Raw genomic sequence first — 72,089 nt, 5'->3', positions numbered from 1 at the left:
CTACAGCGGTAACTTCTTCAGCAAGGCAGACGGCACATTCGTCATCGTCCTCGCTGTCACCAACGGCGTGACGACTCTATTGGGAGCGGGGTCGTTGTCGGGACGACGCGACAGCGCATCGGTAAGAATGTTGGTCCTACCCGGCTTGTAGTGCACGACGAAGTAGTACTCGGCGAACAATGACAGCCAGCGGGTCATACGATGGGACAGATGAGGGCTTTTCGTCGCAGTCCGCTGCGACGCACGATCAGTGTAAACAGCGAAGGTCTCCTCCCCCAAAAGGTACACGTGGAGCTTGATGAGTACATAGCACATGCCAAGAAGTTCCTTGTCGTGAACGGAATAGTTCCGCTCCGCCAGATTAAGCTGACCCGATTGGTAGCTCACCACGCGCTCGCGTCCTTCGTCGTCGAACTGCATCAAGGCGCAACCGATAGCGAAGTCACTCGCATCGCAGACAAAGTGAGATGGCTTCGAGTGATCGGGCAGCATGAGGACTGGCGCGGTGGATAAGCGGGTCTTCACCGCGTCGAAAGCGACCTGATGTTCCGGACCCAACGACCACGTGGCGTCCGCCTTGAGTAGCTGCGACAGCGGACGAACAGTCATCGCGAAGTTCTGAGTAGTTGTGGAGGTAGGTTGTGAGACCCAGCCACTGCCTGAGTTGTTTCTGGTCTTGAGGAGTTGGCCAGGCGCAGTTAGCTGCGATCTTCTCAGGGTTAGCACGGACACCGCTCTTGCTGATATAGCTGCCAAGCACAGGTATCTCGGGAGCGCAGAAGATGCACTTCTTCAGGTTGGCGTACAGCTGGTTGTCCCGTATCACCTGGAACACCTGCCTTAGGTGTTGGAGGTGAACCTCGACGTCGGACATGCCGTCTTCGGCACGACTGTGGACAAAGTCAAAATAACTCGGCAAGCTTCGGAAGGGTCGAAGGAGATTGGAGACCATTCGGTTAAAGGTGACAGGGGCGCTCTTCATACCTTGCAGCATCACAAGTCATTCCCACAGCATTCCGCTGGGCGTGCTGACCGCGGTCAGCGGCATGTCATCCTCACGCATCAAGAGTTGATAAAAGCCGTCAAGTCAATCGCGCTGTACTGGGTACTACCAGACATAGTGTCCAATACCATGTCCTTCCGCGGGTTTAGCGTTTGTTCTGATATTGTGGTGTCATTGAGCTTGTTAAAGGCGTGCACGATGCGCCATCCACCCGTGGTCTTCTTAACGCAGAATGTCGGACTAGAGTGTGGGGACAAACTTTCGCGGACGTGACCAGCTCATCGGCGGCTTTAAAAGAAAGCATTGATGGCTTCTGTCTGATCTCGTGGGAGTGGCCATTGCCGCCTCACGCAATAGTTGGCACCGGGAGTGAGGTCGATCGCATGCCGAACGGTCAGGAGGAAGTACGGCGAATATCTTCTCCGGGAAGACCTTGATGAGCTCGCGGACGGGTGGAGCGACGGGGTTACCGGATGCCTCGAGTGCCGGCACCGACTGAGCTGCATACCGAGCTTCGCGAGCTGATTTCGGTTCAGCGGAATGCGGCCGAGTTCGCGCGGCTGGAGCTGACGTTTCAGCGTCCACTTCGACCGTCGTCAATGAATCGGTGGATTCGGGAATGATCAGACAGACTTGTTCAATCTCTCCACGTTTCACGTCATGGACGAAGTGTTTCCACGAGAGGCCAGGGAGCTTCGTGATTGACGTGGCATGACACGGAGGACGTGCGTCATCACCTTCTCGCACACGTGTGGCGTTAGCATCGCCGTCCCCTATCAGGACTGAGATCGTCTCAGTCTCAGTTGCCGATAAACACAGGGATGGCGTGCGATTTCGTCGCGGCTTGCGTCGACCACGACGGCGAACTGGGCGCGGGGCGACCTCCGCAGCGGCCCATGAGAGTCCACACTCGATCATGTCGGCCGGATGCGGGATCGTCAACTCAGCTGCATCAACTGCTTTAGGGAGCTCACGCTCGACCACACGCGGGAACGCAAGCTCGACTGCTTGTGGGAGACCATGTTCGACCACTCTTGAGGAATCTGGGAGCTCCCGCTCGACCACATGCGGGAACTCATGCTCAACCGCTACTGGGAGGCCGTGCTCAGCCACGACATCTTTAGAGTCACTGCTCATCGGGGAGTGAGAGCTCATGCTCGACCACGTCCAAGGTGCCCTGAGGTTCCCGCTCAGAGCCCGCACAAGTTCCGCGCTCACACGCTGCACATAAAGGGCCATCGCTCTCTTCGGAAACAGCGGTGATGGTCCATGATTGCAACATGTGGTCAATGGTTGGGTGTTCCGCCCAGGCAAGCTAGCACGGCGTTGACGTCGATGTCATGCTGACAAACGGTTCGGGTCAACCAGTCGATGTTAGGCTTGTGGCGAGCGAGCCATGGAATACCGAAGACGCAGTCAAAGGAGCCGCTCAGATCGATCACCAGAAAGTCGTCCGACCCTTGAACCCCATCGAACTCGTACGAGAAGGAGACCGAGCGCCGCGGAAGCCGCCGCAGATTGCCGTCCACGTACTTCACAACCATGTGGCCCGGTCGCTCACGTACGCGCGTGTCCGCTGACAACACCGACTGAATCTCAGCGCGAACAAAGTTGTTCGTCGCGCCTGAATCCAGCAGCGCTCGAACAGGGCGCGTCGCCTCAGCAACGTGAAGACTGAGCACGATCAGTCTCGAGATGCGGCCAGAAGTGGTGGCATATAGCTGTGCACGTAGCACTGGAGGGCTAGGAGGAGATTCTGCCACCAGATGACCATTCCTCCATTCACGGTCAGTAGGGCGCCCCGCACCTACTGGTTGTCGATGTTTTTTTAAATGTCCATCAGCGGCGACGTCGGTCTCAGCCGTGACGGTCGTCACTACGGGCGCTGGATCGCGGCAAACAGCCGCGCGATGACCAGGCTTTACCGTGCGCCATGCTTTGTTGACCGTGACCGGGGAGTGGGTGATGTTGTCCCACGACGGCTTCGTGCTGTCGGATGGCGTCAATCTCCATCGGTTCCGGTCCCGGCTCTGGCGTCGAGGCCCGAGAGACGGTGACGGCTTGCGATGCTGTCACAGTGTAGTCTTCGCGCAGAGCGACAGCGAAGGCTTTCTCCAAGGTGAACGCAGTTTTTCTTGTCAGGTAGAGGCGCTGATATCCAGTGTCCGTGCCCGAGATAAAGACATGAACTTGAGTCGCCATGTCCATAGGATTGGTCGTTACGCACGAGATGAGATGCCATGCGCACGGGATGTAATCGAGCATGGATATGCGTTCCTGCGTTAGTGAGCGGAAAGCCGTCCGCTGGACGCGCTCGTCTTAGGCCGGCTCGAGCGCGAGCCGCAAGTCGGCTTTCATAGACGCCGTGGTTGGGAAACAGCTTGCGTCGGCAACGAGCTTGCCGAGCGCCCATTCCTTCGCCTTACTGGACATATGGGAAAGCAGGAAGCGCGTGCGCGCGAGCTCGGTGGACAGTTTTCGAGTCTCGATGGCGATGTCCACCTCGCAGAACCATCTGTTCAGGTGGAGACGACCGTCTCCTTCACCGCTGTAGGTGAAGACATCGATCTTGACGATGTCGGTCCTGTTCGTGGAAGGCGTAAGAGTCGACACCCGCAGACGAAGGTCCGGAAGTTCACAAGTTATGAGCGCCTGGGCGGCCAGGCGTTGCTGTTCCTCTGTGCCGACCGTCACTAAGGTCTGAATCACGGCGTCACCAGACGCTGCCGCAAGGCGGTGCAGGGTCTCCCACTCGTTTGCGGACAGGTGCGGGAAGCTGGCGTGCTCCAGCGACGTATTGGATGCCTTGGGCGCCGTTTATCGATATGTCGTTCATCTTGACCTTGGTCGTTGGACGAGTTACAAAGTGCTACCAGGTGTAACGGGCTAAGGGCAACCCGTTACTAGCATACACTAGAAGTAGTAAGATTGGTGTAAATTGAACTCTGAGATTGATTCTTAGCGGCGCGGTCTCGACACTTCAAGGTCGCGCCAGCAAGTAGATCTACTCTATGATCTGATTGATCATTGTGGTGACACGACGACCAGTGTGTGATGAGGGCCCGTCACATTCGGTGTCACCTACGTCAATGCGGAGTACACTTCTTACGCCGGCATCAATTCGGGTATGGGTATGCTCTTCTGCACGACTGGTTTTATGGGCTTCATCGCGCTCACCAGTGTCATGCCTATCGCTTCGGAGGACCGTTTGGCCTTTTACCGCGAACGCGCTTCCCAAACGTACAACGCATTGTGGTACTTCGTGGGTTCGACGGTGGTGGAGATCCCATACGTCTGCTTCAGCACTCTACTCTTCATGGCTCCGTACTACCCGATGGTGGGCTTTACTGGTGTCATGCCCTTCCTGGCCTACTGGGCCCACTTATCACTGCACGTGTTGTGGCAAGCTTACTTCGGACAGCTCATGTCGTACCTGATGCCAATGGTGGAGGTCGCACAAGTGTTTGGTATTCTTCTCGCGTCCATTTTCTTCCTGTTCAACGGCTTCAACCCACCTGGAAGTCAGATTCCTGGTGGCTACGAGTGGCTGTATCAAGCTTCTCCCCAGAAATACTCATTGGCTCTGGTGGCGGCTATTGCGTTCGGTGACTGCCTCGATGAGGGCGGCTCGGAGATTGGTTGCCAGGTCATGACGGGAGTGCCCCCGACCATGGCGTCGGATCTGACGGTCAAAGCCTATTTGGAGGATGTGTTCCTCATGTAGCACATCAAGATCGGAAAGAATTTTGGAATTGTACTGGGCATCATCATGTTTACACGCGTCTTGGCACTTGTAGCATTGCGCTTCGGGAACCACCAGAAGAAGTAGATAACGTTGGATGTCTTCTTGTGTCTGGTATACATAATACGCTTGCTGGTACTTTCGAATACCGGTACTTGATTAGTACCTCTACTTTTATAGATGATCTGGTTCATGTACTATAAACACAGCGAAACCGTTGGAGACCAGGATTATTAGTACTGTTTGTACGTGTTTTTAATCCTGGGAACGTCCACGATCGAAGATTAAAACCCATTTCATAATTTTTAACTCGCTTAATTCCGACTTCATTGGCTCGATTGTGAGTTGGATAGAAACGAAACCTAGTGCATTTGCGGTTCTTACAGGCAAAATGACTCGATATGCAGGCGAAGACGTCGTGGATACCCCGGAAGCAAGACAAGCGGTCTCGTAAGCGTCTGAAGGCACCGAGGTCTGTGGGAGGGTTGGTTTGTAGAAGTTCTGGTCAGGAAGAGGAGAAAGAAGAGTCTGGAGGCGTCGAAAGCGGTGTAAAAGCGGCACGTGACGCGCCGCTCCCATTGACCGGTCGCGACGACGAGTTCGCCACTGAAGAGGGAAATGAGATGAGAGTGGGAGCTTGTGATACACCAGGTAGTGACGGGAATAAGACACCTGGTTCTGAATTGGCGTCTGTGGAGTCTGGGATTACAGCGAGAGTACTTCTCGCGATAAGTCAATGGTTTTGAGCCGCCTTCCGTGTGGCATCAGTCCTGGGAGCCCTGGAAGCAGTATTTCAGTCGTATTGCGAGAGTACCCATAAAGATATCCCAGTTAAAAAGACCATGTCTCGTACATGGAAGGATTAAACGTTTGAAGAAGACCAATAAAGCAGATGATGGCTATCTATTGCTTCCTGAAATGCGCAATCCCTACCAGCGAGTGTACATCTGTACACACGGCTGGAAGAAGCGCAAATCGCGAAGCGGAGGGCCCCGGCCCCGTCCGCACATTCGCTTGATGGACGGTCCATTTCGATTTGTTGCTCAATGGAAGTTGGGGCGGGTCATGTTACAGGTGAAGAATGGAGTCTACACACAATCAAGCGTCTACTAGTGCTTATGCGACCTATCCTACTTCACGTGGCGTTTTGGACCATGTGGTTGGCGCTCGCGTGGAAGGTATGCTGTCTGTTGGACTTAAGCGGTCTCGCATTTACGACTACTTACTGGAGCATGACCAAAACATCATACAAGTCGACGTGGATCATCTCATCCGCGATCATTCTGGATGTATTTTAACGCAGGATGACAACGAGGCGATGGCACGGGAAATTGCTTCTTCGATGCAGCCAACCCCAAAAACGTTTCCAGTGTGTCGGAGACAGATGCAGGTGAAACGGGCGTGATTTTGTTAGCTACAGCGCACATGAGGCGAATGAGCGAACGGTTCTGCTTTTGTGGATTGCAGCCACAAGACCAACAGGTTTGTGTTTTTTTTTCGTCCAGGTTTCAATCCAGGATTTTATTGTTGTATCCAGGATTATCCCAGAATTTTCTTTTGTGGGTGTTCTGTGGGCTTTTCTCCATGTTACTTCCAGAATTACTTATTTGGATCCAGAATTTGTCATGATATCTATCAGTGGGATAGATCATCCAAGGATTTATCCAGAATTTTATAAGTATCCAAAATCATCTCCAGGATTATATTTTTGCTTTTATCCAGGATGCGTCCACCAGTAATCGTCCAGGAATCTAACATGTATTTTGTTCCGTATTGGTTGATACAACTACCAGCTCCTAACTTTATGGGAATGAACGAATTTGGGGAAGGTGCAGTTGTGCAGCAAACACCCATCGAGGCATATGGAGCGGGCTATTGCGCATTTCAAGATCCCACCCCACGCGGATTCACTTGCTTCGCGTGATCGTGGTGGATAAAGACTTGAACGAAATCCGCGTTCTGAAAACAATTTTCTCGGAAGCCAGAATTTTGATTTGTCACTTTCACGTGATCAAGTACCTGAAAAAGATGCGTTCGAAGCCGGAGGCTGGCAAAATTGCTGCGGAAGATGCGAGTCAGCTCGCCCCAGCTGTCCATAAGATGGTGTATGCAGCTAGCGAGTTGATTTATGCGGCTGGTCACCGTTCTCTGGAAGAACTTTGCGATCGTGTTGGATTAAATGTTTTTTTTGCTTAATTCCAGAGAAATTGGGACTCGTGAAAAGATCGTTGGGTGTATTACTTGCGCGCGTAGTTACCGCACTCCAAAAACCATACAAACAACCGTTTGAAGAGTGACGAGGATCGGCCATTTCGTTAACTCGAGCTACGACGAAGAGATGAAAAATGTCCTGCGCTTCACTACCCATTATGTAGCTGAACAGATTGAGGGGCTGTACGCAAAAGGTATTGAAAAGGTGTCCAAGTACCATTTTGATACCTCCGACGAGGACTGAAACGAGATTTTCGTGCGTGGTTTATTTTCGGAACACGTTTTGAGACTTGACGACTGGCATTGCGACTGCGAATTTTCGATGTCGATGAGTCTTCCGTGCCGCCATGCTAAAGCTTCTGGACACCTGTGTGAAGTTGCTGCCTGTATCTCACACGGAGGCCACTGCTACCATTAGACGTTTGTGGCAAGGGAGGAGGGGTAGGATCCCAGCAGAAGAAGCTGAAATCACAGACGGAACGATACAGAGAGGCAGCGAGAGCCACACATCTCATCGCCGACGCGTTGGCGGACATTGAGGACGAAGATGAAGATGATGAGATGCTGCATTTGGTTCTGGTTCAGTGGCGCAACGTACGTCAGACGAAAATGACCTCCGTTTTCGACAAAGTGTCAGGCGACGACTTGGAGCGTGCCAAGGGAGTATACGCACGGGGCTCTGTTGATGGCGCCTTTGTTACGAAACAGTTCAACATCAGCGGCAGGTCTGAGGAGGACGGAAGTTCTGGCAGTGTAGAAGGTGATAGTGAGCGTCAGTCGGTGCTAAAGGACGGTGCTCGTGTGGAAATAGGTCTGAATCCAAAAGAACGAAAGGTTGGACGTCCACACAAAGTGAAAAAGAAGATCGAAGTCGAGGAAAAGAGGGGCTGTTAGTGGTACGAAGCAACGGAGGCCGCACGTGCACAGGCTGGTGAAGTAACACTTCTTGCCTAGTCGATTCCCTGGGTAAAGAATAGCCAGGGATCATGGAGACTCAACGACGACTGTCGGGGATTATTGTGAAACACTGAGACGCTGGAGAGAAGAAACCGAAGCTGAAACTCATCGAAGCCCCAGTTTGACTATAGATACCTTCTATCCGCTCCCAGCAAAGCTTCTGGACGCCTGTGTAAAGCTGCTGCCTGTATCTCACACGGAGGCCACTGCTATCATTAGACGTTTGTGGCAGGGGAGGAGGGGTAGGATCCCAGCAGAAGAAGCTGAAATCACAACCGGAACGATACAGAGAGGCAGTGAGAGCCACACATCTCATCGCCGACGCGTTGGCGGACATTGAGAATGAAGATGAAGATAATGAGATGCTGCATTTGGTTCTGGTTCAGTGGCGCAGCGTACGTCAGACGAAAATGACCTCCGTTTCCGACAAAGTGTCAGGAGACGACTCGGAGCGTGCCAAGGGGGTATACGCACGGGGTTCTGTTGATGGCGCCTTTGTTACGAAACAGTTTAACATCAGCAGCAGGGCTGAAGAGGACGGAAGTTCTAACAGTGTAGAAGGTGATAGTGAGCGTCAGTCGGTGCTAAAGGACGGTGCTCGTGTGGAAATAGGTCTGAATCCAAAAGAAAGAAAGGTTGGACGTCCACACAAAGTGAAAAAGAAGACCAAAGTCGAGGAAAAGAAGGACCGTAAGTGGTGCGAAGCAACGGAGGCCGCACATACACAGGCTGGTGAAGTAACACTTCTTGCCTAGTCGATTCCCTGGGTAAAGAATAGCCAGGGATCATGGAGACTCAACGACGACTGTCGGGGATTATTGTGAAAAACTGAGACGCTGGTAAGGGCCGCAGGGGAGCCTGCGATGACGCGGACGGTTTCACGCGTTGGCAGATCTCGCAGGTCCTCACCCACTTGCGCACCCACTTATACATGGCATCACCCACTTGCGCACCCACTTATACATGTGGGGCCAGTAAAAGTCGCGCGACACCGCGCCGAATGTCTTCTCACGGCCCAAGTGAGCGCCAAGTGGGATATCGTGGAGCTCATGGATGATCCGTGAGCGCAAGTCAGGGTCGTTGGGGACCACTACACGCGAAGCATCGAAGCGATCTATGCTGTACGCTAACAGCCCGTCTTCAATCCGATACCTATCGATCTGATGGCGTGTGGAGTGGGACATAGCACTGAGTGTCTTTTCACTGGGCGGAGATGTTCCAGAATACTCGAATAGACCGGATCAAATTCATACGCAGTCCGGATTTTGTCGCGGGGTGGGGTCTCTGGAGACACGCTCGTCAGGTTCGATCCCGACGCCAAGCACATAGCACCGTTGTCTTCGTCGTCTTCATCATGCAGCGGTTGTCGACCCAGCGAATCGCGTGGGTCGTAATCTGGACGACGAGACAGAGCATCGGCAAGGATGTTGTTCTTGCCGGGTTTGTAGTGAACCACGAAGTTATACTCGGAGAAGAACGACAACCAACGAGCCATTCGCTGGGAAAGATGAGGGATCTTCATCGCTGTCCTCAGTGATGCGTGATCGGTATACACTGCGAAGGTTTGCTCGCCGAGTAAGTACACTCTGAATTTGATCAGAGCGTAGCGCATCGCGAGAAGCTCCTTGTCGTGGACAGGATAGTTGCGCTCCGCTGGCTTCATCTGTTGAGACTGATAGATGACGACCCGTTCACGACCTTCGTCGTCAAACTGCATCAGCGCACAGCCGATGGCAAAGTCGCTCGCGTCGCAAACGACGTGATATGGTTTCGAGTCGTCGGGAAGAGCTAGGATCGGCGCCTCAGCAAGGCTCTTCTTCACTGTGTCGAAGGCGGCTTGGTGCGCGGGTGACCAGGCCCATGTGGCATCTTTCTTCAGGAGTGATGAGAGGGGCTGGATCAGTCCGGCGTAATTCTTCGTGTACTTGTGGAGATACTTCGCTAGTCCCAACCACTGACGCAACTCAGTGGGGTTCTTTGGTGTCGGCTATGCGCAGATAGAGGACACCTTCTCCGGGTCGGCGCGAACGCCGTCCTTGTCCACGAAGCAGCCCAGCACCGGAATCTCCGGCGCGCAGAAGATACACTTCTTCAGGTTAGCGTACAACTTGTTCGCGCGCATCACTTGGAAGACCTGTTTTAAGTGCTTCAAGTGGACTTCTATCGCGCTGAGACCACCCTCAGCGCGGCTGTGCACGAAGATGTCGTCGAAGTAGCTCGGTGCGAAGTCTCGAAGCGGACGCAGCACATGGGAGACCATGCGATTGAACGTGGCGGGAGCATTCTTCAAGCCTTGTGGCATCACAAGCCACTCCTAGAACATACCGCTGGGGTTGCTGACCGCTGTCAGCGGAATGTCGCTCGGTCTCATCAAGATCTGATAGAATCCGTCGGTCAAGTCGATGGCGCTGAAGACGACACTGCCCGACATGGTGTCGAGCACCAGGTCCTTCCGGGGAATTGGGGTTTGCGCAGGGATGGTCGCATCATTCAACTTGTTAAAGGCATGAACGATGCGCCATCCGCCTGTGGCCTTCTTCACACAGAACGTTGGACTCGAGTGTGGAGAGACACTTTCACGCACGTGACCCGCTTTACGGCGATTCTCGAAGAAGTCGTCGATGGTCTTGACTTGGTCTCGCGGCAGCGGCCACTGCCGCGTCACACAGTACTTCGAACCGGGCGCGAGATCGATCTCGTGGCGGACGCCTCGATCGGCAGGCTGTTCGGCTGGAATCTTATCGGGGAAGACGTCCGCGTATTCGCGGACGGTCTTGTACACTGGATTACCAGACTCGCGCAAGGACTCCCAGGATTGCGCTGCGAATCGCTTCTCGCGAGCGGACTTCGGTTCGGCGCTCTTGGGACGGGTGGATCCGTCGTCATCACTGACGGCGTTCCCTTCGAGTGGCGTAGACGAAGTGTCTGTGATCAGGCAGGCCTGGTCAACCTCGCCAACCTTGAGACCACGAAGGAAGTTCTTCCAGGAGAGACCTGGAAGCCGGGTGATCGATTGAGCGTCTCGAGGAGGACACGAAAGATCGACGGTGCGCTGACGGCCCATGCCGTCGTCCACGTGCTCAATGATACAGACCGACTCTGTCTGTGAGGTGCCGCTCGGTGCAGTTTCACGTCGTGGCTTCAAACGACGGCGCTTCGACTTCTTTGCCCGGCGCCTCGAGTGAGACTCGAAGAGGAAGAATCGCTCTCGCTGGACGATGTATCACCCCGCTCTAGGCACTGAAGCTCACTCTCGACTGTGCCGGTCACACGCGGGGGCCACTGCTCGACCACGTGATCGTTCGGCGGGAGCTCCAACTGCTCGACCACCGGCTCGGGTGACGGGAGCCTCGACTGCTCGACCGCCGTGTTGCATTGCGGGAACCCATGCTCAACCGCTATATTGTGCTGCGGGAACTCATGCTCGACCGCTGTGGTGCGCCGCGGGAACCCATGCTCGACCGCTTGCTCGTATTGTGGGAGTCCCTGCTCGACCGCCATCGTGTTCTTGTCCTCGCCTCACGGCGAGGAGCGCGAAGAACTCTGCGCGCACTCGGGACTCGTCTTGTTGAGGCTCGAAGGCGAGACGAAGATCACTCTGGAGGGCCCCCAGGGTGAAGAACGCATCGTTGTTGACGACCTGTTTGCCGAGCGCCCACTCCTTGGCTTTCCCGGCCAGTCGGGAAAGTAAGAAGTTCACTTTCGCTCCTTGCGCCTCAATCATCCTCGAGGCGATAGCGATGTCGATTTCGCGAAACCAGCGATTCAACGGAAGGCGATTCGGTCCTTCGCCGGAGTAGGTTGACATCTCCAATTTGACGATGTCATTCATCGAGGAATGCGAGGGAGTTGTTGCTAGCTCGCGTTCCATGAACTCTTGAGCTGCTTGACGTTCTGGATCAGGAGTTGCTGAGCTCAGCAGCGACGCGACAACAGCCTCATTGGACACCGCCGCAGGGCGGTGAAAGGCTCCCCACTCGACACGAGTGAGATGTGGGAAAGCAGCCTGCTCCAGGTTTGACCCTGAAGCTTCAGACGTCTGACCTTGGCTCATTGTGAACTTGGCCATGGGAAGGACTACAAAGTGCTACCAGGTGTAACGTGCCTAGCGTGTCCGTTACTATTTTACTCGTAACAATGAGGAAGCGTGCAAGCTCCACGATAGTGAAACCAAGTGCTTTGTCTGAAGGAAAATCAACTCTGTTTTTATTTAGGTCCAGGGCAGCTTGCCCTGACCACTCAAATACACGTCAACCCCTTTTTGGCTGATAATGGGTCTGGCTTCCCATATATCAACCACTAGGATGACGGCAGTTCAGCACACGCTAGCCGTGTGCTGCTGCACCTACCTTTGTAATATAAATCTACCTACTTATGTAATGGTATGGCCCACTACAGCTTTGGTGCTTCCCGATACAAGCACTGTTACCTAAGCTGCTCAAAACATATTTATGCTACATTCAGAAAAGAAGTATGATGGGCAGAAACAAACATGCAATTTGCATGATGCAAATACAAAATTGCAAATTTCACAAAGGCTGCCTAGCTCGTACGCCAAAAAGTACCCCAAACGTTGAGAGAAAAATACTTAAATAAATGTATGAAGCTGGAAGGCATCAATGCCAACTATTCGTACATTCGCCAAATTTTAATATTCATTGTCACTGGCAAAAGATTCAAACATTTCCAGCATACCAGGGCCAAAATAATGAAAAAATACTAGTTTTCAACACTCTATGACTAGAAGAAAAGGCTACAAAAACATTTGTCTACAGGAAGCAAACTATTGTTTTACTGCATCAATTTCATCTACAATGAACTCCATAGTTTGCAAATCTATCGCTAGCGCTTGCGAAGTAAAAATAAAATTACAAACTTCCAAACGAGAAACAACTCAATGAGCCTCTAGGGGGGGAAATATCCCCGACGACGAGAGTCTGCGCACTTACTGCAAATATGATGCGTACGCTACTGATGACTTATGTTGATGTTACTTTTGCTTTTAAAAAGCTGTAGCCATTCTTCAAAAGTATTTAAAAACTGTAAACTCTCAATAATAATCGTCGAAACAATTTAAAAAGGACTGCAACACCAATATCAACCATTTCAGAAAATGGGAGGTAAATTTATAAAACCTCAGCAACGAAAAACAAAACGAAACCACACATTGTGAAGAAATATCTACATGTGAAGGGCAAAACAATGGCAGCTTAAGAAATGAACAAAGCTAAACGCTTACACAATATATAGAAAGATTAATACGGCGACAGGTTTTGATTCTTAAAATTAAAGGTTTTCCTAAAGTAGCTTCTACAAATTTGTTTAACTAAAACGATAATAACAACAATCATTATGATGAATAGGTTTAACCCCCCCCCCAGCCCGAAGCTGTTTGGTGCTCACCATCTCACACGTACCTAAACACGTTAAGGTTTATCCACATGAAGGGCACTCTGGTAAAAATATCTGTTAACGCCTATAAAAAAAGCCAGTCCAAGACCAAACCCACACTTAGCTAACGTGTCTTGTCATCGTAAAATGTCCTTCGGACATGATACATTCGCTATCGTGTCTGTTGGACACAAAAACGATGCATTCAAAAGTACAGATAATCCAGCTACTTCTCGATATTTAGAAATACTGACCAGCTGGAACCCATGAGAAACAAACGTAAATTTAATGCAAGTTAAAGGTTAGAGCCAGATCGTGCCTAAACTACGTTTTCCATCACACGATATCGCTTCTGGTGCGGGGAGCTATCACTTCCAGATCGGCGGCAGGCGAATCGCCATTATCAGCGTCGCTTCCAGCCTCACCGGTAGGTCTCTTCGGCTTACGTGCGCGAAGCTTGCGTTTGTTGAGCGCTGGGGGATCAGTGTGCCGCTGTTCTAGTGCTTATGCCAGATCTCGAAGCACGAGGCTGGCGCACCGTTGACAGAGTGCTTCACTTTGTTGCAGAGAAATACCCAAGCTGCTAAAGCGTTTTTTAGCTATTTTCAGCTTGCATTCGCTACAAAAGAATGTAGTCTCCCCTCCGCGTGTCTCTCCATCCGCTTTGAGCACCAAGCATATCTTGCATGCGCGCTGACGACGTTCTCGAGTCTGTGTGGTGCTTCCTTCGCGCCACTCGTCCATCTGTGCTGTCACATGTCGGTGGCTTCTCGTGCCCTAGTTGGCGTCACCTGAAGTCCACGATGACGCAGCAGTTGTTGTCAGTCTTCGGCTCGAAGCTGGCACAGCTCAAGGTGAAGCTACTTCAGAAATTGCACGTGCGATAACTTTTGCTCGCCAGCTATAATCCGCCTGCTGTTGAAGACAATGAATGCATTGATGATTGCTAGATCAATGAGACCTAGAAACAGCGACTTGTAGTATTTTTGTAGCGCCTTGCTAGCTGCAGAGAGTATCTGTACAGCTCATGTATTAGACATGATTAGCCTACATAATAAAGATGCCCATACACGATAAGACAACTTACCTTTGAAGGCGCAGCTGGTCATGCACATCTACACATCCCATGTACGTCTGGTAATCTTTGACCAGTCTTGGGACCATCACCTCCCCTTCTAAAGCCGTGATCGGGTCCCGTCAGACACCTCCCCTTCTAAAGCCGTGATCGGGTCCCGTCAGACACTCAGTCTTGCTGTGCACTTCCTTCAGTTGCTAGAATGTGTACTCCTTGCTTGTCGTACCAGCGGATAGCTTTCATCGCAGGAAAATGAGCAGAAGTGGCTACATCGTACGTTCTTCGTTTAATATGAGCGGTCTCTTGTTCGACGCTCTTCGGTCATTCTTTTGTTTGGAGGCAGGATCGCCTCACATAGACCTTGCTTGTTCATCGTGATCGTCCCCACGACGAAGAAAGACATGGTAAGTAGTTGCATTGCAAGCACCACGGATGTGTAGAACCGATCCGTTACGACCAATCGGAAGTCAGAGGGCCCCGTGGTCCAAATACGTGCTGAAGATTCCTTATCACTGCAGCAGGTTAAGATTTCTCGTCGGGTGGACTACTGTCGTCTTGCATTTGCCGTTTGCCACAGTAGACCTCCAACCTGTATCATACAAGGTACATAATGCGTTAGTGTGTAGCAGACACGATAAGACAGCTTAAGAGCCAAAACAAATGCGCCCGAAGGCGCGCCACATCCGTACAGAATACAAAAAGCGGTCTCAGAACAGCACAACATGAAAAGCTTGGTTCCCCACTTATGAGGATTACCTTTCATGTATACCCTCATGCGGTTGAAACATGAGCGACACGAAAGCTTTGCTTCGTCAAACGCCATGATTGCTGGTGGTATGAAGTATCGCTGGAAAGTGTCTTGCAATACAGTGATAACGGGACTAGCTACCACGCGCGGTCTCTCGCTGCTTCATGGGCATCATTGCAACTGAAATGCAGGTTCCCAGACAGATCATCAAATCGATCTCGCTTCATGTACTGGTCAAACCAACCACGCGTAATTGTACCTCCATCTGTAGTCTTCCAGAGGTGGTCAACATTTCCTTGTTTGGTGTTATAGTTCTAGGGATAAGTAGTCCGATAACAGTACAATACTCTCTTCCAGAGATATCAGGCGTAGCCAATAAACGAGCCTTGATCTGCTTCGTCGACTTCACCACAAACTTACAGTCTTGGCGGTGTCGAGCTTGCTGCTTCGCATACTGAGCAGCCACACGCTGATCCAAATTTAGAAGAAAGTAGTCATCACTGGCGCCAGCAATACATTCCCAAAGCTGCGGGGGTGCAAACGGAAAGAACGCCCCTAGCGCTGTCGAAGCAGCGGACAAAGCTTCTCCAGTAGGTCTATGATAACCAGCGTAAATATTGGATAGTCGTTTGAAAGCCATCCATCAGGTCGCGCGTCGTACGGCTCCTCCATTTAGGGAAATGGTGTTTGGGTATCCGGTCCACTCCATCTATTAAAGTTTATGTCCTTCAGCACATCCTTGGGTAGACTACCGTGCGCTAGCGAGCCAACACCGCCAACGGCTTCAAGTAGAGATGGTTCAAAATGGAAGTCTGGAGCAGCAGTAGAATTCTCCACAATGACATCCGCCTCTCCGAGGCCCAAGTCCTCACCATAATCGTACGTGGACATGTTTTCGTATTCACCATCTGAGTCTAGTGTTGCAAATCTTGTATGGTTATCTCCTGGAGTCAATAACGTGTATCGCCAACGTGTATAGACACAATAAGGTTACCTAATGTCGTGTTCGATACTGCTGCAACATGGCTATTGGTTGCACTTCTTCCAGTCGTGTGTCATCCGATTGATCTTCGTCTCGTGGATTCACGCTGGCATCCTCTATCGCGCCATCCGCAGAACAAGCGTACTCAGACTCAGACCCAGACACGGCTCGAGCATCAAATTCAGCGTTCAAGCAGCGAGTGCGATAATTGTCTGTAACACAAAGACAATAGTACACTAATATTCATAGTAGATCCAGTTACACACAATGAACGTATTGACTTACCGACAACGTCTTCGTCACCAGCTGGATCGCTCAAATCGCTCTCTGCTACATGTGGAGAGGTAGCTATGGGTTTCTCGGAGGTAGCACATTGGTCTACTGGGCTGTGGATGATTGCTGTTTCTGCGATAGACACTATAGCATCGGCCAGCCGGAAACACACCTGGCCAGATGAGGTCCCCGCTGCGCTGTGGAGCTTCGCCACCAAGATATTCAGTTGCCGGTAACGGTCCGACCGCCGCTGTGCCTGACGAGGCCAATGTACTGCTGGTTCGCCAGTGCTTCGGTGCCCCAGACTCAGTCGTAATCTGAATACACACACGTATATTGACATCCTGAGTTCTAGCGAACCACACGGCTTACACCAACAGCCAACTACACTTACCAACGTGCCTCCTGACTGCACAGCCAACGGAGACCTTGCTGACGATGCGTGTGCACCTGCCCACCACTCTCAGCCCATTCCACCGGAGACGCGGGCTCGAGCGCCATCCAGCACTCCTCCCCTCTCATCCCACGTGGACCCACGGTGGGGGCCCCAGCATTACCGCTGGCCGACTTTCCCCCACAAGCGCTTCTGCGGCCACGTGTCGTGTACTAACATCTGTAACTCCCTGTTCTGCAGTCCATCAACGTCCACCACAGGTGAATATTCCAGCTCTACACTCGTTGCCATCACGTACCACGCTAGCACGGGCTCGCAACACATGCCTACAGCGCGCTAGACTTTGGGAGTCGATCCGCGACGCTTCCCTCGCCATTGCCTTTCGAAAAGTCAACGTGCAATTTCCTGTCCGACACTCTGCTATCCCCGTAGACACGGCACTTAGCCGCGACGAGATCAGCAAAGCCATGCAACACGCAATGTCCGAGTACATCAGGCGCACAAGAATGCCCCTTAAACCGTTCACAGAGCAAGTTCGCTGCCAGTCACCCACAGACTATCGGTCCAACAAAGCAATTCAGCCTAAGTTTCGGTGGACATACAGCCAAGAATACGAGCATGTCGACGACCTCGTGCGCATTGCTTCCGAGGTCTCCCGTGTGCACTTGACCTCCCTAATACCTCAGCAGCATTCGTTCCTCCCGCATCCACCCTCGGCGTCTCACCGCATCCAGGTTCTACGATTAAACATTAGGAAAGAACAGGACGCTTTTCGCTGTATCGTTGTGAACGCAGACATCAAAACGATTTGGCCAGAGCTGATCATCAGCCGTTCGACGTGGTCGACAAAGGCGACGGCGGCCCACGCGTCTCGGGAAGAGTAATCCACGAACTCTCTTTCCCCGAAGGCGATTCGGTCAGCTTACACACAAATGCAGACGATATCCCAACGGCATCGTTTGAGCACTCCTCAAGGGTTGCGCAGGAAATCATCCAGAGTCGCCTAAAATCCCCATCCGAGACCGTCCAGTTGATGGCCGGCGACGTCGCGTCAGCCTATCGCAATGCGTGCACACTCAGCGAGTGCATGTTCATGTTCGCGGACCACATACCAGACGACAACGCGATCGTAGTCGACCTATCGACCGCGTTTGTGTGGACCGGCAGCTCCGGAACGTACGGTATCTTGGGCGATGCGGTAGCGTTCATACACGGATCATGCACCAGCGACGCCCACTCCAGCGGGTTTTATAATTACCACTGGGTGGACGACCACGTATACGTATCACCTGATAGCAAAACGAACTGCGTCGACATCGAATGCTCCCTGCGCCGCGTCATGACGGTCGTGATGGGTCCTAGCGCTGTTAACGACGACAAGTTCACGCCGTGGAGTTCCAGGATCAAGGCGCTGGGCCTTGTCTTTGACAAAGTCTCCGGCTGGGTGGCGATGCCAGATGCGAAGATTCAAAAGGCAAGGATTCTCGTAGCGAAAGCCTTTCACGCCGCCAAACCGCTCTCCTACCGAGTACCGTTCTCTGTTGGGATCTCCACGTCACGTCGCCATATGCGTGAGACCCGCGCTTGTGTTCCTCCAGCGGCCACGCGCCGGTTAGCGCGCCATCCGCCGCACCAAGCGCATCGCCTTGTTCCCGACAATGCGTGATGACCTCCTCTGGCGGTGGCACATACAACAATCTCCGTCTCTCAAAAGGTGTCCCACTCGAGTACTTCGATGGAGTAAATCTAAAGGGACAAAGTGACTAAAGTTCACAATATAACGAGTGTATTTAGTACTGTAATCGTAGTGAAAGCGCATGACACTGTTCAACTCTGCTCAGCACAATACATATTAATTAAACATGAATTGTAGTCAGATTAATGAGCTCAACTCGTACGATTTCGACTGTTGCGGAGACTTGACCTAGGCGATTTGGGCTGTTCGCGATGAAACAGCTCTTCAATGCCCACCCTTTTGTCTCCGGACAGAAGAAGTACACAAGTACGTCGCAGTTACAGCACATACCATCGAACAAGAAGAACACAGCACTGGTACTACTCAGTGATCGAAAAAAATGTATAGGCAGCGATTTCTTCGGGAAAATACCACGGCGGTTTACACGCAATAGCTTATATTCATTCGATAATTTATTAAACTAGAGATCAAAGCTGCAGTTAAGTAATGCAATCGTTCTTTGCGATACCTTACGTTTGACACAAAAATACAAAATTGCATTTCGGAAGCAACCCGAAGGGTATCATTAAGCAGGGGTTGTGTGGGCGCGAACCCCTCTAGCAAAAATCATGTATCGCCTTACGAAGTATAGACATATCTTCAGTGTACCGTAGGGTTGTTCCTTCTGTTAAAGCCAAGATATACACTGCAGGTGTTTGATAAAGGCTTATCGAAGCCAGTCCTGTTAAGATTGAGAAGAATTGTGCAGCAAACGATCTGGTTTAGTCTTGTCCCTGGTTTAAAGTGTTTTCTAATAGTTAGCTACTTGGGTTTAGTATTGTATGCTGTAGCTAAGTGGTCAAGGTGTCTGCGCCTTTGAGCATAATCCCGATTGATCGTTTGCGGGCATCAACTGGGGTCGATAAATGTATTTCATTCAAGTACGATTTCTTTGGAGTCGAGTGCTTGACTACTGTATGTCCCGACGGGAAAATGCTGGCTATTGTAAATCGCATGACGTGATACAGCTCAAATTGCTTCTGCTCTGTAGTGAACGATGCTACATCAGTACTTTTGGTGAGACTTTCGTTCCCGTTCCCGTTAAACAGCTTCTTGCAAGGCTCGATGTGGGAGCAAATCGTTAGTCAAGCTCGGATTATGCGAGCGACGTGGGGTCGCAAACAGAATACCTTTACTCTTGTTTGTTTTGTCTTGTCTCCGACCTGAGGAGGCTATAATAGTCTTCTCGTGGTCACGCTCTCTCATTTACACTGCCCTCTATATTTTTTAGTTTTGACACCAAAAGCCCTCTATAATTTTGAGTTTTTACACCAGCGGCCAGAGCTACATCTATCGGTAATTTTCAAAAACCGCTGAAAGCAATATGCTTAAATGAGCTTGGCTGCTTTTGGTGATCACATGCACGTTCTGTGCATAAAATTTCTCCTGGTCGCAAGCACATTCGCGCAGCGTATTAATACACGTGCATGCCTCCCTTTGCAAGTCAGATTGTACTGCGCGCACGTGACTTCGAAGTTCGTAATCGCCATTCACAACGCTCTTCACAAGGAGCTTAATCTTTCGCAGCAGCCTACAATTATCGTTATTGAATGGGTATGAGCGCAAGGTACACTCGGTCTGTATAGCGCGCCAGTTTAGCCATTTCCCCATCCATTCACACTTTTGCCTTTGAACTCACATCAAGCCTCATCCAAAAACCTGCGGTTTGTTTCCGATTTTCGGTGTACCGATAAGTCGCGATTTCTGCGTTCCCGCAGCAATTTCTCTCCTAACCGTACGTAATTTGAGCCAAAGTATACCCTTGAAATGTCACGCGGCGATTACTTGGTGCTGTATAAGTGGTAGCTGCTGTCTTGGTCCGTGGAATATGCCCAGCAACTAGCTCCGAGCTCTCGGCGTCTGACGCAACTGAATGGCAAGAGAGGCACACACACAAGAGCAGTAGCAAGCGCCGCCTGCGGATACATGCCACTACTGATAATGCCTCATTTCCAAACGCATAATTCTAGGCTACCTGCAGCTAATAACCCTTTCGTGATCGCAAATCTTGGCGACTATGCCAAACGTTTGTAATACGCGGCATTTTGCCGCGTTTTGAGGTGGGGTTGCGCACTCCGTTAAAAACAGACTGTTTCAAAACACGATAGATTGCTTATAGAACGGGGCATTTTGCCGCGTATTGCAGACGAGTCGAGCCACAACAGCCGCGTCGATGATTCGTCAGAATAAAGGCGCTCCACCGATTGGAGGAGCTCGGCCAATCAGAGCGGTCAAATATTGCAAGTTCATAACGTTGAATTCCCAACTCACGCGTTTCCACACCATTGATATCCTATATGTGATTTGTACGAGCTCTGCGAACCGAGTATTTATCTTGTTCTCAGTATTTATCGTTCTGGTCGAGGCGTCGAGCAGACTGCTCTCGGAGCCAGTGATAGCCAGCCGCAGCTGGGACTCATTCCATCACAGAAATCTATATTCAGCAAAACCACATGCAAATAAGATGCCGGAGTAGGTTGCAATCAAAACGTTTTTTTCACTTCAATAAATAATACAGTTGTAGAAGATACAAGAGCCGTTCATTTTCTGATTTGACGCCTTGATTCCATGACGCAAAAACGCATGCTCGCAGAAGGTCAACCTGCACGAAAGCAGCGGCCCCGGCGGGGCCAAGCCCTCAGCGACGACGCTACCAAATTGTCATCGACGCTCGACTTTAACGGTGAGTGGAGAGAGCTAAATGCAGCTGGGTGGGCGTCCAAGCTTTTAAGTGGCCTCGACGATCGATATCGGTATGTTCTCCCCGGTTGTACTGATAGCGGAAGAGCTGGCGTTGATTACCTGCTTGGGGAATAGGAAGTATTGTGGCACTTCGTACAGCATTGTGAGTAATGCCTGCTCTCCAGCGCTTACAACAATGCTGTTGACTCAAATGCATACAACCACCGTTGTTGTAGGTAACCCTGGTGTCGTACAGGATGTCGGCGGACTCGAACACGCAGATGATCATGCGTCTCACACTGCTCAAGTGACTGCAGTCAATGCCGACCACTACGAAGGGTGCAGAGATGGAGCTGGAGTAGTGGCTGTAGCTGACAACGCGCAGCACTTAGTCGCACGCTCCCTCACCCATGGTACGAGTATGTATAGTAGCTTTGCAGCGTACGCTGTGTTGAAGAGTGTACTCGAAATAATTTATCTGTAGCTCCAAGAGACCACGACCGTCGTGCCAATGGTGCCTATTGTGACCGTGATAAGTCTACAACAAGCAGCCAGAAGGAACACTAAACTAGAAAGAGTCCTAACACATGTATACATGAAACGAGATAGGTTTCACCTTGACTGCTTGACGGACCTCTCGTTATGGCAGTGTTTGGTCCCTTACCGCTCGCGTCGGTACTAGCAGCATCGTGTGATGTTTCAGAAAGGCAAATTTGTCGCTGCAACAGGACCTACAACCGGCACAACAGCTTGGGCGTCTGCCAAAGACACGATAGAGTTAGAATCGTAACACGTAGATACAAGTTAGGAAGGAGTCTCACCTTGACCACTTGCTGTAGAATTTGTCGTAGCTGCACTAGCATTGACGGAATCGCCACCTGTAGTAGACACGATAGCGTTAGTACCATATCCTATGCATACCCAATACTACCACGTTTACAGTTCGACGTACCAGTTTCAGACTGTTCATTTTGAATTGTAAGCGAATTGACTGCTGGTACTTTCTACATCTCGTCTAAGCAACCACACACATCGCGCACACAGATAAGATTCCAAACAGTGACCTTGAAACGTGATATATACTTACCTATGGCAACTCGGTCCAAGTATGTCGCTAACTCGGCTTCTCCGACAAAAAAAATCCACACACACCACGCACGTCCTTGTTGGTCTTTCCTGGCATTGGATACGTAAAGGCATATGACAGACCCGCAAGATCCTTTGACGTCCAGTCCCCCCCCTCAAAAGCTCGCGCCATCGCGCTCTGAAACCAGACATCTGTGTGGTACCGGAGAGAATTCTTGAATGGCCGAAAGATAAGAGTGGTGCAGAATTTCACCTGCAAGCCTTTATGGCGATGGGTGGCACCCATCAAGAACCTGTATTCTCTAATTTTCTAGAAATACAAAGTTCATTGCAGCGCGGGAAAGATATGAAATATCCCTACCCCTTATTGACTTAAGATTGTTTGATTTTATAAAACACTTGGTATAAAATGCTTAACGTGTCTTAGACACGTTAAGCATTTTTCACAATCGTGTGTGATACAGGCTCTCGGGTTTGGGGGATTAATCCTCTAAGGTTTTCCTGAGTAGTCAAAGTAACAATGAAAACATGAAATCAGCACAGTCCCTGCCAGAAAAAATGGCAGCAGTACGACTAATCTGACAATGGAAGTCAAAGAAAAATATCATCAATATTAAAACAAGATCTATTTCTTGTAAATGTTCATGTACGCACTGACTATAAACAGCCACCTGTGATGCGTAAAATACTATCCAGCAGATTGAACATCTTACATATTTCTTGATGTGGAAGGCTGTTGAAGTAAGCATCTCCGATGTGATGATGACTATCTAGTGGAATATAATTGTGCTATTTCAGATAGAGAAATCATATATAACTGGACAGGTTGGTGGAGACTAACTCCTCTCCAGAACATCAGACTCTCTAATTTATCACTTCATCTTTTTGTCATCTTCACCATACAAACGTCTTCTCTTCCAACTGGGCCTCGCGTCAGGGCTTCACTGAGATCGTGCGTGGCAAGTTCAAGGTTTTGTTCCACGGCGACAAGGACGCCAAGCTCACTGTGGCTCAGGAGGCTGGTGCCGGTATTGTGGGCGGTGGCTTGGCTTGCTGAAACCACCCCTTCGAGGTGGTAAGACTTCCTCTCCACTATCGCCGCCTAGACCACTCTACTTTGGCCTCACTCCATACTGTACCGCTCTAAAAACCCTGCACAAATTAACCCTTTCAACAGCTTATTAGCAGCCAACCAGGAGAACGCGTGAAGGCCACCCAACAGTGCTGTGCCGGCACACAAAACATGGGGAGTACATCAAACCATGGTCAGCACCCCAAAGTACTGCGGCAGCACACAACAAATCGTTGAGTTTTATCATTTGCTTAGGCTCTGTCGATCTACACAAACGGGGATCCCGTCAACTATTTCAATCAATCAAACTTAGTTTATGGGACGACCTCATGCGCCACTCACAAAACCAATTTTAACCAGCGAGCAGTCGTTGTATGCTACCAAAACCACTTTCAGTTTAGCCAACCAGCACTCGCTCACAGTACGCGAGCATTCGCGTTCCGGGTTATACCTTCCGACACGCTCACACACACGGTTACGGAGCTGGTGCGTGCAAGCTTACTGACTACGGTAGACCACGATACTCCTGGTAATGAGCGTGCTGGCCGCAAGATACCATCCAAGTCAAGGCCTCCTTCGCTCTGCATGGTTCCGTAGCCCCAAACAAGCGAAGTGAGGAAGGTATACCTGCTTCAGCTCAGATGGGTGCTAATTACGCACGAATGAAGGTGCAGGACCAGCCTGCAGGTGGATGGCTCGTCGATATTGAAAAACAGTCGTGCGGCTGTAACTACTGGTTCGTATTTGGCGCTTGTGTACATGTGCTATACGCGCTGCATATCACCGAATACGTGGACAGTTGCGGTCACGGCATTCTCGTCAACAGGAAGAAAAGAAGACGCGCCACATAAGATGCACCCGACGGAGGAGGTCGGTCGAGAAATGCGGGTCCGGATCTGAGCTATGTCTAACCCAGAACTTTCGATTTTGTCGGCAACTCTATATAGTTGGGACGTTCACCTTAATAGATGTGGTTCGTTAACGTGCACGTGTGGGTTGATGTGCTGCAACTCCGCATCTCTCTTTTTGCATTACACTTTTTTAAATAACGAGTATGTTCTTCGACAACTTGTTGCCAGTATGTATTGCATGAGGAGAACTTACACTTCTAAGTTTTCCGCGTACGCAATCGTCAGATTATTTGGTTGGATCCATGATGCGACCGCGGTACCTTGAACACTCGTCGTCACCTTGGTGCTGGAGCAAGAAAATTGCAAATGAGACTTGTATGATGTATAAGCATCCAGCGCCTATAAAAATAAGAACAAACACTTCGCAAAACAGAACACGTATAAAGGAAAACTTGGTTTGCTTCCTACGTGTGCGTAATTCTCGTGATTCCTTTATTTTCTCCTAATTTTCACCATAACCTTCCCAGCATACGTCGCATGAGCATTTAAACCAGCTCTCGTTACCGTAGTTAACCGTAGTCTCAGCCCCTGCCTTCACATCCTTAATTATCCGCGAGAATACCTTCACGTTGCGTCTGTTGCGTCTCGACGGAGCCAGCGTTTGGATCACAAGCATGTCTAATAAACCTAGTGCTGGAGCCACTATTGACGGCCTCCATGTACACGAATTTTGTTTTTCACCGACTGCGTATTGTAGAAATGTGTGTATCCGCTATTCTGTTTAAGGGCTTGGTCGAGTTTGTCAGGCACCTTTGTTGGCCACTCGCTGAGCTCTCCAGTGTACTCGCCTACAATGTCGCCGACTTCGAGAAAGGTGCTGGTGTACACACACAGACCAAATCGGCCGGTGTCGAGCTGTTTCAGCGTATCACGCACAATTGGAGCGTTACTACAGCTCCCGTTCAGCTTGCGGCAGCTACGGGTACAGTAAACGGCAGCTTCGACGTTGTCGCAGCTGTCCCAGAAGCAGTTCCCGACACAGCGGCACTTATAGAAAGAGCCGGGGCCGGGGAAGCGGATCCCATTCGTAATGCACTCGTCTATAGACTCGATGCCCTCCGGCCAGGGCTGCTCGGTGAGCAACGTAAGCCCCTCCTCCACAGGTGTCTTGTACACGGGTCGTCGAGCATGCATGTTTGCTAGGCAAATCTTGACGCCAGGTAGCTTTAGAAGATCCTTATATTGAGGGGTACCGGTTTCAGACGGTAAGTACCCATAAACCGGTAAGACAAACCGGTCCAGCACGATCCCACGATGATTACGGTACGCTGATTACGTAACCGACGATAAGACGAGTAGAATGATTGGACGAGTGCAGAGTCTTAGTGATTGGATGCATCAAATGATTGGATGACCTAGGTAGTGAGGAGAGTGTAAGCTCCGATAAATCAATCACATTGGAATCTTCCTTCTTCCCCTCAAGTGTCTTCGCACCAGTCTTCCCCCCAGGTGGTGACTCTTCCCTTCGCTTTGTACAAGCCTAACGTTGTCCAAGCCCCGTGACCTTTATCAGGTTATAAGCCCAAGTAACATGTCCTCTGCGCAAGACGTTTCAACTAAGGTCTCCATCAACAAGTTCGACGGTGACAACTACGCGACGTGGAGCCGCTACATGCGTGGTGTGTTCCTGACCAAGTCAGTATGACATGTCGTGAGCCGAGAGACGATTCCAAGCGTCACACACCTTCGTGCGAAGGACGAGTATGTCAAGTCGAGCAACATCGCGTTCGGATTGATGCTGCTCCACATGGACGCGGACTACCACCACGTGGCCGACAGCAGCAAGGATGCGTGGGCCGCGTGGGTGCGCTTGAAAACGTTGTACGGTGGATCGCAGAAGGCGGGTCGTAATTACCGGAAGCGACGGCTTTTCAGCATGGAGATGTCTGAAGGCGCGAATCTGTTGCATCATTTCAATGAAGCTCTCAACATCAGCGTCAAGCTTAGTAGCATCGCCAAGATGGAGGATGAGGACGTGGCGATCAGCTTGTTGCGCAGCCTCTCCGAGAGCTACGAGAACGCCGTGCTACACCCGGAGATGAGTACTACTGAGCTGAGGACGCAAAACGATGTGAAGGTGCTCACGAACGAGCATATCAAGCAACAAGGCGAGAAGAACTCTGCGGTAAAGACTGAAGACGCGGCGAATGCGGTCAGTACCGAGAGATAGTCTCGCCGGTGTAGTTACTGCGGGAAATTGGGGCACGTGGTTGAGAAGTGCTGGACCAAGCAAAAGGATGAGAATCGAAGAGGCCGACGCGGCGGCAACAGTCGTGGACGCGGGGCCAATAATGTCCAGTGGCGAAACGATGACTACGGCTACAGCTATGATCGCGTGGCGTTTGCGGTTTCGTTGAAATGTGGAGCTTTGACGGGCAAGAATATGTCCGGACTTTGGGCAGTCGACAGCGGTGCGACGCACCATATCGGTAATGACAAGATTAAGTTCGTCATGCTGAACGAGCGATATGAAGGCGAGCTGAAGGACGCTGATGGCACTAATGTTGCTATCAAAGATGTGGGAGCCATCATCGAACGCGTGGTTCTGCCCAACGGCAATGACCGCGAGATCGAGATCTACAACCTGCTTTATGTGCCGAAAATGAAGATGAACTTGCTATCGGTGCCGCAGATCAACGAGAGTGGCAAATTTCAAGTGGTGTTCGACGGTGAAACCATGTACGTTGCGCACAAGTATTTGAAGAACGTTTTGGCTACTCTAGACCTCGCGGACGGGCTTTACTGGCTGCCCACACCACTATGCTCGGTAAACGCAGTAAATTCGATGTCGAACGCTGACTTGCACGCGCGCATGGGTCATGCGTATATCGACGTGCTACGCAAGATGGTCAACAACGGCATGATCAAGGACGTCAAGGCACCTTTCAAGTCAAGTGGGGAAAATGTCTGCCGCGGGAGTCAGCAAGGGTAAATGGTCCAGAAGCCAATCTCCAGTAACTGCGACAAACGCATCTACGACACGTTCGAGTTGCTTCAATTCGACATCTGCGGTCCCATGGAAGAAGAATCGTTGGGTGGGTGCAAGTACTTGCTGCTCATTGTTGACGAAGCCAGTGGATGCATGAAGGATTTCTGCCTACGAGGCAAGGTCGGACGCTGAAGAATGCCTCTAGAGCTACATCACGAAGGTACAGACGCAATTTAGAGGGTCAAGTTCGTACGCCAAGACGGAGCTCGTGAGCTCACGACAAACTCTCTCAAGGTGTTCTATGAAGCTCAAGGTATCGAACAGCAGACCACGGCTCCGTACGTGCACCAGACGAACGGCACTGCAGAACAAGCTATCATGACTTTCGTCACGATTCGTCGCAGTTTGTTACACCATGCCAAGTTGAAGAAGTGCTTCTGGGGCGATGCGGCGATTGCTGCTATCTACACTAAGAACCGTCTGCCGTCACCCAGGATCGAAAACAAGACTCCATACGAGATCATGTTCAAGTCCAAGCCAAGTGTGAAGCACATGCGTGTGTTCGGTTGTCGGACGTACGTCCTAACGCTGAGAGAGAAAAGACTCAAGTGGGATCCCAAGGCTCGCGCAGGGTTGAACATGGGCTATGAAGAGGTGACGAAGGCGTATCGAGTTTATGACATCGAGGCGGGGCAGGTGGTGATCAGTCACGATGTCAATTTCGACGAATCAAATTTTGGGTTTTCGACGGCTAGTCCATGCGATGACGACGAAGATTCCGATCTCGACCTCGACTCTCTCAGCATCAACGATACTGAAACAGCGGGCCAACCGGAATTCAAGCAGGCGGGGAAACGCAAGTCCCGAACAAGTAACGCTCACAGGATGACTACGAGATCGCGCACTGTACAACAGGCTGCCGGTTTGGAAGAAGCTAGTGCTCCAGAAACATCGTTTGGGCTTCAAACAAAGCGCCGATCAGGTGTGTGAAATGGCTGTGATGTGGCCGAAGAAAAAGAAAAAGATGTCGAGGATCAAGACGACGACGACGCAACTCCGCCTGTATTTTGGCGAATAAGTGCCAACGCAGTAGAAGTTGGTGATTTAGCTGAGCTGGCAACGTTCCAAGATGCAATGAACGGGCCTGATCAAGTGCATTGGCGCACGGCCAGCCGTGCCGAACTTAAGTCGATCCGACTTCGCGATGTGTTTCGAGCTTTCAAGATACCGAACGGTAAACGGGCCATCGGTACGAAATGGGTGTTCAAGATCAAACGCAAAGCGGGTGGTTCGATCGAGAAGTACAAGGCGCGCCTTGTAGCGAAAGTCTTCAAACAGAAGTATGGCATTGACTGCACGGAAACGTTTTCGCCCGTGGTGAAGTATGTGACTCTGCGCTTGATCATTGCTTTGATCGTGTACCTCGACTGGCCCCTGGACCAGCTGAACGTGGTGACAGCATTCCTGTATGGCATAATGAACGCGGTGGTGTTCTGCATGGCGCCAGAAGGTGTCAAACTTGATGGCGACTTCGACTGCTTGGAGCTGGTGAAGGCGATCTACGGTCTCAAACAAGCATCGCGAGTGTGGAACGAGCCTTTCGACGACTATGTGTGCTCCATCGGCTTTCAAGTTTCAACATACGACCCGTGTCTCTACATCCAGATATGTGGATGGTCTCAGTGTGCTTAGGCTGGTCTACGTAGACGACGTTTTGGTGACTGGTAGCCCGGCCGAGCTAATTGAAACCACCAAGCTCGATCTCAAGAAGCGCTTCGAGATGACCGACAGTGGCAAGTGTGCGTTCGTACTGGTAATCGATTTGGTGTACAGCGCTGACGGTAGTGTGACGATGTGCCAGCGCCGATATGTCGACGACACCCTTAAGCGTTTTGGTATGGATGAGTGCAAGGCGGTGGTGAGTCCAGCTGATTTGCGCTCTCAACTAGTCCCAAGCAGCGCATCGACCAAGATGAACGCTCTGTTCCGCGAGGCTGTAGACGCACTCATACACTTGATGACCACGACACGACCGGACATTGCCTTTGCCGTGGGATACGTTTCTCGCTTCATGGAGAACCCTCAAGGCGAGCACTGGGCTGCAATGAAGCGTATCGTTCGCTATCTACAAGGAACTAAGTCGCATGGAAACTGCTTCAAGCCGGGTGACAAAGTGGACTTCCGCGGGTACCCTGACGCAGACTGGGTTGGTGACCACTCCGATCGCAAGTCGAATTCGGGCTACACTTTCTTTTGATGAGCGCACCCGTGAGTTGGGGGGGGCAAAAAGCAGTCAAGTGTGTCGTTGTCAACAAGCGAAGCAGAATACCTCGCGCTAAGTTTGGCTATTCAAGAAACCAAGTGGGCTCACCGCCTACTTTGCGAGATTGTGACGGGAGCAGGGGAATCGGGACCAGAGCTCAAGGACGTCGGAGACAACCAGTCATGCATGAAGATGACCAAGAACCCTGTGAACCATGGTCGGGCCAAGCACATCGACATCAAGTACCATCACATTCGCGATGAGGTCAAGCGCGGTGAAGTCATGCTGGAGTACTGCGAGACCTCTGTGATGCTGGCGGACATCATGACGAGGACGCTTCGGGGGTCACGTCACAAGGACCATACGACGGCGCTCGGAGTCAACGCGTGTTCGCAATGAGGGGTACCGGTTTCAGACGGTTAGTACCCATAAACCGGTAGCCCAAACCGGTCCAGCACGATCCCGCGATGATTACGGTACGTTGATTACGTAATCGATAATTAGACGAGTAGAATGATTGGATGACCTAGGTAGTGAGGAGAGTGTAAGCTCCGATAAATCAATCACATCGGAATCTTCCTTCTCCCCCTCAAGTGTCTTCGCACCGGTCTTCTCCCCGGGTGGTGACTCTTCCCTTCGCTTTGTACAAATCTAACGTTGCCCAAGACCCGTGACCTTTATCACCTTTATCTTCGTAGCTGTAACGGAGAGTGCGTGGTGGATATGCGTTCCACTCCGCGTTACAGCGCACTTCTCCCGGTGACGGACCTTGCGAGAGCGGGGCACGTGCCACGAACCTGCACGCTTTTTCGCCTGTCAGATCTTAGCTCTAGCGAGCCGAATCGGGATCTTAGGCATGTACTCCTCTGCTTCTAGCACCTCCTGGTCGGTGGGCTTGACGTCCTTAGCAGATGGTACGTTTTCCTCGCAGGCAACATGTTCCTTGACATCTGGTTAGTGGTCCTCGATGACGTAGCGCGCTTGATCTCCACTCTGGGCGGCGCTGGACGTGATCTTGTCCTCCATGGTTGGTTCCGGGTCTTCTGGATCCACGGGAAATGACGGCTCGTCGGTTTCCTCACATGTAGTACGGTCCTTGGACGCACCCGCATCGCTCTCGGCCATCGCAGGAGCGCTATCACCAGCGTGAAAGATGTTTGAGAGCTTTTCGTCGCCATTACCTTCCACCACCGCGTGGTCTGACTCCTTCTCCGACTACTGAGAGCTCTTTGCCACAAAATCATCACACTTAGTACGTCTCTCTCGCATGCGGAGTCTACTGCACCGCCAAAAATATCTACATGTACACGACTGTCCGGTGACTGGCGATTATAGTGCGTTGATGCTGGGACGGTCATTGGGGGAAGTATCACGGGGACAAGGCAGGCAAGTGACCGAAGACGAGCGAGGATGTGGTCTTCTTCACGCTGTCGATTAAGCTCAACTTGGCACCGGACCTCAAGGGCAAGGACATGTTCCTGTCGTACCTAGCTCTGCACGAGAAGAAGGTGGCCTATGGCAGCTCGTACGTGAAGCTGATTTCTGCGAACGTGGGCAACGCGTATGCCAAGCTGCCACCCGCGGGCGTGGACCACGCGTACACCAAGCGGCTGCCCGCGGACGTAGAACCCGAATACACCTGTCCTTGGCCTCGAACTGGTTGAGGTTCTTGACTTGCTTCTCCGGTAGGGAGGGCCGGGTCTTGCTTGACCAGCACTCATTCATTGACGTCTTTGCCATCGGCCTTGAACCCGTGCGTGCTGACCTTCCTGAGCACGAGAGAGTGCAGGCGCTGGGTGCTGCCTCAGATGACCAGCTCGAACGCGACCACCTACGGCAACTAGGGTGGACGCCAACCACGTCCCAGGCCCGCAGGGCAAGAAGCCCGCAGACTACGACGACACCCGAAGACCGTCTCGGACCCGGTCGTTGAGAAGCCCGAGGACTGGGACGATGAGGGCGACGGCGAGGGGGAGCCCACCATGATCGAGAATCTCGCGTACAAGAGCGAGTGGAAGTCCAAGCTGCACTATGTTCGACGACAGCCTGGTCACGGACAGCAAGAACAACTTCAAGGCCCACGCCACGACGATATCATTGGGGAGCGAAATGCGACAGCAGTTGGCATAATACAGAGTATCTAGAACAGAGACAACGGCAACAACAGTTTAATGAAGATATATTCACGTTTACGCAAAATTTTGCCGTGTGATTCTACTCTGTTGGCTCGGTCGACGCTGCTGAGGTCGTTATCTGCTTTCACTTTCTTGCCCTGGTAACCGGTGTTAATACAGAGTATTAAGAGCAGAGACAACGGCGGCAATAGTTTGTTCACGATATATTCACGTTTACTCGGAAAATTGTCGTGCGACTCTAGTCTGTTGGATCGGTGGGCGCTGCTGAGGTTGCTGGCTGCTTTCACTTTGTTGCCGTGGTGAACAATGCTCATCTAATAGGCTGCGCTGACTCGCTAGATCGTCTCCGACTGGTTGGGTAGCATATATGCATTGTATTTTGAGCTTGGCCAGCGTGAGGACCTACGCAGATTCCCGCATTCGTTGAAAAGGACATTTGAAGATAGAAGTGGTGAAACTTGTCCTAGCAGGTCTAAGTTCTCTGTGGGCAGGTGATGGAGTTTCAGCGTCACCGTGCACAACTCGGCAAAGGCACGCGGTGTGAGCTAGACAGTAATCGGTTACCCCAGTCGCGTATCTTCCTTCATAGCGACAGACAACGCACTCGCGCTTCCTCCTGCTCTTATTCTTGTCCATTTGCTTTGACAATATCGCCTCACACCGCGCCGACTGAGTCAGTGTCGAGGCCATCGACACGCATGTGCTTGGAGGAGGAGTACTGGGGGTGGCTGCGGCTTATGTGGTAACGCTGCTGCCGAACGGCATTCGTTTGTCACTGGGCGCTTCTCGCCATCGACCCGAAATGAGCTCTGATACTCAATCCGTAACAAACGTCCTGTGGGGGTCCCGATTTCTTGACGTATCGATTGCCATCCGCCGAGGCAAGTACGCGTTGGAACGTGCGATATCCACGAGTGCTAAGGCCAATTTTTGGTGCCAACGATTGTAGGAATGACCATCAGCGATTGCGAATCTAGCACGTATCTGGTCCAAACGGCCAACACCTTGCATGTGTTTATTTTATTTTAAAATACAGGTGGAGGCAGGAAATGCACAGCTTGAAACTCCAATACGTCGTGTCGTCATAGTGGTGGTAGATGGATCAGCATTGGTGGCCATGGTGACAATGTTGCCGTCGCACCATGACGCCGCCAGCATGTTATGTTCGACAGCCACTGACTGCTGATAATCACCCCGAGAGAACCCCGCTATCTGCAGAACGGTGTGCTTAGGATAATGTTTGCTTCTGCCTCGCATTGTTCCTCGCCCGTACAATCCGTTCAGCTCTAAATCCAGCAGCAGTTGGACGCTTGTGTAGTAGTTATCCATGTTGATAATCCTTCGAGAAAAAAAGATGGTCGCACCACTTCAAGTACATGTTTGCGTACTTGTTGGACATCCTCTATCTCCACTCGGAGTTGTGTCATCTCCTCTTGGCTCACCACGTTCTGCAAAGGATCGGCAATATCTCTATTGCTGCAATGCAGACGGTAATTTAAAGCAATCCATGTGGTCGAGCAGCAAACTAAATACATTTGAAGTGATACTTTCCACCAGGCTTCTGTGGATTGAACACAATGAGATGACGGTCGTGGCGTGACCGGCAAGCAATACTGGCTTCATCCAATGCAAGGTCACGGCCTACTTCGGCGCAGCGGCCTCCGGTACACTTAAGCATATTCAGCAATGGTCAAATTGGGCAGCTGGATCTCCATCCACGGACGACCCCGGTTCAGCGCGAATGCTAAAACACCGACGAATCAACTTGAACCGACGTAAACTCATCACGTTGTCCAAACTTGTTGATGCTTCGCCAAAAATCGCGTCTTCAGTCTGGGCTCCCCAATAGTTAGAGTACTCACCTTTGTCCGTGACCGTCGTGTAGATGTCCAAAAAGACCATGAGCATAGTGATGGGTGTGGTGATCAGAATCTCCTTGACAGCGGTATACCACTTTGATTTCAGGACTACTTGCTTCCGAAGTAGACGGGAATGTAGGCAAAGGAGCTCGAACTAGCGGAATGGGCAAACAGATGATCATAAGCTGGCAATAATCACGTCTCAGTAGTACTATCATATGGGTGCTCGTACAGATCAGTCGGGGCTTCCATATCCGTGTCGGGCTCGAAACGCATATTCTTCACTGCTTCCACCTCTGCAAGACTCACTGGCAAAACCTGCTCGGGATCGTACGTCTCGCACTCTCCTTCGGCCGACGCCACTTCAAGTTCATCAAGTGGTGCGTCCAAATTCAACTCCTCTTCTGCCCCCTTGTCGGTCAAATCTTGCCATGCCGGCTGATTAGGCACACGCACTAGAGCTTGATGGCTCCCGATACCCCGTTGCACTGCCGCCACAGTGACGGTTTCCAACGCTTTTTGAAACTGACTATCAAGCCACATCAATTGGAGTATAGCTCCATTTTTTGGTTTCTTGATACGACGATATACACGACCAACGATGTAGGCCGCTCCTACCCAACTGTATACCTTATCTGTCATCCACTGTTTTTTCGACGGCGAAAACGCCACCAATTTCTTGAAATAAAGCTGTTCAATCGCTGGTGTACCTAGGGTACGACTGCGGGAAGTGCTAATTCTTGAGGTGCTGGTGCCTGCTTTTGGAGTCGCGATACTTTGATTGGTGCGGCCGAGCTCCTGCCGACTTTATTCATCAACTACACGGCCTAGGCGGGCAAGACCCGCTGGGGCTCGTCGCCGTCTGCCACCTTCACTGCCCGATCCACTGTCTTGGCTACTCACATTGTCCACGGCATCAGCACTGCCAGGCTGTCGTCTTTGTGAGGTGGCAATCTGCCCACGTCTACCATTATCTTCTGTGACTGCAACGCCACCATCGCCTTCACCACAGCTTGCTTCCACATCCCCACCACACGTTACCACGCCACAATCCTCGTGATCTGCAGCTCGGTGGTGGCCAACACCAGCTCCAGGAGATGAGGTGGTCCTCGTGCACGCCGGGGGCTGCGCGGCAGCGACGAACAAGTAGCCATACAAGATGGTGGCGTTGGTGTGAATGCCGATGGCGGTGGTGCTGAAGGTGTACAGGCCGAAGCTTCTCGTGACCTCGACCAAGCCGCTACTACCGTGCAGTACTCTGTTGCTGAACTATGCACATGTCCGTCGTGCCACCGGGACACATACCCCCACCGATGAAGCGCAGGCAAGGCTCTTTATCATCGGAGTAGCGTGGGATAAAGGCGCACACGATGGCTGGAATACCGCTTGGGCGAGAAGACGGACGTGCATCGTCCCCTCGATGCACGCGGCGGTCGCGTGAATGGGGCCGGACGTCCGAGTAAGGTACAGTCTGGTTGGACAGGGAAGGTGTAGTGGGCGCCCTGCTAGCGTCGGCGATATCTTGGAGGGCCATGGCCCATCCAATGGACCTGAGCTCAATTCGCGTGGCTGCGGACGAAAACTCCCGCCACCAAAAGGGGGAGTCGCTAGATTGGTGGACGTATACTGAGCCGATGTGTTGGTTATCTTCGCGCAGTGTCCGCTGGACACGCTGCAGCGTGTGGCTGGCGTCCGCATCCATGTTGGTGACGCCAAAGTCGCGGATGCGGTGTAGGGAGCGCGTGATGAGCTCATGCCACTCAGCGTGCGCGAATGTAAGTAGACCTTGTACCGCTCCAAGCAGGTCGAAGTACGTATTGCATGCTGCTGGGGGCGGTGGAGGTGCTGCGTTCAGTCCGAAGTCAACATTACCATTGGCGTCGGAGGATCCAGCTTCGAGCTGAGTGGCTGCGTCGGCGCGACGATAGTGTATAGCGGACGCTCCGTGCCGTCCAAAGCGAAGTCCAGCGGTCGCTCCGATTATCGCTGGGTGGTCGTCGAAGTGCACGCACTCAAGCGTGCGCATGCGGATGACAAATGATGTCGGCGTCTCATGCACGCCAGCTGGTGTTTGCCAGTATGTATATGCGCGGTAAGAGCCAGACTGGGGGTGGCCAATGGTCCGAAGTCTCTCCTGGTGCGCAGCGCCGTGGGTGGAAACTGGGCCGCGCGCAGATAGCTCACGTTTTCGGGCGGCAGCAGGCCGCGGTGGTTGGCTACCGCTCAAGAGAGGGGGGCATGCACGGAACGCAAGTCCGTGGCGGCGGCCGTGGGGATTGAAGGATCGGGGGGGCTGGAAGGGACCTGGCTGGTGCCGGCGCGGAAGAAGCTGAGAAAATTGGCGAGGTCGAACGGCTCGCGCGACGGCAGCTGTGAACCGGTGTCGATGGTCGTAGGGTGAGTGGCAGGGGGAGCCGCGGTCACGCCTGGGGTGCTGCTGAAGGTGGGCTGTGGGCAACTCGACGGCGCCGCGTCGCGTGCAATTGGAGGGTTCCAGGCGATGTGAGGCACACCCGCGGACATGGGCTCGTTTGTTGGGTCGGGGTGTGGCGTGGCGCTGGTGGCTGGTAGGGCACTGGACGAGTCGGCGATGGGCTCCGAGCTCGTGAATGCTGGGCGTAGCACTGGCAACGTGGAGCGTCGGTTGGGTACGGGCCGAGCCGGCAGGGCGGGGGGGTACCGTCGAAGGAGAGTGTGGTTCAGACGCAGGCGGGAGTGGCGTCGTCTGAGTAGGCTGGGAGGACGTTGCAGATGCAGCCGCCACCGCCAATTGCAAACGGATCTGAAGGGGAGTAAGAGTCAATACTAACGAATTGTCGAGGGCCATGGCGGTTCCTCGAGCTGCCTGTGCAGAGGTCTCCTCCTTGTCGAGTATGAGACGTTTCTTCTGGCGCCGAACCTCCGCCTGGGCCAAAGTGCTCTTCTTTCTCTTATTCATGCGCGTGCTTGCACGGACGCGCGCGTCCGGTGTACCAGCTGCCGCCATGAGCGAGACCGTTGCTGAACATGTCGATGGTGGTCCCGACGCTGGGGTCGAGGCTGAGTGCGACGAGGATGGCGGAGAGATCTGGACCGGGGGCTCTGCTGGGATCGGAAGCGACGCGGGATGCGAGGTCGGCGCGCGGGCAGGCGGTGACGGCGCGGCCTGGGACGACGGAGGTGACGTGGAGACGAAGTCGTCCTGGGCTTGACGTGTAGAAGGCAGTGGCGACAGCATCGTCACGGTCGGAGGAGGTCAGATTCTTGGGCGCTTGAGCTTAAGGAGCGATGACGCGAGCTACAGTCGTGCTGCTCCTCCGGCTGCGGAAACTGCCGATGCGTTTGGTCGCTCCCTATTCCGGAAACCTATGTTTCAACATCTTGAAACTCCCATATCCCGTCTGCTACCTGGACATTCTGGTCGGATTACATATAATCTATAATACCAGCTCTAGACGGATCGGGCAATCAACATCTTCAATGATCGTAAAATGCGCGTGGTCGCAGCTAAATGAGACTATGTGAAACAAAATAATACTTACGAACCTTTTAGAGTAATCCAGATAATCGAGCTTAAAGTTGGCCGATTGATTTTTGTACTTAACCGGAGCTGTGACAGTTACTGTAAACTTCCATAGAGAACACTGTAAAACTACCCTTATTCACTTGCTTTTAACAAGGGCTTTTAAATGAATTTTAAATTTTTAAAACTGAAAAAATACTGAGCGCAGAACACTACTTAATGTATCGCCATTTCGAGGGCCCATAAATGGAGATAATATTTTTGAGCGACCACAACTTCTTCACTTCTAAGCATTCTGAAGCTTATCAGATCTCAAGAGATAGAGGAGACGCCCCGCTTTGGTTTAGAGTGCTTAAATCGCTATTTGTACTTATGTTCGAATTTTGTATTGGGTGGTCTCCAATGCACACGATGGTGAATTTTGGCAGAGATAAAGCGATCGGTGTAACAACGGGTTAGGAGGGGGATTTAAATGCTAACTTGAGGTAAATAGAAAATAATTCCATTAATAGTTTCTTTTAATATGTGTCGTTTTTATTGTGTTTGATCTTTTTGCTAGACATTCATCTTTGAAAGGCATCTCAAATAGTAATTAAGGAGGTTGGCTCTAGGTTGTACTTAGTGATACAAAATCGACGATTATAACTATATAGCGGCTCTTTACTCAGGAAAAAGCTCTTTGGTGAGCTACGTCGAAAGAAGTCCAGCAAAGACATTTGCTTTTTCCGGCTCCGTTTAATCACATTTTAGTGGTTCATTTTTTACTCTATGTTTATTCTATTCTGGCGTGTTAAGCAGCTCGTCGATGGATATTAGGTCCTTGCGAGCGCGACACTAAGAAGAAAACAATATTAATCATCACTGTGAAAGTCCAGAAGACGCGTGTGCATCCAGCAGCTCACAAAGACGGGTGTGGGTACGCATAAAATACCAGAAATTAACGCTCCACATAAGGGCTTGGCGCAAGCTCACGCTGTACAGCTTTGCAGCCGTGGTATAATTCACTTAAGTGGATTATACCACGGCTGTCATTTGAGACTGCGCGAGACATAATGATACTAATCAACCATTTGGAGTTATCGAGATATTCGCTTCTAAAGATCGCCCACGTGTTTTCGCACTTTATCGAGTAGCTGAAAAAACAAGCGTCAAAGTTTTTCAGAAATTTGAAGCAGGTGTATCATTCCCGAACAGCGCACTCCAGCCTCGAGAATGCAGTGCCCCGAGACCGCAAGCAACACGACGGCACCCGCTCCTGCCGTCGCTGTTCCAGTGCCGCCCCCTGCTCCCCCTGTCCTGGTCAATGCGGGAGAGCACGGCCCCCACCGTGAAACGAAGCAACCAGCCGACACCAGGGCGCACACAAACACGGCCACCGCCGACCTAACAAGTATCGCTCAACCTACTGCTCCTCGTGTCGCTTTGCCCTCCGCTACAGTACCCCAGCAGGAAGGGTCGCCTGCCAGCGACGAAGCAGATGAAGGGAGTGAAGACGAACAGGAGAGCGATGAGGAAGCTGACGACAGTGACGACGAAGATTGGAGTGACGACAATGAAGATGAAGAGGAAGACGAGGAGGCAAGCACTGGTGAGAGTGGTGTAAGCGACGCAGCTGAAGAGGAGGAGGAGCACTTTATCGACAATGTGTTGGTTCCTGCTGGCAAAAAACGATTGGTGATATACGCTGACAACTGCTCTGGCCAGAATAAAAATAGCTACGTGATCAAGTTTCTGCTAGCACAAGCCCACATGGAGGTTTTTGAGAGCGTGGATTATAAGTTCTTCGTGAAAGGACACACTAAGAATTCATGTGATCGTGGCTTTGGTCATATTCGCAAGCACCTCGCCCGCACAGACTGCTGGACTTTGGGTCAGATTGTCCGAGAAGTAAAAGAAGCCGCTTCATCCAATGAAACTGTGCACATTTCACGGGACGATGGGTTCTTCAAGAGCTACAAGCCACTACTCACAGAGCTCTACAAGAAATTGCTTGGCGTGCAGCAGTTTCAAATATTTTCAATGGATTCCACGAAACCGGGGGTTGTGATCTGCAAAAAGGGCCCCACCAGCATTGCAGTGGAGAAGGATCTGCGTAGGAAGCTAGATGGCCATCTCACCGAACGCCACAAGGTGACGCGCATGTTCAGCAGCTACCTGGAGACGATGCAAATGCGGTTTTAGACACTTTCTACTGCGTTTTAGCCGAAACGAATAGCACCACGCGATTCTACGGGCGATTCTGCCTCAGACACTGCAATAAAAAAAATGAAAAAGTTGGTCATCCACCGAGGTAAGTTTTCCAGAGGCTCACCACTTCGTCAATATCTCGTGTCCGAAGGTGTGCAAGGGCTCAAAACGAAGCCAAGATACATAGGTTTGTGTTGGTGCGCCTAAATCGCGATTCGTACCTAGGTTGATTAGTATACTTATGTTTCACGCGGTCTCATTTTATAGATGGTACCCTTGGATAGTGATTCCTTCGGATAGTGATAAAATGGATTCAAAGACGATTGTGTTCATGGGCCACACTTTCTGTCGTGACAAAATTCTTGTCCAATTTTTTTTCATGCCACCGTCCAAAAAGGAGATAGAGCAAACGCAGTTTAATGCAATCTATAATTAATAAGTATCCAGTGTTCGTTCAAGTACCAGAGGCTGAATGCTATCTACTTCTTCTGGTGGTTGACGAAGCGCAGAGTCAGTAGACCAAGCACACGGTACACCACGATGAAGCCCAAGACGAAGCCAAAGTTCTTGTAGATTTCGCTGTGCTTCATCAGGAACACATCCTCGAGGTAGTCCTTCACCGTCATATCTTCGGGAAGCGAAGGTGGCAATCCAGTCATGACCTGGCAGCCAACTTCCGAGCCATCGCCGTCACCTGGACAGTCACCAAAGACCAGCGACGCCACCAAAGTTAACGAGTACTTGTGCGGTGTAGTGTGGTACAGCCCTGAGGGATCGACGCTCCAGGAGGGTTGAAGCCGTTGAACAAAAAGAAGATTGTCTGCAACAGCACACCAAAGATCGTAGCCACTTCGACAGTCGGCAAGAGATACGACATGAGTTGGCCGAAGTATGCTTGCCACAGCACGTGCATGGACAGGTGGAGCCAATAGGCGAAGAACGTAGTCGCATCCGTGAAGCCCACCATGGGGAAGTACAGAGCCATGAAGAATAGCGTGCCGAAAAAGACGTACGGGATCTCTACTAGGGTCGATCCAACGAAATACCAGAGCGCGTTGTACGTCTGCGACGCACGTTCACGGTAGAAGGCCAGACGATCTTCCGATGCAGTGGGCATGACACTGCTGAAGGAGATAAACCCAATGAAACCCGTCGTACAGAACAACATGCCCATGCCGGAGTTGATACCAGCGTACGACGTGTACTCGGCGTCGATGTATGTGATACCGAAGACCAGTCCGAGGATAAGGAACAAGCTGAATCGCGTCAAGTTGTACGACGCCGTACGCCAGTACATGCGGAAGAACCGCTGGAGAAGGAATCTGGCCTGCGTCATCTCTGTCGCAGCACGTTTGTCACTGAACGTCAGCTCAGGGAAATCGGGAGACGGATGAGACACACCCTCGCGATCCAAGTTTGACTGGAGGTATTCGAACTCCTTACTCGACTGGAAGACCTTGACGAAGTCGGTCCTGTCGCCGTTGCTGTTGCCCACACCAGCACCGATGACTTCCAGCATCCAAGTTGCAGGGTTGTAGTTGTCCTCAAGATTCGCCACGCCGTCGATTGACTCGAAGTACGCGATCATCTTACTAGCGTTCTTGCCAAGTTCACCTGCGAACACCGTCTGGCCACCACGCTTTAGTAGCAGAAGACTGTCGAACACGCTAAAGACCTCCGTCGACGGCTGGTGGATCGTGCACACCACGGTACGTCCCGTGTTCGCCACCTTCCGGACGCCGTCCATGATGAGCTTGGCAGAGCGAGCGTCCAGTCCACTCGTCGGCTCGTCCAGGAACAACACACTCGGTTGAGCTGCCAGTTCCACGCCAATAGTCAATCGCTTCATCTGCTCCACGGAGCTGCCACGGATGATCTGGTCGGCGATCGGGTGCAAGTCCAGCAATTCCAAACACTCGTTCACCGAGTCATACTTGAAGCTGTCGGGCACATCGGCTCCCTGACGCAGGAAGGCACTGAACGTCAGCGCTTCACGAATGGTAGCCGACTCAGAGTGTATGTCCATCTGCTCGCAGTAGCCGGTGGATCGACGGATAGCCAGGTCAGTAGCCGGGTAGCCATTCAGTAGAATTTGACCGGTGATCTTGCCTCCAGTCTTCCGTCCTGCGATGACGTCCATGAGCGTCGTCTTACCGGCACCTGATGACCCCATAAGTGCCGTGATGGTACCGGGTAGAGCATATCCACTGATACCCTTGAGCAGGTCGATGGTTTCCTTGGGGTTGGCCGGGTCCGGCACGGTGTACCACAGATCCTTGAACGCGATCGTGACCGGGATAAAGTGCTTCTCGCTGTAAGGCGTCACCGTCACTGCAGTCTCACCATTAGCCTGCGAGCTACGTGGAGTCTTGAGGAGTCCGTAGTCATCAGACACGTCTCCCTTGTTCTCATTATCCAGCGTCACGTTCTCCGGACTCTCGAAGCGGCGATACTCGAGTGAAATGTACGACAGGAACATGCAGAAGACGTACGCTCCTGCCATGAAGACCATGCCGTACCACAGCCAGAACTTGTCGGTCGGCACTTCGAACGTCGTCAACGAGTACTCGCCCATAGTCATGTTGAAGTCGGCGCAGTATTCAACATCGTTGTACACACAAACGTCAAAGCTATCGTCCGTGTACTGGTTCACAGCCAGCGCTCGGACCCCCCAGGCCATGGGGTTGATCCAGTAGATCCAGATGAGGTAGTCTGGGATCTGGTCCTTGGTGATGACGAAGCCGGCGAACAGGACGAAGAAAAGGATGGAGACCATGGACAATGGGTTGGCCACATTCAGGTCTGGAGACGCGCACGACAGGAAGAAGAACCACGCAGCCATCGCCAAGTTCGTCAGGAACAACATCAACTCGAAGAGGAGGAAAGCCTCGACTGTGGACACGTAGCCACACATCCAGTATAGAATGGAGCCAAACACCAGACTCTCAGCGAACCCCAAAGGGATCTGGCTCACTGAGTTCGACAAGACAAACGAAGAGGTGCGGAAGAAATTGGCTCGACGTTGCTTGTAGAAGACCTCGCGGGCTGCCATGAACATTGGGATCTGAGCCTGTTGTCCGAGTGACACGAACATGACAGCGTTGAAGATGATGCCCATCACAAGCTGCGCGTTGGTCTCGTCGAACTGGTAGAAGACACTCGAGTAGAGCAGCCCCATCAAGATGACCATGACGGAGCGACCGACCAGGAAGGCTGTGTCCCGCATCGTGAGTGTGATCTGACGCCGCACGACGCCCATGGTGCTGTCCCAGAAGTTCTGGTGGAATTCCGGGATCGGGTCGATGTGCTTGGTCTTGTCTTCGATGAGACTTGGGTGGACTGGACCGTGGAGATCTTCCATCATTCGTGCGTAGAGTCGGGAGCGAGTGAAGACGTCGGCGTACTGACTGGCCGAGCGAGGAATGTTGCTGGACGGCCTCGAGTTGACCTCGTACTGCGCCTGCTTGTCTGTACCCAAGTCCAGTAGGAAGTCGGCCACGTCGCGACGAGGAGGACACTTGAAGCCCAGACTCTCAAAGTAGCCCAAAGCCTCAGCACGAGGACCGTGGTACATGACGTGGCCCTCGTTCAGGATCACCACGTCGTCGAACAGGTCGAACACCTCAGGCGACGGCTGCAGCAGCGAGATCACGACCGTCTTGCGGAACTTCTTGGCGATACTGCGCTGCGTGGTGATGATGTCGAAGGTGGCGGCGCTGTCCAGTCCTGTGCTGATCTCGTCCATCATCATGACGTACTTGTTGCCGAACTCCATCTCGCCCGTGGTCACTCGCTTCCGTTCTCCTCCAGACACACCGCGGGTCATGGCGTCACCGACAATGGTGTTCTGACAGTTGTCGAGTCCGAGCTGCTGGATGACGATGTCCGGGTAGTGCTTGAACATGGCGCTGGCGGCATCGAGTGCGGCCTTGTTCTCCTCGGGTGTCCCACCGGCGAAATGCTGAGCGTCGCGCTCTGAGAAGCCTCCGCCACAACAGGCGTGTGCGAACTCGAGTGTCTCCTTGACGGTCAAGGAAGGATAGTGCTTGTCTCGCTGAGTGACGTACGAGACGAACTGTGGTAGACGTCGGAGCAACTCGTTGGCGGGAGCGCCGTTATAAGTGACTTCGCCCTCAATTGTCACGTTCTTCTGGGCGGGAAACCTTCCGCTTAGCAGCTTCATGAGCGAGGACTTGCCAGAGCCAGGTTGGCCCAGCACGAGCGTGATGGTTCCAGGTTTAAAGACCCCACTGACGTTCCTGAGGATCTGCTTCCTGACCGTGTGCTTCTTGGCGCCCAAACCTCGGACGCTCTTCATGAGTTCGTTGGTGAGCGTGGGCAGCTCGACTCTAATGTCGGTCTCATCCTTGACGACGATGTCAGCTGAGATAGAAACGTCCTTGAAGCGCACTTCCATCTGTGGCAGTGCGCGGCCTAGTGCCTTCTCCATGCGAGAAGCGACGTGGTCGTGGAGCGCCTGTGGCCCCTGCGCCATGAGCGTCTTGCCATTGTCATATTCGATGGTAGCTCGCGTTGGTGGGTTGGAGTCCGCTGGGTTTTTCCCTCCCATGATAACGTTTGGAAGTTGCTTCCTGAGTTTTTATCTTGGGTGAAGGGAGACGTTGGGCTGAAGACGCAATATCAAAAGTGCTGTTGGGCGGAGGCGTGTGGAAGGCACCATGGCGTGAGGGATGAAGTTAGACTTCCTTTTGCTATGATTTCCAGTCGAACGTACCCAACCAGTAATTATCCGTATGTAGCGACTGACTGAAGTTGAGGCGAAATGTCGCTGCAACCCCTCAAGATCGCGATTGCTTTTCCGTTTGATGATGATTGTGCGGAATAATCGAGTGAAGGTTGATGGACCTTCTGGTAAGTGCGACCATCACTCCTGGTAAACTGAATCTTGTTTCATGACAATGTACCGGTTTCGACTTGAAGACAGCTATTACTTCATACTACTTTAAAATGGGTGGCTTAGCCTTAATCTTATTGCTTCACTCGCTGCCTGTGTCGTTCAGAAGTAGGCGTTCCAGCGATTGTGCCACAGCTGCATGAACCACCATTTCTGCCACGCGCTCTTTACCATACCGGGATTATGAGTCCGAGAAAACATACCCTCTTCAGCGGGAATTAATACATGAATCAGTCAATATCTTCATTACTACTTCGACGTACTGTAAACCGAAATCATGCTAAGGGGGGTAAAATCTGCTTTCCTTTGAAATATCTGCTGGTAACATAACTGTAAGAACAGATTTGCTTGGCTTGGATATGACGTTAATATGTACATGTAGTGGGATTTCCAAGATACAGTACACTTTGGCGTACTCGGGTTTATGACATAAACTAGCCGTTCGCCGCCGCTACGCGGCGGAGTGGCATGGTTTGTTGGAGATAAGGTGGCCGCAAATGGAAGTGCTTCTTGGTGTCGCGTGCGCTGTAAGCGTCGCTCACCCCAGTACGCCGTGGCTTCGTGTACTTAACCCCTTACCATTCCGTAGTCTCATGTGGACCCGTATAATACCGTTGTTTGGTACGCTTCCGTTACCCCGTACTACAGGTTGGATGTCATGTTCTACAGTGGCCGGCGCTCTTCCGTGATCTTCCTGGCTTCGTGGATCCCTGCTCACCCGTGGCCCACGCTGCTTAGTGATTGTCCTGGATTTGTGGACTCATTCTCTCACAGTGCTTAGTGGTTGTGTGCTAGCTCCTTTGGTCTCAAGCGCTCCCGTAGTACGACCCTCTTTCGCGGCTGCTAGATATTCCGTGTTCTCAAGGGTTTACGTGGATTCCACAGGCTTTGTGTCCATAATCATTCATGGTCGATAGCGTTCCATTTCTGGAACCCTCGCCAATGGGTGATCTTCCGAGCTTTTCTGTCACCTGTGTGCCGCGCACCCCTGTGGTGGCTCCATCTACCGCGTTATCGCGCTATCGTGCAATCACAATGTGGTTATGCTGTCTATGCTATCGTGGCTGCATAGTATATATGTTTTGCCAATCTTATCGCGTTCTACGATGGTTCCGTGTTCCGAGGTGTACAATCTTGGTCTCCAGAAGCGTTTCCCCGCGATTTTGTGGCTGGTCGGCCGTTCGGGTAAACGTGTTTTAATGAATTATCGTCCTCAGTGGCCCGGCGATCTCAGGTTCTACAGTGCTATCGTGCTCAGTGGCTCGGTGATTTCCCGTGGCTGCTTGTTCTCCCATGTTTTAGTGGCTGTCCCATCGTCCATGCTATCGTGCTATCTCTTAGTGTCGCGGTTGGTCTGTCGTCCAAGCTTTCGTTATCTACAGTAGTATCGCGCTCCCCAGTGAGCTTCGGTTCTACCCTGGTATCGTGTTTCAATACTCGACAACCTCCCGTTAATGGTCTTCCGCGGCTTCATGTTTGGTCGGTCGACTGTGCTCCGTGTTCTACCGTGGTGCTACGGGAGAATTACTGTCCATGCACTCTTACCGTTACGTGCGTGACATCTCCTTCGCAGTAGCGTGCTCTTCCTTAGCCGTGCATTTCAGCATGCTGGGGTGTCTATGTATTTAAGTTCCTTTCCGTGCCCGTACGCTCCCGTCATATTCTTGTCCTTCTGTCCTTTTCATGGATATGTGCCCTATCGTCTTTCGCGCTACGCATACAACTTTGTGGTTTGCATCGGCTAAGTCTTCTATCATCGTCCATGACCTTCCGTGCTTCGTGTTGCTCTTCTATCCCATCGTCTACATAGTGTGGGTCGGTGTTCTTTCGTGTTTTGTGACGGGGTCACACAGCACCTTGCGCAAGAGGAAGTTATCTTCCGAGAGTATACAAACTCTCAGTGAACGGCAGTTCACAGGTCCCCTCTTTTATTAAAGAGAGCGAAGTGACCCAAATAAGGTAGATTGTAAACTGATTGTAGATTAAGTTTGGGTTTAATACAAACTGTTAGTTACCTATAGAAATGCAATGTCATTTAACCAATGGTTGGCTTTGAACGACCTTGGTACCTTGTACCAAATATCTCGGAGTATGACGTGTCATACTCCTGAAGTGTGAAGTGTCACACTTCATGTAACCAGGGTACACTTAGGGCTACGTACCCCGTTACATCTTCCCCCACTTAGGTTCGGTTTACCGACAATTTGAATGAAGAGATGTTCATCACAAACTCTCATTCTCAAAGTCGAAAACCATCGACTTGGCCGCGCGAGCGCGGCGGAGGCTCACTTCACAGTTAGAGCCTCGAGCAGCAACCTGTGCGCTCTTCGTCTAGGTCTCCACTTCGACCGTTAACATGCCTCGTGGCACTACTAAGAGCGGTGCTAAGACACGCTCCAAGGCTGCAGCCGGTAAGGCGCAGGCCAAGAGCACTAAGCCTCACGGCAAAGGCTCTGCACTCAAGGAGGCTACTCAGGTGGCCTCCGAGGCGATCGGTTCTTCGGGTGACGCGGCTGCGGACAAGCGCGCAAGCAGGCGCCGCAGTCCGTCGCCCTCGTCTTCAGACAACCGTCCGAACCCTCGGTTCGTAGAACGCGAGTTCAACTCGGGCAGTGAAGACGATGCCGAGTCCGAGAGCACTCAGGATGCTCCTGCGGGCTCTGTGGGAGGGCACAGCCCAGTGCCCAGTGAGCACAAAGAAGGCAGCGTGCAGTCGCCCGCTAGTGATCACGGTGATCACAGTCCCAGGACCTCTGTGCGCTCTGAGAGTCCGGCCGTTAAGGCTAAGGGCGCTCCCAAAGACGGTGGCGATGAGGAAGAGAAGCCTCGCAAACGTCTCTCGCTTGCCGAGGGTCTTGCGCGCGCTAAGGCCTCTAAAGCCGAAGGCGCCAAGCCCTCAAAGAAGCGTACCGCCTCTAAGTCTCCACTCCGCGAGGAGAAGGAGACTCGACGCTCCTATCAGAGTCTCTTCGACTCCTCGGATGAAGAGGAGGAGAAGGAGGAAGAAGAGGAAGAGGAGGGTGCCATTGTTGAGCCCCGGGAGGTCTCGAATGACCTCGACCAGCAGCAGGAGGATTTCCAAGCTGCCCAGCGTGTGCGTGGGGGTTCGGTGGCGGCACCCGTCAGCCAGGGAGCTGCCATCAACTCAAGAGGGTATTGGCCTCCCGAGGAGAGCTCTGGGGCTGACCTCTTCTTAGAGCTTTTCGTCGCTCCTCGTGGCCTTGTGGGCGGCCACACTTCTAGGGGCATCTATGAACGAGCCCTTGTTCAGAAAGAACAGTTGTTCGTCGACAACTTGGAGGCTGCTCGGTGTGTGCTTCTCGCGCAACACCGCATTCCCCTTAAGGACTTCACGACTTGTCGTAAGAAGCCCGAGACCCGGGGTGGTCTCTATCCTGTTTGGGGATACCCCTGGGTTATGCCCGAGAACTGTCCCACGTGGAGTTCTTGTGAGGATATGTTCTGGGCGTGGGTGGAGACTCTCAAGTACTCGCCCACGGAGTTATGGGAACTCCGTGAAGATCAGCAGCTGTCCCCCATCCTGGACCAGCGTGATCTTCGTGTGAGGTTTGCCCACTTGATCAGCAAGCGTATGCTGCCAAGGGACATCCTGAAGCGCGCGGCTTCTAGCGCTCACGATGAGCGCGGGTACGGTATGTATTCATCGACCGTACCCCGTTCGGGGAAGAAGCCCCGGACTACTTATGAAGCTGCCGCCGCTTCTGTTCCCAGATTGCGACAGCCTTCGGGCAGTCAATCAGGAGCCGTTCAATCGGCTCCCACGAGTTCTCGGAGTGGGCATAACCCCTCCACTTCACGAGGAGCTGTCGCTTGCCGCGACACCGTTGCTCCTGGAGGATCCGCGCCACGTGGAAGTGGGCTTCTCCATTCCGGTCAAGCAGGGGCGGAGGTGCCCTCGTACGAGTACGAGTACTCTGCGCCTCCCGAGAGCCACTCTCGTCCGAGTGCTCCGACTGCGGGTCCGACACAGGATCCTGAGGTTGACCGCCTCCGTCAACGTGTCCTCGTGCTTGAGATTGCACTTGGCCTTGGGACTGGCGGTAATGCTGCCGCCCAGGCCGGGAATCAGGGCGAGCTCGCTCGTCTTGCGGGCCGCCTGGACCTGGTGGAGCGAGAGGTCGCGAGCCTGCATCTGCGGGTGGATCGCCGGGCCTCTTCGTCCGATCTGGACGAGGCCTTTCGAATGATCCGACGGATCGAGGCTTTGTTGCCACGTCCGGAGCCTCCTGCGGCACACTCTCAGACGTACGCGTATGGTGCGTACCCGGCGTACTCAGCGTACTCGGCGTATGGCGCCGGGGTCCGTTCGTATGGAGCCCCTCCGGCGTACGGTCTTGACCGCAGCCTTGCCGTCCCGACCGAGACTTGGGTGCCTGCTCCGACGCCCTCGTCGACGACTGTGACCGGCCCTCGCTTCGAGGAGCTGGGTCAAGGGGGATCTGCGAGTCAGCAACCCCCTGCGGGTCAAAGTACCGCTTAAGACGTCCGACATAGAACGTCGGGTGCGTCGTCATTGACTTTGGAAGGTCGATGGTGTACGACGCACCATGTCTGGCCAGGACTGCAAAAGGTCCGATGAAGCGGTGCTTCAGTTTGTTGCTGCCGACAGAGCTAACAGTGTCTAGAGGTAGGTTCCTCGTGTCTAGCAACACTAAGTCACCAACCTCAAATATACTTAAGTTTCCTCTTCCTTGTTTGTCTGAGTACTTCTTTTGTTTATCTTGGGCCGCTGCCATGGCATCGCGGACCCTGCTGACAATGTTCAGCTTGGTATCCATAAAGGATTCCACCTGTTTCCGCAGCGAAACTGGCCTCACATCCGAGACCTGGGAGGAAAGGGCTTTCCGATCCTCTCCCCCACTTAGAATAGAGGAGTCAGTGTCTCCTCGAAGAGTGAGAGGCACTCTGGGGTGGCGGAAGCCGTTCAAGTAGAACGGCGTGAACCCCGTGGACGCGTGCGCCGCGTTGTTGAGCGCAAACTCAGCAACTGGAAGCTGCGACGACCACGTACGTGGCGCTGCCGCGCACACACTGCGCAGAGTGTCCTCGAGCACTCGATTGACGCGCTCTGTTTGGCCGTCTGTCTGCGGATGATCCGCAATGGACATCTGCAGACGAGTTCCCAGTAAAGGGAACAGCGTTTTCCAAAACGCAGCAGTGAACCGCGGGTCTCGGTCCGAGACAATCGTCTCCGGGAGACCGTGATAGGGGAACACGCCATCGACGAACAACCTTGCGGTTTGTTCGCCCGTTACAGTGACGGGAACTGGAGCAAGATGTACCATCTTGCTCAGCCGACACACGAACATCAAAATTCCGGTGTTGCCGTGTCCGTCGGCGGGAAGCCCAAAGATGAAGTCAAGACTCATTGACTTCCAGCAATCAGCCGGTACGGGCAGGCTCTGTAGTGAGGCCGAAGAGTGCCCTGCGGGTTTGACCCGCTGACATGTTTCACATGTCTTGACGTACCGGGCGACCCACTTGTACATGTGGGTCCACCAGAAGGACTGAGAGACCGACAGAAAGGTCTTCTCGCGGCCCAAGTGGCCGCTGGAGGGCGCGTCATGCGCCTCCGCGAGGATGTCGAGCTTCAGATCCTCGTCGTTGGGTACGACCACCCGTGGAGGATCAGTGGGCTCCACCCGATAATAGAGGAGGCCCTCCTTCAACTCATATCGGTGGAGCCGTGAGCGCTGTCGCGACGAGAGCCAGTCGGACTTCGCGCTCGTTCCGGCCTTAAGGAACTTGACGATAGGCGCGACAGCCTCATCGTCCCGATACGCCATGCGTATCCGATCATATAGATCCGTTGTCACCCGCGTGATGTGGGCCAACTCATAGTCGGGACGCCGAGAGAGGGCGTCCGCAAGCACGTTGAGCTTGCCCGGCTTGTATTCGACGCGGAAGTTATATTCCGCGAAGAAGGACAGCCACCTCGCCATCCTTTGGGAGAGGTGAGGCGAGTTAGTCGCCGTCCTCAAGGACGCGTGGTCTGTGTAGATCACAAAGGGCGTAGAGCCCAGAAGGTGAACACGGAGCTTCACAAGGGCATATTTCATTGCCAGGAGCTCCTTGTCATGGACAGGGTAGTTCCGCTCGGCGGCTTTGAGCTGCCGGGACTGGAACGAGATGACTCGTTTCTGTCCAGCCGTGTCGTCCTGCAGCAATGCACACCCAATGGCGTAATCGGAGGCATCGCAGACGACGCTAAACGGCTTCGTCTCGTCCGGCAGGGCCAGGACAGGGGCCTCTTGGAGACTGGCCTTGATGCTGTCAAAAGCATCCTGGTGCTCTTGCTCCCAGCGCCAGTCGACGTCCTTCTGAAGGAGGCTCGACAAGGGCTTAGCGAAGCCCGCGTACCCAGCGCTGTACTTGTGAAGGTAGTTGGCCAAACCCAACCACTTTCGAAGATCCTTCTGGGATCGGGGCGTCGGCCATGCTGCTATGGCCTTGACCTTGTCTGGGTCAGCCCGAACGCCCACGTTGCTGACGAAGCAACCGAGAGCTTTAATCTCTGGTGACGCGAAAACGCACTTGTCGATGTTGGCGTAGAGCTTGTTCGCTCGCATCACGTCCAACACTCGACGGAGGTGTCCTAGATGCACCTCCATGGCCGTCTTGCCTCCCTCGGCACGGCTATGGACGAAAATGTCGTCGAAGTACGTCTGTACGAAGGTACGCAAAGGGCGGAACAATTGCGTCACCAGGCGATTGAACGTCGCCGGGGCGTTAGACAAGCCCTGCGGCATGACGAGCCACTCCCAAAGCATGCCGCTTGGAGTGCTTACCGCGGTGAGCGGGATGTCACTCTCTCGCATCAGGATTTGGTAGTATCCGTCTACCAAATCCAGCGCACTGTACAGTACGCTCCCGGCCATGTTGTTCAACAACACATCCTTTCGTGGGATCGGTGTTTGGGCCGGCACCGTTGCGTTGTTCAGCTTGTTATAAGCGTGAACCAGACGCCACTTTCCGTTCGGCTTACGAACGCAGAAAGTCGGCGTCGAGTGCGGGGATTTCGATTCCCGCACCATGCCTGCCTTCGCTTTCGCGGCGAAGAAGGCATCAATGACCTCGCACTGTTCGCGCGGGAGAGGCCATTGCCTCGTGACACAATACTTTGTGCCGGGCACGAGATCAATCTCGTGCCGTACGCCTCGATCCGGTGGGAGTTGGGTCGGTGGGTGTTTATTCACCACGTCCGCATACTCCGTCACCAAAGGATACACCGGATCCTTGGGGTTCTTGAGAATCTCAGAACCCAAGCGCGCCTGACGCTGCTTGTTCATGTCTTCCAGGACGTTCTCGTCCAAGACAGAGGAGGAGTTCAGCTCCTCCTGAGTGGTCTCAGGTCTCATGAGTACCATCTCAGCAATCTCTCCAGCCTTGAGGTCGGCCAGGAAAGACTCAGCCGTCATTTCCTCGAGGTTCAGTATCTCCGCAACCTCTGGCAACGGTTTCAAGTGGACACCAGATGCCTTGACGGGTAAACCTGTCTCGCCATCGAAGATGTGATAACACTCTTCCACCGGCCTTGTCGGAGGAGCCCGGGTCCTGGACTCCGAGTCGCTTGAAGCGACGTCGATCGGAACGAAGTTCGGATCCGACTTGAGGCGGCGGCGGTGTCTTTACCGACGGCGTCTGTGACGGGGAGCTTTGCTGCCCACGTCTAGGGATGTCGTCGCTACGACATCCGAGGCACTCGTGGCCTCGTGTGATACTGTTGTACCCACACAGGAAGCGTGTTCAACGCCTTCCTCTTCAGTTAAGGTCTGGGCGACCGCGTGTGGCACTGTGTTACCCACACAGGAAGCGTATCCGACGTCTTCCTCTTCAGTTAAGGTCTGGGCGACCGAGTGGAACTCTGTTACCCACTCTGAACACGCTGTTCTCAGTGTTCATGACAGCTGCAGCTGTCTGCGGAACTAAGCTACCCGCCTGTGGACCTAAGTTACCCGCTTGGCCGACGCCCCTTCTGGGCGCGGCCACCATCAAAACATCCTTGGAGTCGTCATATACGTCGACGACTCCCAAGCATCTGCCGGATGCTTTGGTACCCTGGCAGCCCTCGCGGGCGCCCCGGGTCCTGACAGAGGTGGGAAAATGACTCACCAATGCTCTGTCGGACTGCGCAGGGCGGCTAACACCGATTGCCTTGCCTCGCCAGTTGATCCAGGGCTCGTGCTTCTCAAGCCAGGGCATGCCCAGGATCATATCATATGGATCCATAACGAGAACAGTGAACTGTTTGAGGCTGTCAAAGTCTTCAAACTTGACAGGTGTTGTCCGTCCGTCTGTCTGTCACGGGCTAGGGTTAATTAATGTAACGCAAATGCGCGCATTCTACTGGCTGCCGAGCGCAGCGAAGGCGGCCCCCATTGGCTAAAATCAACATTGTGTTTCTTACACATTATATGTGGTCTACACATCGTACTTAAAACCACCGTTTAAATTTCATTGTGCTTTCATTTTCAGCTGCGGTACGCGAAGGGCGCTGCCTGTGTACGCGTTAGTTAGCATATTTAAGAGGCGCTGATAAGCACACACATACAATATCGTCGTAGGAGCTGTTGAGAAAAATCGTAGGCCCTAGTGACTTATATTTTGGCCTCAATCGAAACTTTAGTACTTATTGAATTTAGAATGTGTTTTGGGCTTCGTAGTACTTTTCTAATACTTAATTTTACAATACTGTTTTGAGTAGTACTATTATCAAGACATTTCATATTTTTTCTTGCAGCTATTTGTAGTAGTAGAACACATAATAAATATATCAGCGTTTGATAATAAATAACAATTGTATTACTATTACTAATAATGTGAAAACTTTAAAATATGACTATTGTGGCTTACACCCCTGCACCCCGTCTCTGGGAAAAATATCATTTTTCTCTGTATTTGCGCGCGTAGTGTGCGACCATAAGATATTGTGCAAACTTTCCAACAATACATGTTGCGTACATCAAACAAAATCGGAAACAACGTTTGTGATTAGGTTAGCGCGGAGGCTCGTGCCTAAGGAAGAACACGAAACACGAAGGAACACCGACCCACACTATGTACACGATGTACATGATGGGATAGAAGAGCAACACGAAGCACGGAAGGCCATGGTAGAAGACTTAGCCGATGCAAACCACGAAGTTACATGCGTAGCGTGAAAGACGGAGGAGCACACAGCCATGAAAAGGACAGAAGGACAAGAATGTGACGGGCGCGTACGGGCCACGGAAGGGGGCTAATATATAGACACCCCATCATGGTGAAAAGCACGGCTACGGAAGAGCACGCATGCTCGAAGCCACGGTAGAGCACGTAGTGGTAAGAGTGCACGGACAGCAGTTCTCCCATAGCACCACGGTAGAGCACGGAGCGTAGTCAACTGACCAAACATGAGGCCGAGGGATACCATAAATAGATAATCATCGAGCATGGGAACACGATATCAGGGTAGAACCGGAGATCACCGAGTTCGACAGCACGGTACTACGGTAGCTAACGGACGACAGACCAACCGCACCACCACAAGTTAGCCCGATAGCATGGGCCGTGCCACTAAGCCATGGGAGAACGCAGCCGCAGAGCTATAGACGGAAAATTACCGAGCCGCGGAGAGCAATACCAGTGTAGAAGATGGGCTTCCCGAGCCACGGAGGACGATACTACATTCGACCTGACTGCACAGACGGCAGACCAGCCACGAGACTACGAAGAGCACACTACCATGACCGCTGGCCCAAACACTAAACCATGCAAAGCCAAGCAGCTACGGGAGTTATAGACGGGAGATCACCCAGCCACAGCACACCATACCAGTGTAGAACCTGAGCTTACCGAGCCACGGAGGACAGTAGTACATGAGAGCACGATTGCACATATGGCGGACAAGCCTCGAAATACACGGGGGAGCTTGGAGGAACCACGATTGCACACCGTAGAGCACGATGCCATTGTAGAAAACAATACGTGCAACCCAAATGTACTACGCGGGCACAAAAGCGTATACAGCAAAACAACATCGCGATTGCACGATAGCATGATACCGCGGTCGATGGAGCCTCACCAAGAGAGCACGATACACGGGCGATGGAACAATACGACTTCGTGAATGCAGCAAACCACGGAATAGCACTCCTCGGCCAGAGTACCAGCGATGGGAGGCCAACGGCCACGAAAGCAACCGTACTAAAGAGCATGGTCCCAAAAGAGAGAGCGCTTAGCCACTAAGCATCGTGGGCCACGGGTGAGCAGGGAACCACGAAGCCAGGAAGAGCACGGAAGAGCGCGGGCTATTGAAGAACATGACATTCAACCTGTAGTACGGGGTAACGAAAGCGTACCAAACCACGATATTATACAAGTCAACATGAGACTACGGAATGGTAAGTGGTTAAGTACACGAAGCTAAGACCTACTGGGGTGAACGACGCTGACAAAGCACGCGAAACCAAGAGCACTAATTTTGCGGCCACCTCTTCTCCAACAAACCATTCCACTCCGCCGCGTAGCGGCGGCGAACGGCTAGTCTTACCTCTCTAGTGGAGTGTCCGTAAGTCCGTCCGAGGCTAGGGTTAATTAATGTAACGCTAATGCGGGCGTTCTACTGGCTGCCGAGCGCAGCGAAGGCGGCCCCCATTGGCTAAAATCGACATTGTGTTTTGTACACACTGTATGTGGACTACACATCGTACTTACAAGCACCGCTTAAATTTCATTTTGCTCTCATTTTCAGCTGCGGCTCGCAAGGCCACGCAAAGGGCGCTGCCTGTGCACGCGTTAATTAGCATTAATAGGAGGCGCCGACGTGCACACACATACAATATCGTCGTAGGAGCTGTTGAAATTTTTTGTAGGCCCTGGTGACTTATACTTAGGCCTCAATCGAAACTTTAGTAGCTATTGAATATAGAATGATATTTTAGGCTTCATAGTACTTTTCCAGAAAATTAAACTTACAATGCTGTTTTGAGTAGTACTATTATCAAGACAAATTCTATTTTTCCTTGCAGCTATTTGTTGTAGTAGTAGTACACATAATTAAAATATAGCGTTTTATAATAAATAACAATTGTATTACTATTAATAATAATGTGAAAAAATAAAAAAATGACTATTGTGGCTTACACCCCTGCACTCCACACTGCCTCCGGGGAAAGGTATCATCTTCCTCTGTATTTTTGCACGTAGTGTGCGACCTTAACATATTGTGTGAGCTTTCCGGCAATATATGCTATGTACATCGAACAAAATCGGAACAGCGTTTGTGATTCAGCTGGCGCGGAGGCACGTGACTCAGCAAGAACACGAAACATGTAACGGGGTACGTAGCCCTAAGTGTACCCTGGTTACATGAAGTGTGACACTTTACACTTCAGGAGTATGACACGTCATACTCCGAGATATTTGGTACAAGGTACCAAGGTCGTTCAAAGCCAACCATTGGTTAAATGACATTGCATTTCTATAGGTAACTAACAGTTTGTATTAAACCCAAACTTAATCTACCTATAAATATACTCAGTTTACAATCTACCTTATTTGGGTCACTTCGCTCTCTTTAATAATAGAGGGGACCTGTGAACTGCCGTTCACTGAGAGTTTGTATACTCTCGGAAGATAACTTCCTCTTGCGCGAGGTGCTGTGTGACCCCGTCACACTTGGTAGCACTTGTAGTCAATCCACGCCATCGTGGGTAGACTACCTGAACCTCCGAAGTTTGTTGCCATGGATAGGAACGACTTCTCCCATTTGAACGACTCTCAGCTCGAGTCGGTTCGGAAGATGGCAGGCATCTTCGGGATGGAGGCCCTGCAGAGCCTGGTGGTGTCAACACCGGCTGAGCAGCTCGAGCGCGTCAATGCATTCGACGCGTACGAGCAGGGCCTTATCGCGCATGTGCTGGAGAACCTGCAGGCTCCGGCGGCGGAAGCAAATCCGCCTCACCCGAAGCCAATACGGCTGAAGGTAACGCGAAGGGAAGGAAGGCGAGAACCTTCACTTCTGGGTCCGAGAAGTAGAGCTCGCGATGGACGCGGCTCTTATCTCGACCGAGCAGCTGCGTGTTGCTTTTGCACTCTCCAACCTTAGCGGTCGTGCTAAGAGTTGGGTGTACACTCGGGAAGCAACATCCCCTGGATGTTTCACATCCTGGGCTCAGCTGTGCGAACAGCTCCGAGCCGCATTCCTCCCGGCGAACTACGAGTACCGCCAGCGTTCGCGCTTCCTCGCGTGTAAACAAGGAAGGCGCGAACTGCACGAGTATGTGCAAGAGATACGGGAGCTCACGGCGTCCCTAGGGGGAAACCCACTCAATGAACACATCAAGATGACTGTGTTCATGGACGGCCTTCGAGTGGGCCCCGCACGCACTCAGCTGCTCCGGGTGCAGGCAAGCACCCTTGAAGAGGCGATTCAAGTGGCTCTTCAAGAAGGGTACAGCCATCGCCAGGCGCGTACGCCGGCCTCAGCGTGGCCTGGGAGCTCCTTCTCGGCTCCCGGTCGAACAAGCTCCAACGGACCAGCTCCCATGGAACTAGGGTCCGCCGAGCAGCGTGACATCCGCTGCTTCGGCTGTGGGAAGATGGGCCACTGCAAGCGCGACTGTCCCGCGGAAAGACTCCGCAGACGGTCCTTCCCCATGCCCGTCCTCAAGGGTCGCTGGCAGAAGCCAGGATCCCGGGGACAGGGGAACGCAGGGAACCAGTAGGGGCGGGGCGTTCTACTGGGGAAGAACTAAGCCTTCGTGATGGGTGCGCGGGTGGCGCGTACCACGGGGACTTAGCCCCTGAGAGTCTTCGCACTCTCGAATCGGCGAAGAGCGGCGGGTTGCTCGTAGTACACGGATGTGTACGGGGATACGATCATTCCTTTAGAATCTTGATTGACTCTGGGGCGTCGAAGAATTTCGCACGCCGCCAGACGGTTGCTCGTAACAGCAACAAGTTGTCCGAAGCTTTGAGAGAAAGCAAGGGCAACGGGACGGTGTCAGTGCGACTGGCCGACGGGAAGGTCGTCACTGTCCCCAACGTCCAAGTGGATCTGGAAGCTCCTTGTGAAGTACGTTGCGAAGTGTTTGTTTGTAATAGGAACTTCGTTTACGAATTTGCAGCTTACTTCGAAATACCATATTGGTCACGTGCGTGCTGTACAATCTTGCTTGCAAAAGAAGACGGTATTATTTTAAAAGAATACGATGCGGCAACCGGGAGAAACTATTGCACTGAACGTGCATGCGATCACCGAAAGTAGCTAAGCTCATTTAAGCTATTGCTTTCAATGGGGTAAGTATTGGATCGTACCGATACATGTAGTTCTGGGTGCTGGTATGAAAATTCAAAAATGTAACCTAAAAATGAGAGAACGCTACTGGATCAGCAAAATTTGTTGATTTAATCGTACATGTAACAAGACAGGGACTATGTGCACATTATTTTCAAAATAATGTGCACACTGTGCAAGTTCATGCACAGTATCTACACAGTCTCGAGATATAAACACTGCGACGATGGGAAAGTCTTATTTGTAATAGCCATATGCAGATCAGTTTTGTGAGCAGAACAACGCCGACTTGAAGCGAAAAAGTGGGTGAAAAGAGAGTGAATGTCTTCCTTTCGAGAGCACGCGTTTTTTCGCTAAGTTCAAGAAGAAACACAATTCGAGCCAAATCTTGGAGTCATATCAAAGAGTTATATATTATATGAATGCTACCAGAGCTCTACCCTGACTATCCTGAGGCATCACTAGTTGCACCTCCAGCAGCAGCAGAATCATGAATCGCGAGGAGATTGTGGCAGAGGTATCTGTAACGAAAGAACTGCATTGCTGGTCTGGTGTTTCCTTCGACACCGTGTGGCCGTTCGTCACCAAGACGTGCCTCCAAAAACCGAAGAATGTAAACGCCGCAGTTGTAGTTGTCGAGTTGGGGAATCCGTTACTTGTTTGGTGATACAGACTGCCCAGTCACCAGACAGACGAACACAAGCATTAATCTGCAGTATACAAATAATAGCAAGTATTGTTAAAGTGAGCTCTTCATGCAGCATGTCTAGATAATTAAACCTGAGCTTTGCAATCAATGCACCTTGAATGTTGGTTAGGACGCCCGCCGCGACGACTTCTCCCCGTCCTCGGTGACCCCGAATGCGTACACACGTACGTTTTATTGTAGAACTTCAGTTCGGCAGGAATTTTATCACAATACGAGTTGGTTTCTTTGATTTTGGCGCTGCGTGTACTTGCAGGAGTTGCAGTTCGCACAGAATATACCTGCATGCACAAAATGATATGTACAACACAATAAGAAATTGTGCACAGTTTGAAGTTGGAAAGAAGTCTAAGACGGGTGCCCAACCTGGTAGGTGCGCTTGCTGTCGGCCTTGATATAAGCTTCCAGTAACGCCCAAGTGTCAAACGATCGCCTATCGAGCGGGGGGACCGAAACCAACTCATCACGTGCTGTTACTCCTCCGCCATCTTCGTCGGAATCTCTCCCGCTGCTTGAGTTGTTGTCCTCGTACGCGTCCTCATCGACTGGATCGACATCCGCTTGACTCCGAGTTGCATCGCGACGTTGGCTGGGCTGCTCCGAATCTGAAGAATCGTCTGAAGACAGTGCGCGGTCCCTGCTTGAGACGTATCGCCTCCTCCTCTTCGCCTTTAAGCGAGCACTCCGTGCTTCTCCTCGCTTTCGCCGTGGCGTCTTCTCGTAGGAGGCCTCGCTCTCACTTTCGCTTCCGGTAATAGCGGCGCGGGACCTCTCGTGCGTCCTGCGAGCTTCGCGCTGGGGCATCGCGAAGATTGATGCAGTACAGGCGTTGGCACGGGGGTTCTTTTCGCGACTGAGGGGGGAATTTATCGGCCACTCATCCCGCAGAATGATTGTCGCTGCCTCCAGTTGGTGCGTTTAGGGGATGCGTGATAGCTCCCTTTTTATTACTGTGATTTCCTGCCCTTTATTTACTGTGCACGTAGCCACTCTCCATGTAACAACGCAGGATATAAAAAGGCACAAACACAAGAATGAAGGTCAACTGTTTGCGTGCCAATTTTGTTTGCGGCCCACGCGGCTCGCATAATCCGATCTCGACTAACGATTTGCTCACATCGAACGATTCAAAGAAGCTGTTTATCGAAAGCACAACTTTCATACAGAGTACTGAAGTATCATGGCTCACTACAGATCAGCAACATCAGCCTCATCACGTCCAGTATTATAATTCACAGTATCCATTCATTTTCATCCAGTCGAAGCATTCATTTTGTCGAAAGAAAATCGTACTTAAAAGAAGTACCGTCATCTACCCTAACCGAATCTAGTTGACGCCCGTGAACAATCAAAGTGATTGGTCGCCAAAGTGATGGATTTGTGTGGAATACCTGAGATTCCAACGGTCGCACGCAATCTTCTGTTCGGGGAACGTCCACAAAGATTCAGCTGCCCCTCCGCATTTGCTTCAGTGTTTCCTCAGCATGAGAAAACCTTGCCAAGAAAACAAGTTACAGGTCATGTCAGTCAGGGTTGTGCTACTGATATACATCCAAACAACGTCGCATTTATCTCACATAGGATGGTTTTTGCCAGCCAAGCCATCATCAACGGTGACACCGCTATCGCCATGAACTAGTTGGTCGCAACTTCCTTCTAGCGTGAGCTTTAATCACTTTTCGATTGACGCTCTCGCAGCGACATCGACGCAACTTTCCGAGCTACACCTGAAACAATAATTAAGACAGTGCAGTTTCCTATTCAAGAACAATGGCATCGACTCAAACGGACACATCGGTCCAGCCGATTCGCGCCACCATCGAATATGACAATGGCAAGACGCTCATGGCGCAGGGACCACAGGCGCTCCACGACCACGTCGCTTCTCGCATGGAGAAGGCGCTAGGCCGCGCACTACCACAGATGGAAGTGCGCTTCAAGGACGTTTCTATCTCAGCTGACATCGTCGTCAAGGATGAGACCGACATTAAAGTCGAGCTGCCCACGCTCACCAACGAACTCATGAGCGAGGTTTGGGCGCCAAGAAGCACACGGTCAGGAAGCAGATCCTCAGGAACGTCAGTGGGGTCTTTAAACCTGGAACTATCACGCTCGTGCTGGGCCAACCTGGCTCTGGCAAGTCCTCGCTCATGAAGCTGCTAAGCGGAAGGTTTCCCGACCAGAAGAACGTGACAATTGAGGGCGAAGTCACTTATAACGGCGCTCCCGCCAACGAGTTGCTCCGACGTCTACCACAGTTCGTCTCGTACGTCACTCAGCGAGACAAGCACTATCCTTCCTTGACCGTCAAGGAGACACTCGAGTTCGCACACGCCTGTTGTGGCGGAGGCTTCTCGGAGCGCGACGCTCAGCATTTCGTCGGTGGGACACCCGAGGAGAACAAGGCCGCACTCGATGCCGCCAGCGCCATGTTCAAGCACTACCCAGACATCGTCATCCAGCAGCTCGGACTCGACAACTGTCAGAACACCATTGTCGGTGACGCCATGACCCGCGGTGTGTCTGGAGGAGAACGGAAGCGTGTGACGACGGGCGAGATGGAGTTCGGCAACAAGTACGTCATGATGATGGACGAGATCAGCACAGGACTGGACAGCGCCGCCACCTTCGACATCATCACCACGCAGCGCAGTATCGCCAAGAAGTTCCGCAAGACGGTCGTGATCTCGCTGCTGCAGCCGTCGCCTGAGGTGATCGACCTGTTCGACGACGTGGTGATCCTGAACGAGGGCCACGTCATGTACCACGGTCCTCGTGCTGAGGCTTTGGGCTACTTTGAGAGTCTGGGGTTCAAGTGTCCTCCTCGTCGCGACGTCGCCGACTTCCTACTGGACTTGGGTACAGACAAGCAGGCGCAGTACGAGGTCAACTCGATGCCGTCCAGCAACATTCCTCGATCGGCCAGTCAGTACGCCGACGTCTTCACTCGCTCCCGACTCTACGCACGAATGATGGAAGATCTCCACGGTCCAGTCCACCCAAGTCTCATCGAAGACAAGACCAAGCACATCGACCCGATCCCGGAATTCCACCAGAACTTCTGGGACAGCACCATGGGCGTCGTGCGGCGTCAGATCACACTCACGATGCGGGACACAGCCTTCCTGGTCGGTCGCTCCGTCATGGTCATCTTGATGGGGCTGCTCTACTCGAGTGTCTTCTACCAGTTCGACGAGACCAACGCGCAGCTTGTGATGGGCATCATCTTCAACGCTGTCATGTTCGTGTCACTCGGACAACAGGCTCAGATCCCAATGTTCATGGCAGCCCGCGAGGTCTTCTACAAGCAACGTCGAGCCAATTTCTTCCGCACCTCTTCGTTTGTCTTGTCGAACTCAGTGAGCCAGATCCCTTTGGGGTTCGCTGAGAGTCTGGTGTTTGGCTCCATTCTATACTGGATGTGTGGCTACGTGTCCACAGTCGAGGCTTTCCTCCTCTTCGAGTTGATGTTGTTCCTGACGAACTTGGCGATGGCTGCGTGGTTCTTCTTCCTGTCGTGCGCGTCTCCAGACCTGAATGTGGCCAACCCATTGTCCATGGTCTCCATCCTTTTCTTCGTCCTGTTCGCCGGCTTCGTCATCACCAAGGACCAGATCCCAGACTACCTCATCTGGATCTACTGGATCAACCCCATGGCCTGGGGGGTCCGAGCGCTGGCTGTGAACCAGTACACGGACGATAGCTTTGACGTTTGTGTGTACAACGATGTTGAATACTGCGCCGACTTCAACATGACTATGGGCGAGTACTCGTTGACGACGTTCGAAGTGCCGACCGACAAGTTCTGGCTGTGGTACGGCATGGTCTTCATGGCAGGAGCGTACGTCTTCTGCATGTTCCTGTCGTACATTTCACTCGAGTATCGCCGCTTCGAGAGTCCGGAGAACGTGACGCTGGATAATGAGAACAAGGGAGACGTGTCTGATGACTACGGACTCCTCAAGACTCCACGTAGCTCGCAGGCTAATGGTGAGACTGCAGTGACGGTGACGCCTGACAGCGAGAAGCACTTTATCCCGGTCACGATCGCGTTCAAGGATCTGTGGTACACCGTGCCGGACCCGGCCAACCCCAAGGAAACCATCGACCTGCTCAAGGGTATCAGTGGATATGCTCTACACGGTACCATCACGGCACTTATGGGGTCATCAGGTGCCGGTAAGACGACGCTCATGGACGTCATCGCAGGACGGAAGACTGGAGGCAAGATCACCGGTCAAATTCTACTGAATGGCTACCCGGCTACTGACCTGGCTATCCGTCGATCCACCGGCTACTGCGAGCAGATGGACATACACTCTGAGTCGGCTACCATTCGTGAAGCGCTCACGTTCAGTGCCTTCCTGCGTCAGAAAGCCGATGTGCCCGACAGCTTCAAGTATGACTCGGTGAACGAGTGTTTGGAATTGCTGGACTTGCACCCGATCGCCGACCAGATCATCCGTGGCAGCTCCGTGGAGCAGATGAAGCGATTGACTATTGGCGTGGAGCTGGCAGCTCAACCGAGTGTGTTGTTCCTGGACGAGCCGACGAGTGGACTGGACGCTCGCTCTGCCAAGCTCATCATGGACGGCGTCCGGAAGGTGGCGAACACGGGACGTACCGTGGTGTGCACGATCCACCAGCCGTCGACGGAGGTCTTTAGCGTGTTCGACAGTCTTCTGCTACTAAAGCGTGGTGGCCAGACGGTGTTCGCAGGTGAACTTGGCAAGAACGCTAGTAAGATGATCGCGTACTTCGAGTCAATCGACGGCGTGGCGAAGCTTGAGGACAACTACAACCCTGCAACTTGGATGCTGGAAGTCATCGGTGCTGGTGTGGGCAACAGCAACGGCGACAGGACCGACTTCGTCAAGGTCTTCCAGTCGAGTAAGGAGTTCGAATACCTCCAGTCAAACTTGGATCGCGAGGGTGTGTCTCATCCGTCTCCCGATTTCCCTGAGCTGACGTTCAGTGACAAACGTGCTGCGACAGAGATGACGCAGGCCAGATTCCTTCTCCAGCGGTTCTTCCGCATGTACTGGCGTACGGCGTCGTACAACTTGACGCGATTCAGCTTGTTCCTTATCCTCGGACTGGTCTTCGGTATCACATACATCGACGCCGAGTACACGTCGTACGCTGGTATCAACTCCGGCATGGGCATGTTGTTCTGTACGACGGGTTTCATTGGGTTTATCTCCTTCAGCAGTGTCATGCCCACTGCATCGGAAGATCGTCTGGCCTTCTACCGTGAACGTGCGTCGCAGACGTACAACGCGCTTTGGTATTTCGTTGGATCGACCCTAGTAGAGATCCCGTACGTCTTTTTCGGCACGCTATTCTTCATGGCTCTGTACTTCCCCATGGTGGGCTTCACGGATGCGACTACGTTCTTCGCCTATTGGCTCCACCTGTCCATGCACGTGCTGTGGCAAGCATATTTCGGCCAACTCATGTCGTATCTCTTGCCGACTGTCGAAGTGGCTACGATCTTTGGTGTGCTGTTGCAGACAATCTTCTTCTTGTTCAACGGCTTCAACCCTCCTGGAGCGTCGATCCCTCAGGGTTACAAGTGGTTGTACCACATTACACCGCACAAGTACTCGTTGGCTTTGGTGGCGTCGCTGGTCTTTGGTGACTGTCCAGGTGACGGCGATGGCTCGGAAGTTGGCTGCCAGGTCATGACTGGATTGCCACCTTCACTTCCCGAAAATATGACGGTGAAGGACTACCTCGAGGATGTGTTCCTGATGAAGCACAGCGAAATCTACAAGAACTTCGGCTTCGTCTTGGGCTTCATCGTGGTGTACCGTGTGCTTGGTCTACTGACTCTGCGCTTCGTCAACCACCAGAAGAAGTAGTGAGCATTCGAATAAACCCAAAAATATATAGGTTTCGTCGAACTGAGATTGCACAATTAATTTAGTGCACTAAAGTAGTCGAGCTTTTCGGTGAATCAATCGTACAAAGAAAACGCGACCCAAGTTTTGTCACGACAGAAAATAAGCCCATGTACCGTGAATAAAAAAAAACGCAGAAAAAACTGACAGAAAAAAAACACGATTTCGTCTTATAAAAAGCTAAGCCATTGACTGTTGCGGGGACTTGACCTCCACGAAAGCAGCTGTCCGCGATGGAACAGCTCTTCGATGTCCTCCAGCATGATGCCCTTCGTCTCGGGACAGAAGAAGTACACAAATATGCCGCAGATACAGCACAGACCCGCGAACAAGAAGAACACACCATTGATGTTCAGATGCGGGAAAAGCTTCACCACCTCCGTCATGACAGCACCCATGGCCCAGTTGGCAGCCGTCGAGAGCGACACGGCCGACGCGCGCACACCCAAAGGGAAGATCTCGGCCGGGTAGATCCAGCACACGGGGCCCCAGGAAATGGCAAAGTTGAAGACGAAGAAGGCCGAGCCAAGACAAATGAACCAGCCACCGACCTTGGGGCAACCGGCATTGTCGACGTTGCCGCCACAGATGGCGGTGAACAGGATGGCGGCAAACAAGTGACCGGTCACCATACCTACGGCACCAATCAACAACAGCTGGCGACGACCGAAAGTATCCACCCAACGCATGGCCGGAATGGTACTGAGGAAGTTGACACCGGAGATGAAGAAGGCCGAGTAGATACCGGCGTTGGTGATGTCCTTAAAAATGAGCGCGCCGTAGCTCATAATGGGGTTGATACCAGTGGCCTGCTGCAGCACCTGGAGCAGCATCGCAGTCACCACACGCTTGAAGATGGCAGGCTCGAGCAGCTCGGCGAGTCCCTTTGAAGCCGCCAACTCTTCCTCGACCTGGTCACCAATCACCTGTAGCTCGTGTCCGACATTGTCCGTTTGACGGAGACGCTTGAGCACGCGCTCCGCCTCCTCCTTGCCCTTGTGGAGGTACGTCCATCGAGGACTCTCCGGTACGAAGAAGATGCCGAGCAGGACGACGATCGGGGCAGCCATGGCCACACCGTTGGTGGTACGCCAACCGCGGTCGCGGTTCTCCACAATGATGTTGACAGCGTTAGCCAGGAAGAGACCCGTCACTACAGTCATCTGCATAAATCCTGAAAGGAGGCCACGCAGCTCCTGGGGGGCCATCTCGGCACCAAACAGGGGCAGTGAGAACGACGAGTTACCCACACCGAAGCCCTGAATCACACGGGCAATATACATGAGACCGTGCTCCTGTGCCTTGTTGAAACACACCCACGATGTACCAATGCAGAATAGTAGACCGGCCGTGAAGATGGTCCAGCGGCGACCTAGCTTGTCAGCCACAATCCCACCCACAAAGGCTCCGCCGAGACAGCCCAGGTTGTACGCCATGTTGTACCACACGGTGAAGTCCGTCCATTCAGCCGGCAGGTCCGAGGTGGAGGCAACGCATTGCTCATACGTGAAGTTGTGCCAGCCGACGCAGTAGTCGTAGATGAAGGAGGTAATCATCCTCCTTGGTCTCTGACGATTTTGGTCCCGCTCAAAAATAATCGTTTGGTCACGTGGTCTAATCAAACTTGACCTCGGCGATGGATAACACTTGGTGTTCTTGTCAGCTCTGCGACTGCTACCTCCGTTAGTGCAGGCCCCCTCAGACTTATGCAATTGAGATCTAATAGTACTACGCAACCGCCAGAGATTTGTATCGTAAATTATTTACTGTTTGAATAAGTGCAACTAACCCGGTAAGTATGCTGATAGCAAGTACAACTGTGCCGGTAGCGATTAGTATCGTTGGTGCTTTCACTAGTTCTGCCGGCAGACATCGCTGGCGGCTCGACTAACATCTTGATAACAAGTATGTGCCTAATACTGTCATGGAAAAGTATAAATCAAGTCACCCGACATCGTAGATCTTTATCAACGGGACATAATGATTCTACGTATCGGCTCGATCATTATATATTGAAGCGTGTGACAACCCGTGCTCAAATCGACATGTCATTAGATGCTGTAAAATCATATATAATTCATGTTTTTAAGATCCGTCTGCTTTCTCTTCTTCCTCATAATCAAATGAGTTGTCGTACACAATACCGAGATCTTCGTCAGACAAGTTGGGGGCCGCGTCGCTGTCATCACTACCGAGAGATGCATCGTCCTCATCCTCGCTGGGTGATGCCTCGATATCGCTGACGTTGGGCAAAGCCGCCGCTTTTGGGAATCGCATTGGAGGTCGCACAGGAGCGGTAGCATCACCAGATATAATACTTTTGCGCAGTACAACATACTCCCTTGCAAATTGTTCAATGACGCGGACGAAATTATTAAGTGACGGATGAGTCTTTATCCTCGCATTCAGCTCCCGGTGAAACCTCTCTAGATGATTGTTAGTCCGATTCACGATTTGACGTTGAACGCCATATATATTCCAAAGATCGGGAGGGTAGGTTTCTAACCATGTTTTGGCAAAGTATGCCCAAAACTTATTCCACTTTTCCCGAGAATACGTAATACTTTTCCGATCGCAACGCTTTTTAATCTCGCGTTTAACCCACGCAACCCCCTGTACCGAAATCTTGTCTGGGTCAACTACGGTGAGCATGTCAAATACTCCAAAAGACATCGCAATTGCAGATTCATCTTTCGGCATACTGTACTCCTTTAGTTTCCTGCTACACGCCTGCTTGAAATGCAGCCAACAATGCGTGTTGACGGAAAATTTTTGTAAAACGCCGCAATCACCCCTGCTTCAAAGTCACAAACCACGTTCGCTGGATTTGGTTTTTTCCCCAACGAAAACTCGATGCACTTGAACATTTTATTGTACAGCTTTTCCGTTTTATTTGTTGCCAGCGTAAAAAATACAGGTACGTATAGCTCCGTATACTGATCATACATCATGAGGGTCACAAACTGGTGATATCCTTTGGGTGTGCACCGGAACGTGCCATCGACAAATAAATGGGCACCGTCAATTCGAAGGAGATTTCGAAGTTCTGGATGCGCCCAACCGATCAATCGCTCAATGCCAGACTTATTTTGCTTTGCTCTAATGTCATCGTGCCAAACGTAGTGAAATTGAAGGAAACCCATGTTGGTACCGAATACTTTTACTCTTTCGGGACTCTCCAACAAGGTAAAAATATTTGTTCCCGATTTTGACTTTCCCACACGTGCGATCACTTGTTTTCGTGAGAGACCACGGACAACTCCAATCGAGTTTTCGTAAAACTTTTCGTAAGCCAGAGTCCATATCTTGTTAGCTGGAACATCTTGTTCGGCTAAATTATCGACAAATGTTTTCATCTCTTCTTCCATGTCGATACAGACAGATTCGTCACTCGCAGCCCCAGATACCTTTCTGCTCCGACATGTATGGGGTACCATGTTGTCAAAGTCGTACGTCATTGTGTCAGCATAGTAAAACAGGAGCCCAGGACATAGTTTGGGCTTCCTATAGAAGCTACATCTATACGTTATTTTGACTGCTGATACTTTTGCGCGTGTGTATTCGAAGCCTTGATGGTAAATTTTTGATTTTCCTTCTCGGGGCCGCTGCTCTGAGCGCACATGCAGATCTCCACCTCGAGCATGACGTGGAGGCCGATCATTGGAGCTTGTTATGATCTCTGTAGTTTGATGCGGTGTGGCCACGTTCGATTGACCCAGTTGCGCGGGCTGTGGGGGTAGCCTCTCTGTACGAGAAGTAGGAGCAATGGACAAGAGCGGTGATGGTGGCATTAGCTGTACGGACGCTGCCAACTGGGTTGAGGCTAGAGGGTCGTCCAAGCTTACAACAAGCTCTTCATGAGGATATTGAGAGCTTGTCGAGCGCGTATTGGGACGAGAGGTTGGTGAGTATCGGGGACTTTGACATCGCTTTTGATGCCGAGGTGATGGTGACGAGCGTCTCATGTGTAGTGTCGGTTATAGGATGCAATTCTGAAAATGAGACTCACACCGAGTTGAAAGCATGCGCACCCCGTAAAAAACTGCTCGTTGGTTCAGCGAGGCTCTTGGGGGATTATGACTTAAACACTTGAAGTGTGTAGATTTATGGAGCCCCTTCATTAATAACAGCTCGTTGGTTTCGCGAGGCCCTTGCTGGATTATTCTTAAAGCTCTTCAAGTATAGATGTACCAAAATGTAACAACTCGTTGGTTTCGCGATGATAGTCGTGGTTTCGCGAGGCTCGTTGCGGGCTATGTCTTTAACACTACAGCTGTGTAAATGAGCAAAAAGCCTTTGGTCGCGTTTGGGTTTTCTTGTTGCTGTCGTACGTGACCAAGGGCATATTTGAACACGTGCGTTAACGAGACCAACCGGTTTGGTCTCGTGACCAAAGTGCAAAATTATGGCGTGACCAAACTCGTCAGAGACCAAATATATATTCTACGGATGAAGGAGTCCATGATGAGAACGCCCGAGGTCACACCCTGATCGTAGCCGAAGAAGAGGCCACCCAGAGCGGCGAAGACGCACACGATGATAGCGTAGGTGCGCGAGCCCTCAGTAGGGACGTCATCGTCGTTATTGTGGACGTTCACCACGACGCCGGCAGCCATTGTGGAGTGGAAAGAAGTTGGAGGAAACAGTCGGTAAGGCGGTAAATCGCAGAATGAGAAAGGGATCGGTGGGCAGGATTCGAGATCGCGCGCTGCTAGAATGGTAGCAATAGACTGCGTACATGTATAATGTAAGGCACAGGTACTAGTGGAAGAGCATCCTTGCCTCTCACTAGATATCTGCAGACTTCACCCCCACCCGCTACAATGGGCGGAGCGTAATCCACGTACGCAAAGTCTGGACGAGCACGTCTACTGTTCTGCAGTCACACTGAGGTGGGGTGTACTCTCTCACGGTACACGTACAACTTTTTGCGGTGATACATTGAAGCTTCAGTGTGCCGGTTGAAGTTCGGGATCGCCGGGACATTGTCGTACAATCATGAGTTGTGTCAAGTGTGAGAGAATACTTTCGCTCTATCTGTATTTGCTTGTACAGATGATGCAGGTAATGCAAGAATTAGTTGAAGCAGCGCAAATTGTCTTGGAGGAGCTGCCTTTAGGACCCGTCAAGGCCCCTAGTTTTTCTAGGTTTTGTTTGCACGTGAGTTTCTGTTTCAGCAACTTCAGAAAAGCTTAGGGCCCGGCACACCAATGGGACTGAGCGTAGCCGATTGTTAGACGTGGCGGTACTTGAACTTCGGAATATAAAGACCAAAGCGTTTTTTTCCTGGTCCTGCAAACCGAACACGGCCTTATAAAGAGCAAAGCGTTTTTTTTCTGGCTTAGGCCGTGTTCGGTTTGCAGGGGCAAATCCAGCTTGTTTGAAAATTAGCTAGAGCTGTAGAACAGTCGTTTTGTGAAGTAAAATAAAGATAAAAATAAGGCGTCTGCGACCGCCAACCATTATACTCAGGTAGACAAAGAAAAAAAGACCAATCACCAGGGAAAAATGGTAGACAGCGACCACGACGACGACGATGACCTGTGGCTCCTCCAAGCGCTTGCTAAAATGCAGGAGGCGGCAACTCAAAAGCGAATAGCACTCAAGGAACCTATACCACGGCTATTGAGCACAGAGACTTTTTATGGAAGCATCGCTGCGCGCTGCAAGGTAGCACTTAAGCAGCGCCTTTTCATCCACACGCCTCCAGGTCGCCCTTTGTTTCTTCGTCTGCTGATCCATCCGTTGATTTTAGAACTACTGTCACTGTTTTAAGGGGCAAAGGAGGACGAATCAAATTCAACCCAGAGCTGAATTTTGAAACCAGTCGTTTGGAGCTATCCTGCTGGATGTCATTTTTTGTGTTTCTTAGCGGAATAAAGCTGGTTGAGACATTCCAGCTCTTTAATAACAATTGCAGCTGGTTTTAGCTTAGATCGAACACGGCCTTAATATTTTGTCACAAGACTTAATAGCAATGGTGCGAGGGGACCAAATTGGCTGTGCGGCGCACTCTGATTGGTCAAAACATTGTAGCCAAAGACCAAACTCAGTGTAGCCATGATAAAATCCCCATAAGTCACCGACCCAAATAATCCATAAATGTATTCACCGTTTTCACGAATGCCTGTACCGTACTTTTGCGAAAGACTGCACGTTTCCGCACGATTGCACTTTTGCGGGCGACCGCGCATTTGAGGACGACTGCACAATATAGGAAGATACTTTGTCAGACACGGGCCACGCATAGAAATAGCAAGTTTCATTTCATATTTTCCCTTCGCGGAGTGCAAGCGACTGCAATGGACCTGCCCGAAACTAGTCGCCTGTACGGTGCGGCCATCGCTGCAGCCAAGTGTGCCGATCAACGACCCGAGTCTCGCACGCGGGTTGACTATACCGGCAGCCTTCGTCGGCTCACCGCTTTTTGCATAGCTGAAGGATACCCAGACCCGATGAAGCAGCGATTTGTTCAGCTCCCAGACGTACTAGCAGCGTACATAAATCAGCTCGCGACGGCAAACAAGAGTCAGTGGCCTGCTGAGAAGCTACGCGCCGCGATTAGCTGGCATTACGCGAAGCCGGAAATGCTTTCAGGTGGACACCCGCACGATCGCTGGGTTATTGAAACTCAAGCAGATGGCTCGGTTGTGCTACACGGAAACCCCGCCCGATCCGCAGCAATTACGCAAATCCTCGCAGGCCTAAGTAAAGCAAAAAAAAACGTGAAAGAACTCCTAAGCGCGCGTCACCTATGTCGCTCGCAATGCTAACGCGAGTAATCACTTCCTGGAAACCGATTCGGACTTCAATGAGACGATGCGCTTGTGGTTTTCCGCCCGGTGCTCGCTTGCCTTTTACGGAAGTGTCGAATAAATGAGGTGCTGTTCATTAAAAAAGGATTTATTCAGTTCGGACTTTGGCGCAAGTCGCGCAAGAACGACAAGGAGATCGATTTTTGGATGTTTCACAATACGCGACCGAAAAACGGGCCATGATCCACTGGCAAGTCGTACATACTCTTTGCATCACCTCCCTTAGGATGAACAAGCTACCGAGGCTTTGACAAACCTGGAGAGATGGTTTGAATATGCATGTACGCTGTAAAACCACAAGTGGGGCAGTGGTGACTACGCGTTCCCAGCACTGACAAAGATTCCCCGCGGAGGTGCTAAACGTCCAAAGGGCTCTCTCGCTAGCGCCAGTCCTAATGGGACATTTGGGAATGTTGGCGCTCAATGGGGCGCTCCAATGTCGGACAGTAACTTCACTTAGATTCTCAACATTGTCGCCAATGCAGCTGGAATTCAGCAAGAATCTCCTTGGAAATGACATCTGGTTTACATCACATTGCTTTAGACGAGGCGGGGCTCAGTACAAATTTATGTTCGCTTCTGAACAAAGCCGCTGGTCTTTGAAGTTGGTGAAGTGGTGGGCAGAATGGGCGCCAAGTGAAAAGGTTGAGACCGTAACACGATGTCTACTAGACGACGTTCTAGATCGCGAGGAAAACCAACTTGGGGATTTATTGGCCCCTGATGCGACTATACCTACCAATGGCCCCCTGGCGAGCCTTCACGACTTCGACTACAGCTGCGCTCAACCTAGCAACAGTTTTATTTCGGATGAGGCTGGTGATGTGCCTAACGCGTCTGCTCCCTCCCTTTCGGATTCAATCGTAGGATACATCAAACTGCAGTTCTAGCGGAGCTTCGCGATATGATAAAATCTATTAGCTCGAGCCGGAGCTCGGCTCAACGAACGGAAAATGACGAAGGCGGCGGCATCGTGGAACCTGAATTGGCTCATATTGCAAACGACTCTGCGAACTTGGTGTCGGGGCTACCAGACGCTAAAGGGTGGCCCGTCTACGCTAACCAGTACTGGCATGCTAATGCGGCATGCCACCAGTTCAGAGCTGGCGTTGACATGCTTCCACATGAACCCAAGTTACATCGATCGCGTCTTTCTCGAATGAAGATCATCGCTGAATATGTCCAAGAAAAGCACGCCGGTGACCAGGACCAATTCGAGGCGGACTTTGCACTTTGCATTCATGGTAATCTAACAGTTAACAAAATTCTTGCAGAGATATGAAAACGTAAGCGAGCGTAAACATCGTCCTCCG

At 51.9% G+C, this 72,089-nt stretch overlaps 4 protein-coding genes across 4 annotated transcripts; 2 read left to right on the top strand and 2 right to left on the bottom strand.

Annotated features, from left to right (window-relative positions):
* Positions 1-39,867: 39,867 nt before the first annotated feature.
* Positions 39,868-43,707, bottom strand: PITG_07715 (ATP-binding Cassette (ABC) Superfamily; the record flags this gene model as incomplete). Its single annotated transcript, XM_002904607.1, has 1 exon — positions 39,868-43,707. The coding sequence occupies one exon, from the start codon at positions 43,705-43,707 to the stop codon at positions 39,868-39,870; it is 3,840 nt and encodes a 1,279-aa protein (XP_002904653.1).
* Positions 43,708-59,828: 16,121 nt separating this feature from the next.
* PITG_07714 (ATP-binding Cassette (ABC) superfamily) lies at positions 59,829-63,922 on the top strand (the record flags this gene model as incomplete). Its single annotated transcript, XM_002904606.1, has 2 exons — positions 59,829-60,026; positions 60,086-63,922. The coding sequence occupies 2 exons, from the start codon at positions 59,829-59,831 to the stop codon at positions 63,920-63,922; spliced, it is 4,035 nt and encodes a 1,344-aa protein (XP_002904652.1).
* Positions 63,923-64,131: 209 nt separating this feature from the next.
* PITG_07713 (Major Facilitator Superfamily (MFS)) lies at positions 64,132-65,517 on the bottom strand (the record flags this gene model as incomplete). Its single annotated transcript, XM_002904605.1, has 1 exon — positions 64,132-65,517. One exon carries the CDS (start codon positions 65,515-65,517, stop codon positions 64,132-64,134), a length of 1,386 nt encoding a protein of 461 aa, XP_002904651.1.
* A 4,746-nt stretch (positions 65,518-70,263) lies between these two features.
* Positions 70,264-70,734, top strand: PITG_07712 (uncharacterized protein; the record flags this gene model as incomplete). The annotated part of the gene is made up of 2 exons (XM_002904604.1): positions 70,264-70,318; positions 70,397-70,734. 2 exons carry the CDS (start codon positions 70,264-70,266, stop codon positions 70,732-70,734), a joined length of 393 nt encoding a protein of 130 aa, XP_002904650.1.
* Between the last annotated feature and the right edge of the window lie 1,355 nt (positions 70,735-72,089).

This window comes from Phytophthora infestans, genomic scaffold (assembly GCF_000142945.1).
Source record: "Phytophthora infestans T30-4 supercont1.11 genomic scaffold, whole genome shotgun sequence".
NCBI classification, from domain to species: domain Eukaryota; phylum Oomycota; class Peronosporomycetes; order Peronosporales; family Peronosporaceae; genus Phytophthora; species Phytophthora infestans.
This window is presented reverse-complemented; position numbering and strand designations above follow the sequence as displayed.